Genomic DNA, 72,089 nt, shown 5'->3' on the forward strand with positions numbered 1-72,089 from the left:
GCTACAGAGGAGACTGACCGCTCCACAGCTACAGAGGAGACTGACCGCTCCACAGCTGCAGAGGAGACTGACCGGTCCACAGCTGCAGAGGAGACTGACCGGTCCACAGCTACAGAGGACACTGACAGCTCCACAGCTACAGAAGACACTGACAGCTCCACAGCTACAGAGGACACTGACCACTCCACAGCTACAGAGGAGACTGACAGCTCCACAGCTACAGAGGACACTGACCGCTCCACAGCTACAGAGGACACTGACCGCTCCACAGCTACAAAGGAGACTGACCACTCCACAGCTACAGAGGAGACTGACCGCTCCACAGCTACAGAGGAGACTGACCGCTCCACAGCTACAGAGGACACTGACCGCTCCACAGCTACAGAGGAGACTGACCGCTCCACAGCTACAGAGGACACTGGCCGCTCCACAACTACAGAAGAGACTGACCGCTCCACAGCTACAGAGGACACTGACCACTCCACAGCTACAGAGGAGACTGACAGCTCCACAGCTACAGAGGACACTGACCGCTCCACAGCTACAGAGGACACTGACCGCTCCACAGCTACAAAGGAGACTGACCACTCCACAGCTACAGAGGAGACTTACCCCTCCACAGCTACAGAGGAGACTGACCTCTCCACAGCTACAGAGGACACTGACCGCTCCACAGCTACAGAGGAGACTGACCGCTCCACAGCTACAGAGGAGACTGACCGCTCCACAGCTACAGAGGAGACTGACCGCTCCACAGCTGCAGAGGAGACTGACCGGTCCACAGCTACAGAGGACACTGACCGCTCCACAGCTACAGAAGACACTGACAGCTCCACAGCTACAGAGGACACTGACCGATCCACAGCTACAGAGGAGACTGACCGCTCCACAGCTACAGAGGAGGAGAATGACCGCTCCACAGCAACAGAGGACACTGACCGCTCCACAGCTACAGAGGAGACTGACCGCTCCACAGCTACAGAGGACACTGGCCGCTCCACAGCTACAGAAGAGACTGACCGCTCCACAGCTACAGAGGACACTGACCACTCCACAGCTACAGAGGAGACTGACAGCTCCACAGCTACAGAGGACACTGACCGCTCCACAGCTACAGAGGACACTGACCGCTCCACAGCTACAAAGGAGACTGACCACTCCACAGCTACAGAGGAGACTGACCGCTCCACAGCTACAGAGGAGACTGACCGCTCCACAGCTACAGAGGAGACTGACCGGTCCACAGCTACAGAGGACACTGACCGCTCCACAGCTACATAGGACACTGACCGCTCCACAGCTACAGAGGACACTGACCGCTTCACAGCTACAGAGGAGACTGACCGCTCCACAGCTACAGAGGAGACTGACCGCTCCACAGCTAGAGAGGAGACTGACCGCTCCACAGCTACAGAGGAGGAGACTGACCACTCCACAGCAACAGAGGACACTGACCGCTCCACAGCTACAGAGGAGACTGACCGCTCCACAGCTACAGAGGACACTGACCGCTCCACAGCTAGAGAGGAGACTGACCGATCCACAGCTACAGAGGAGACTGTCTGCTCCACAGCAACAGAGGAGACTGACCGCTCCACAGCAACAGAGGAGACTGTCTGCTCCACAGCAACAGAGGAGACTGACCGCTCCACAGCAACAGAGGAGACTGACCGCTCCACAGCTACAGAGGAGACTGACCGCTCCACAGCTACAGAGGAGACTGACCGCTCCACAGCTACAGAGGAGACTGACCGCTCCACAGCTACAGAGAAGCCTGACCGCTCCACAGCTACAGAGGACACTGATCACTCCACAGCTACAGAGGACACTGACCACTCCACAGCAACAGAGGACACTGACCGCTCCACAGCTACAGAGGACACTGACCGCTCCACAGCAACAGAGGACACTGACCGCTCCACAGCTACAGAGGAGACTGACCGCTCTACAGCTACAGAGGACACTGACCGCTCCACAGCTACAGAGGACACTGAGAGCTCCACAGCTACAGAGGAGACTGACCGCTCCACAGCTACAGAGGACACTGACCGCTCCACAGCTACAGAGGACACTGACCGCTCCACAGCTACAGAGGACACTGACCGCTCCACAGCTACAGAGGAGACTGACCGCTCCACAGCTACAGAGGACACTGACCGCTCCACAGCAACAAAGGACACTGACCACTCCACAGCTACAGAGGAGACTGACCGCTCCACAGCTACAGAGGAGACTGACCGCTCTACAGCTACAGAGGACACTGACCACTCCTCAGCTACAGAGGACACTGAGTGCTCCACAGCTACAGAGGAGACTGACCGCTCCACAGCTACAGAGGACACTGACCGCTCCACAGCTACAGAGGACACTGACCGCTCCACAGCAACAGAGGACACTGACCGCTCCACAGCTACAGAGGACACTGACCGCTCCACAGCTACAGAGGACACTGACCGCTCCACAGCTACAGAGGACACTGACCGCTCCACAGCTACAGAGGACACTGACCGCTCCACAGCTACAGAAGAGACTGACCACTCCACAGCTACAGAGGAGACTGACTGCTCCACAGCTACAGAGAAGACTGACCGCTCCACAGCTACAGAGGAGACTGACCGCTCCACAGCTACAGAGGAGACTGACCGCTCCACAGCTACAGAGGAGACTGACCGCTCCACAGCTACAGATGAGACTGACCGCTCTACAGCTACAGAGGACACTGACCGCTCTACAGCTACAGAGGACACTGAGTGCTCCACAGCTACAGAGGAGACTGACCGCTCCACAGCTACAGAGGACACTGACCGCTCCACAGCTACAGAGGACACTGACCGCTCCACAGCTACAGAGGACACTGACCGCTCCACAGCTACAGAGGACACTGACCGCTCCACAGCTACAGAGGACACTGACCGCTCTACAGCTACAGAGGACACTGAGTGCTCCACAGCTACAGAGGACACTGAGTGCTCCACAGCTTCAGAGGACACTGACCGCTCCACAGCTACAGAGGACACTGACCGCTGCACAGCTACAGAGGAGACTGACCGCTCCACAGCTTCAGAGGACACTGACTGCTCCATAGCTACAGAGGACACTGACCGCTCCTCAGCTACAGAGGAGACTGACTTCTCCACAGCTACAGGGTAGACTGACCACTCCACAGCTAAAGAGGAGACTGAACGCTTTACAGCTACAGAGGACACTGACCGCTCCACAGCTACAGAGGACACAGACCGGTCCACAGCAAACAGAGGAGACTGACTGCTCCACAGCTACAGAGGAGACTGACCGCTCCACAGCTACAAAGGAGACTGACCGCTCCACAGCTACAGAGAAGACTGACCGCTCCACAGCTACAGAGGAGACTGACCGCTCCACAGCTACAGAGGAGACTGACCGCTCCACAGCTACAGAGGAGACAGACCGGTCCACAGCAAACAGAGGAGACTGACTGCTCCACAGCAACAGAGGAGACTGACCGCTCCAAAGCTACAGAGGACACTGACCGCTTCATAGCTACAAAGGAAAATGACCGCTCCACAGCTACAGATGACACTGACCACTTCACAGCTACAGAAGACACTGACCGCTCCACAGCTATAGAGGACACTGACCCCGCCACAGCTACAGAGGACACTGACCGCTCCACAGCTACAGAGGACACTGACCGCTTCACAGCTATAGAAGACACTGACCGCTCCACAGCTACAGAGGACACTGACCCCGCCACAGCTACAGAGGACACTGACCGCTCCACAGCTACAGAGGACACTGACCGCTCCACAGCTATAGAGGACACTGACCGCTCCACAGCTACAGAGGAGACTGACCGCTCCACAGCTACAGAGGAGACTGACCGCTCCACAGCTACAGAGGAGACTGACCGCTCCACAGCAACAGAGGAGACTGACCGCTCCAAAGCTACAGAGGACACTGACCGTTCCATAGCTACAGAGGAGACTGACCGCTCCACAGCTACAGAGGACACTGACCACTTCACAGCTACAGAAGACACTGACCGCTCCACAGCTACAGAGGACACTGACCCCGCCACAGCTACAGAGGACACTGACCGCCCCACAGCTACAGAGGACACTGACCGCTCCACAGCTATAGAGGACACTGACCGCTCCACAGCTACAGAGGAGACTGACCGCTCCACAGCTACAGAGGACACTGACCGCTCCACAGCTACAGAGGACACTGACCGCTCCACAGCTACAGAGGAGACTGACCGCTCCACAGCAACAGAGGAGACTGACCGCTCCAAAGCTACAGAGGAGACTGACCGCTCCACAGCTACAGAGGACACTGACCTCTCCACAGCTACAGAGGAGACTGACCGCTCCACAGCTACAGAGGAGACTGACCGCTCCACAGCAACAGAGGAGACTGACCGCTCCACAGAAACAGAGGAGACTGACAGCTTTACAGAAACAGAGGAGACTGACCGCCCCACAGCTACAGAGGAGACTGACCGCTCCACAGCTACAAAGGAGACTGACCGCTCCACAGCTACAGAGGAGACTGACCGCTCCACAGCTACAGAGGAGACTGACCGCTCCACAGCTACAGAGGACACTGACCGCTCCACAGCTACAGAGGACACTGACCGCTCCACAGCTACAGAGGAGACTGACCGCTCCACAGCAATAGAGGAGACTGACCGCTCCACAGATACAGAGGAGACTGACCGCTCCACAGCTACAGAGGAGACTGACCGCTCCACAGCTACAGAGGACACTGACAGCTCCACAGCTACAGAGGACACTGACCGCTCCACAGCTACAAAGGACACTGACCGCTCCACAGCTACAGAGGACACTGACCGCTTTACAGCTACAGAGGACACTGACCGCTCCACAGCTACAGAGGACACTGACCGCTCCACAGCTACAGAGGACATTGATCTCTCCACAGCTACAGAGGACACTGACCGCTCCACAGCTACAGAGGACACTGACCGCTCCACAGCTACAGAGGACACTGACCGCTCCACAGCTACAGAGGAGACTGACCTCTCCACAGCTACAGAGGAGACTGACTGCTCCACAGCTACAGAGAAGACTGACCGCTCCACAGCTACAGAGGAGACTGACCGCTCCACAGCTACAGAGGAGACTGACCGCTCCACAGCTACAGAGGAGACTGACCGCTCCACAGCTACAGATGAGACTGACCGCTCTACAGCTACAGAGGACACTGACCGCTCTACAGCTACAGAGGACACTGAGTGCTCCACAGCTACAGAGGAGACTGACCGCTCCACAGCTACAGAGGACACTGACTGCTCCACAGCTACAGAGGACACTGACCGCTCCACAGCTACAGAGGACACTGACCGCTCCACAGCTACAGAGGACACTGACCGCTCCACAGCTACAGAGGACACTGACCGCTCCACAGCTACAGAGGAGACTGACCGCTCTACAGCTACAGAGGACACTGAGTGCTCCACAGCTACAGAGGACACTGAGTGCTCCACAGCTTCAGAGGACACTGACCGCTCCACAGCTACAGAGGACACTGACCGCTGCACAGCTACAGAGGAGACTGACCGCTCCACAGCTTCAGAGGACACTGACTGCTCCATAGCTACAGAGGACACTGACCGCTCCTCAGCTACAGAGGAGGCTGACTTCTCCACAGCTACAGGGTAGACTGACCACTCCACAGCTAAAGAGGAGACTGAACGCTTTACAGCTACAGAGGACACTGACCGCTCCACAGCTACAGAGGACACAGACCGGTCCACAGCAAACAGAGGAGACTGACTGCTCCACAGCTACAGAGGAGACTGACCGCTCCACAGCTACAAAGGAGACTGACCGCTCCACAGCTACAGAGAAGACTGACCGCTCCACAGCTACAGAGGAGACTGACCGCTCCACAGCTACAGAGGAGACAGACCGGTCCACAGCAAACAGAGGAGACTGACTGCTCCACAGCAACAGAGGAGACTGACCGCTCCAAAGCTACAGAGGACACTGACCGCTTCATAGCTACAAAGGAAAATGACCGCTCCACAGCTACAGAGGAGACTGACCGCTCCACAGCTACAGAGGAGACTGACCGCTCCACAGCTACAGAGGAGACTGACCGCTCCACAGCTACAGATGACACTGACCACTTCACAGCTACAGAAGACACTGACCGCTCCACAGCTATAGAGGACACTGACCCCGCCACAGCTACAGAGGACACTGACCGCTCCACAGCTACAGAGGACACTGACCGCTTCACAGCTACAGAAGACACTGACCGCTCCACAGCTACAGAGGACACTGACCCCGCCACAGCTACAGAGGACACTGACCGCTCCACAGCTACAGAGGACACTGACCGCTCCACAGCTATAGAGGACACTGACCGCTCCACAGCTACAGAGGAGACTGACCGCTCCACAGCTACAGAGGAGACTGACCGCTCCACAGCTACAGAGGAGACTGACCGCTCCACAGCAACAGAGGAGACTGACCGCTCCAAAGCTACAGAGGACACTGACCGTTCCATAGCTACAGAGGAGACTGACCGCTCCACAGCTACAGAGGACACTGACCACTTCACAGCTACAGAAGACACTGACCGCTCCACAGCTACAGAGGACACTGACCCCGCCACAGCTACAGAGGACACTGACCGCCCCACAGCTACAGAGGACACTGACCGCTACACAGCTATAGAGGACACTGACCGCTCCACAGCTACAGAGGAGACTGACCGCTCCACAGCTACAGAGGACACTGACCGCTCCACAGCTATAGAGGACACTGACCGCTCCACAGCTACAGAGGAGACTGACCGCTCCACAGCAACAGAGGAGACTGACCGCTCCAAAGCTACAGAGGAGACTGACCGCTCCACAGCTACAGAGGACACTGACCTCTCCACAGCTACAGAGGAGACTGACCGCTCCACAGCTACAGAGGAGACTGACCGCTCCACAGCAACAGAGGAGACTGACCGTTCCATAGCTACAGAGGAGACTGACCGCTCCACAGCTACAGAGGACACTGACCGCTCCACAGCTACAGAGGACACTGACAGCTTTACAGAAACAGAGGAGACTGACCGCCCCACAGCTACAGAGGAGACTGACCGCTCCACAGCTACAAAGGAGACTGACCGCTCCACAGCTACAGAGGAGACTGACCGCTCCACAGCTACAGAGGAGACTGACCGCTCCACAGCTACAGAGGACACTGACCGCTCCACAGCTACAGAGGACACTGACCGCTCCACAGCTACAGAGGAGACTGACCGCTCCACAGCAATAGAGGAGACTGACCGCTCCACAGATACAGAGGAGACTGACCGCTCCACAGCTACAGAGGAGACTGACCGCTCCACAGCTACAGAGGACACTGACAGCTCCACAGCTACAGAGGACACTGACCGCTCCACAGCTACAAAGGACACTGACCGCTCCACAGCTACAGAGGACACTGACCGCTTTACAGCTACAGAGGACACTGACCGCTCCACAGCTACAGAGGACACTGACCGCTCCACAGCTACAGAGGACATTGATCTCTCCACAGCTACAGAGGACACTGACCGCTCCACAGCTACAGAGGAGACTGACCGCTCCACAGCTACAGAGGAGACTGACCGCTCCACAGCTACAGAGGAGACTGACCGCTACACAGCAACAGAGGAGACTGACCGCTCTACAGCTACAGAGGACACTGAGTGCTCCACAGCTTCAGAGGACACTGACTGCTCCATAGCTACAGAGGACACTGACCGCTCCACAGCTACAGAGGACACTGACCGCTCCACAGCTACAGAGGAGACTGACCGCTCCACAGCTACAGAGGACACTGACCACTTCACAGCTACAGAAGACACTGACCGCTCCACAGCTACAGAGGACACTGACCCCGCCACAGCTACAGAGGACACTGACCGCTCCACAGCTACAGAGGAGACTGACCGCTCCACAGCAACAGAGGAGACTGACCGCTCCACAGCAACAGAGGAGACTGACCGCTCCACAGAAACAGAGGAGACTGACCGCTCCACAGAAACAGAGGAGACTGACCGCTCCACAGCTACAGAGGAGACTGACCGCTCCACAGCTACAGAGGAGACTGACCGCTCCACAGCTACAGAGGAGACTGACCACTCCACAGCTACAGAGGACATTGATCTCTCCACAGCTACAGAGGAGACTGACCGCTCCACAGCTACAGAGGAGACTGACCGCTCCACAGCTACAGAGGAGACTGACCGCTCCACAGCAACAGAGGAGACTGACCGCTATACATCTACAGAGGACACTGAGTGCTCCACAGCTTCAGAGGACACTGACTGCTCCATAGCTACAGAGGACACTGACCGCTCCACAGCTACAGAGGACACTGACCGCTCCACAGCTACAGAGGAGACTGACCGCTCCACAGCTACAGAGGAGACTGACCGCTCCACAGCTACAAAGGACACTGACCGCTCCACAGCTACAGAGGACACTGACCGCTCCACAGCTACAGAGGACACTGACCACTCCACAGCTACAGAGGACACTGACCACTCCACAGCTACAGAGGACATTGATCTCTCCACAGCTACAGAGGACACTGACAGCTCCATAGCTACAGAGGAGACTGACCGCTCCACAGCTACAGAGGAGACTGACCGCTCCACAGCAACAGCGGAGACTGACCGCTCTACAGCTACAGAGGACACTGAGTGCTCCACAGCTTCAGAGGACACTGACCGCTCCATAGCTACAGAGGACACTGACCGCTCCACAGCTACAGAGGACACTGACCTCTCCACAGCTACAGAGGAGACTGACCGCTCCACAGCTTCAGAGGACACTGACCGCTCCACAGCTACAGAGGAGACTGACCGCTCCACAGCTACAGAGGAGACTGACCGCTCCACAGCTACAGAGGACACTGACCGCTCCACAGCTACAGAGGAGACTGACCGCTCCACAGCTACAGAGGAGACTGACCGCTCCACAGCAACAGAGGAGACTGACCGCTCCACAGCAACAGAGGAGACTGACCGCTCCACAGCTGCAGAGGAGACTGACCGCTCCACAGCTACAGAGGAGACTGACCGCTCCACAGCTACAGAGGAGACTGACCGCTCCACAGCTGCAGAGGAGACTGACCGCTTCACAACTATAGAGGAGACTGACCGCTGCACAGCTGTAGAGGAGACTGACCACTCTACAGCTGTAGAGGAGACTGACCGCTTTACAACTGTAGAGGAGACTCACCGCTGCACAGCTGTATAGAAGACTGACCGCTCCACAAATGTAGAGGAGACTGACTGCTGCACAGCTGTAGAGAAGACTGACCGCTCCACAACTGTAGAGAAGACTGACCGCTGCACAGCTGTAGAGAAGACTGACCGCTCCACAGCTGTAGAGAAGACTGACCGCTCCACAACTGTAGAGGAGACTGACCACTCCACAACTGTAGAGGAGACTGACCGCTGCACAGCTGTAGAGAAGACTGACCGCTCCACAACTGTAGAGAAGACTGACCGCTCCACAGCTGTATAGATGACTGACCGCTCCACAGCTGTAGAGAAGACTGACCGCTCCACAACTGTAGAGAAGACTGACCGCTCCACAGCTGTGGAGAAGACTGACCGCTCCACAGCTGTAGAGGAGACTGACCGCTGCACAGCTGTAGAGAAGACTGACCGCTCCACAACTGTAGAGAAGACTGACCGCTCCACAGCTGTAGAGAAGACTGACCGCTCCACAGCTGTAGAGAAGACTGACTGCTCCACAGCTGTAGAGAAGACTGACCGCTCCACAACTGTAGAGGAGACTGACCGCTGCACAGCTGTAGAGGAGTCTGACAGCTCCACAACTGTAGAGGAGACTGTCTACTCCACAGCTGCAGAGGAGACTGACCGCTCCACAGCTCTAGAGGAGTCTGACCGATGCACAGCTGTAGAGGAGACTGACCGCTCCACAACTGTAGAGGAGACTGACCGCTGCACAGCTGTAGAGGAGACTGACCGCTCCACAACTGTAGAGGAGACTGACCGCTGCACAGCTGTAGAGAAGACTGACCGCTTCACAACTTTAGAGGAGACTGAACGCTCCACAACTGTAGAGAAGACTGACAGATCCACAACTGTAGAGGATACTGACCGCTCCACAGCTGTAGAGGAGACTGATCGTTCCACAACTGTAGAGGAGACTGACCGCTCCACAACTGTAGAGGAGACTGACCGCTCCACAACTGTAGAGGAGACTGATCGTTCCACAACTGTAGCGGAGACTGACCGATCCACAGCTACAGAGGAGACTGACTGCTCCACAGCTACAGAGGAGACTGACCGCTCCACAGCTACAGAGGATACCGACCGCTCCACAGCTACAGAGGACACTGACCGCTCCACAGCTACAGAGGACACTGACCGCTCCACAGCTACAGAGGACACTGACCGCTCCACAGCTACAGAGGACACTGACCGCTCCACAGCTACAGAGGACACTGACCGCTCCACAGCAACAGAGGAGACTGACCGCTCCACAACTGTAGAGGAGACTGACCGCTCCACAACTGTAGAGGAGACTGATCGTTCCACAACTGTAGCGGAGCCTGACCGATCCACAGCTACAGAGGAGACTGACCGCTCCACAGCTACAGAGGAGACTGACCGCTCCACAGCTACAGAGGATACCGACCGCTCCACAGCTACAGAGGACACTGACCGCTCCACAGCTACAGAGGACACTGACCGCTCCACAGCTACAGAGGACACTGACCGCTCCACAGCTACAGAGGACACTGACCGCTCCACAGCTACAGAGGACACTGACCGCTCCACAGCAACAGAGGAGACTGACCGCTCCACAGCAACAGAGGATACTGACCGCTCCACAGCTACAGAGGACACTGACCGCTCCACAGCTACAGAGGAGACTGACCGCTCCACAGCTACAGAGGACACTGACCGCTCCACAGCTACAGAGGACACTGACCGCTCCACAGCAACAGAGGAGACTGACCGCTCCACAGCAACAGAGGAGACTGACCGCTCCACAGCAACAGAGGATACTGACCGCTCCACAGCTACAGAGGACACTGACCGCTCCACAGCTACAGAGGAGACTGACCGCTCCACAGCTACAGAGGACACTGACCGCTCCACAGCAACAGAGGACACTGACCGCTCCACAGCTACAGAGGAGACTGACCGCTCCACAGCTACAGATGAGACTGACCGCTCTACAGCTACAGAGGACACTGATCGCTCCACAGCTACAGAGGACACTGAGTGCTCCACAGCTACAGAGGAGACTGACCGCTCCACAGCTACAGAGGACACTGACCGATCCACAGCTACAGAGGACACTGACCGCTCCACAGCTACAGAGGACACTGACCGCTCCACAGCTACAGAGGACACTGACCGCTCCACAGCTACAGAGGACACTAACCGCTCCACAGCTACAGAGGAGACTGACCGCTCTACAGCTACAGAGGACACTGAGTGCTCCACAGCTACAGAGGACACTGAGTGCTCCACAGCTTCAGAGGACACTGACCGCCCCCACAGCTACAGAGGAGACTGACCGCTCCACAGCTTCAGAGGACACTGACTGCTCCATAGCTACAGAGGACACTGACCGCTCCTCAGCTACAGAGGAGGCTGACTACTCCACAGCTACAGGGTAGACTGACCGCTCCACAGCTACAGAGGAGACTGAACGCTCCACAGCTACAGAGGACACTGACCGCTCCACAGCTACAGAGGACACAGACCGGACCACAGCAAACAGAGGAGACTGACCGCTCCACAGCAACAGAGGAGACTGACCGCTCCACAGCTACAGAGGAGACTGACCGCTCCACAGCTACAGAGGAGACTGACCGCTCCACAGCTTCAGAGGACACTGACTGCTCCATAGCTACAGAGGACACTGACCGCTCCTCAGCTACAGAGGAGGCTGACTTCTCCACAGCTACAGGGTAGACTGACCGCTCCACAGCTACAGAGGAGACTGAACGCTCCACAGCTACAGAGGACACTGACCGCTCCACAGCTACAGAGAACACAGACCGGACCACAGCAAACAGAGGAGACTGACCGCTCCACAGCTACAGAGGAGGCTGACCGCTCCACAGCTACAGAGGAGACTGACCGCTCCACAGCTACAGAGGACACTGACCGCTCCACAGCTACAGAGGAGACTGACCGCTCCACAGCTACAGAGGACACTGACCGCTCCACAGCAACAGAGGACACTGACCGCTCCACAGCTACAGAGGAGACTGACCGCTCCACAGCTACAGATGAGACTGACCGCTCTACAGCTACAGAGGACACTGACCGCTCCACAGCTACAGAGGACACTGAGTGCTCCACAGCTATAGAGGAGACTGACCGCTCCACAGCTACAGAGGACACTGACCGCTCCACAGCTACAGAGGACACTGACCGCTCCACAGCTACAGAGGACACTGACCGCTCCACAGCTACAGAGGAGACTGACCGCTCCACAGCTACAGAGGAGACTGACCGCTCCACAGCTACAGAGGAGACTGACCGCTCCACAGCAACAAAGGACACTGACCGCTCCACAGCTACAGAGGAGACTGACCGTTTCACAGCTACAGATGAGACTGACCGCTCTACAGCTACAGAGGACACTGACCGCTCCACAGCTACAGAGGAGACTGACCGCTCCACAGCTACAGAGGACACTGACCGCTCCACAGCAACAAAGGACACTGACCGCTCCACAGCTACAGAGGAGACTGACCGTTTCACAGCTACAGATGAGACTGACCGCTCTACAGCTACAGAGGACACTGACCGCTCCACAGCTACAGAGGACACTGACCGCTCCACAGCTACAGAGGACACTGAGTGCTCCACAGCTACAGAGGAGACTGACCGCTCCACAGCTACAGAGGACACTGACCGCTCCACAGCTACAGAGGACACAGACCGCTCCACAGCTACAGAGGACACTGACCGCTCCACAGCTACAGAGGACACTGACCGCTCCACAGCTACAGAGGACACTGACCGCTCCACAGCTACAGAGGACACTGACCGCTCTACAGCTACAGAGGAAACTGAGTGCTCCACAGCTACAGAGGACACTGAGTGCTCCACAGCTTCAGAGGACACTGACCGCTCCACAGCTACAGAGGACACTGACCGCTCCACAGCTACAGAGGAGACTGACCGCTCCACAGCTTCAGAGGACACTGACTGCTCCATAGCTACAGAGGACACTGACCGCTCCTCAGCTACAGAGGAGGCTGACTTCTCCACAGCTACAGGGTAGACTGACCGCTCCACAGCTACAGAGGAGACTGAACGCTCCACAGTTACAGAGGACACTGACCGCTCCACAGCTACAGAGGAGACTGACCGCTCCACAGCTACAGAGGACACAGACCGGTCCACAGCAAACAGAGGAGACTGACCGCTCCACAGCTACAGAGGAGACTGACTGCTCCACAGCTACAGAGGAGACTGACCGCTCCACAGCTACAGAGAAGACTGACCGCTCCACAGCTACAGAGGAGACTGACCGCTCCACAGCTACAGAGGAGACTGACCGCTCCACAGCTACAGAGGAGACTGACCGCTCCACAGCTACAGATGAGACTGACCGCTCTACAGCTACAGAGGACACTGACCGCTCCACAGCTACAGAGGACACTGAGTGCTCCACAGCTACAGAGGAGACTGACCGCTCCACAGCTACAGAGGACACTGACCGCTCCACAGCTACAGAGGACACTGACCGCTCCACAGCTACAGAGGACACTGACCGCTCCACAGCAACAGAGGACACTGACCGCTCCACAGCTACAGAGGAGACTGACCGCTCCACAGCTACAGAGGAGACTGACCGCTCTACAGCTACAGAGGACACTGAGTGCTCCACAGCTACAGAGGACACTGACCGCTCCACAGCTACAGAGGACACTGACCGCTCCACAGCTACAGAGGAGACTGACCGCTCCACAGCTTCAGAGGACACTGACTGCTCCATAGCTACAGAGGACACTGACCGCTCCGCAGCTACAGAGGAGGCTGACTTCTCCACAGCTACAGGGTAGACTGACCACTCCACAGCTAAAGAGGAGACTGAACGCTTTACAGCTACAGAGGACACTGACCGCTCCACAGCTACAGAGGAGACTGACTGCTCCACAGCTACAGAGGAGACTGACTGCTCCACAGCTACAGAGGAGACTGACCGCTCCACAGCTACAGAGGACACTGACCGCTCCACAGCAACAGAGGACACTGACCGCTCCACAGCTACAGAGGACACTGAGTGCTCCACAGCTACAGAGGAGACTGACCGCTCCACAGCTACAGAGGACACTGACCGCTCCACAGCTACAGAGGACACTGACCGCTCCACAGCTACAGAGGACACTGACCGCTCCACAGCTACAGAGGACACTGACCGCTCCACAGCTACAGAGGACACTGACCGCTCCACAGCTACAGAGGACACTGACCGCTCTACAGCTACAGAGGAAACTGAGTGCTCCACAGCTACAGAGGACACTGAGTGCTCCACAGCTTCAGAGGACACTGACCGCTCCACAGCTACAGAGGACACTGACCGCTCCACAGCTACAGAGGAGACTGACCGCTCCACAGCTTCAGAGGACACTGACTGCTCCATAGCTACAGAGGACACTGACCGCTCCTCAGCTACAGAGGAGGCTGACTTCTCCACAGCTACAGGGTAGACTGACCGCTCCACAGCTACAGAGGAGACTGAACGCTCCACAGTTACAGAGGACACTGACCGCTCCACAGCTACAGAGGAGACTGACCGCTCCACAGCTACAGAGGACACAGACCGGTCCACAGCAAACAGAGGAGACTGACCGCTCCACAGCTACAGAGGAGACTGACTGCTCCACAGCTACAGAGGAGACTGACCGCTCCACAGCTACAGAGAAGACTGACCGCTCCACAGCTACAGAGGAGACTGACCGCTCCACAGCTACAGAGGAGACTGACCGCTCCACAGCTACAGAGGAGACTGACCGCTCCACAGCTACAGATGAGACTGACCGCTCTACAGCTACAGAGGACACTGACCGCTCCACAGCTACAGAGGACACTGACTGCTCCACAGCTACAGAGGAGACTGACCGCTCCACAGCTACAGAGGACACTGACCGCTCCACAGCTACAGAGGACACTGACCGCTCCACAGCTACAGAGGACACTGACCGCTCCACAGCAACAGAGGACACTGACCGCTCCACAGCTACAGAGGAGACTGACCGCTCCACAGCTACAGAGGAGACTGACCGCTCTACAGCTACAGAGGAGACTGACCGCTCCACAGCTACAGAGGACACTGACCGCTCCACAGCAACAGAGGACACTGACCGCTCCACAGCTACAGAGGAGACTGACCGCTCCACAGCTACAGATGAGACTGACCGCTCTACAGCTACAGAGGACACTGACCGCTCCACAGCTACAGAGGACACTGAGTGCTCCACAGCTATAGAGGAGACTGACCGCTCCACAGCTACAGAGGACACTGACCGCTCCACAGCTACAGAGGACACTGACCGCTCCACAGCTACAGAGGACACTGACCGCTTCACAGCTACAGAGGAGACTGACCGCTCCACAGCTACAGAGGACACTGACCGCTCCACAGCAACAAAGGACACTGACCGCTCCACAGCTACAGAGGAGACTGACCGTTTCACAGCTACAGATGAGACTGACCGCTCTACAGCTACAGAGGACACTGACCGCTCCACAGCTACAGAGGACACTGACCGCTCCACAGCTACAGAGGACACTGAGTGCTCCACAGCTACAGAGGAGACTGACCGCTCCACAGCTACAGAGGACACTGACCGCTCCACAGCTACAGAGGACACTGACCGCTCCACAGCTACAGAGGACACTGACCGCTCCACAGCTACAGAGGACACTGACCGCTCCACAGCTACAGAGGACACAGACCGGTCCACAGCAAACAGAGGAGACTGACCGCTCCACAGCTACAGAGGAGACTGACTGCTCCACAGCTACAGAGGAGACTGACCGCTCCACAGCTACAGAGGAGACTGACCGCTCCACAGCTACAGAGGAGACTGACCGCTCCACAGCTACAGAGGAGACTGACCGCTCCACAGCTACAGAGGAGACTGACCGCTCCACAGCTACAGAGGAGACTGACCGCTCCACAGCTACAGAGGAGACTGATCGCTCCACAGCTACAGATGAGACTGACCGCTCTACAGCTACAGAGGACACTGACCGCTCCACAGCTACAGAGGACACTGAGTGCTCCACAGCTACAGAGGAGACTGACCGCTCCACAGCTACAGAGGACACTGACCGCTCCACAGCTACAGAGGACACTGACCGCTCCACAGCTACAGAGGACACTGACCGCTCCACAGCTACAGAGGACATTGACCGCTCCACAGCTACAGAGGACACTGACCGCTCCACAGCTACAGAGGAGACTGACCGCTCCACAGCTTCAGAGGACACTGACTGCTCCATAGCTACAGAGGACACTGACCGCTCCTCAGCTACAGAGGAGGCTGACTTCTCCACAGCTACAGGGTAGACTGACCACTCCACAGCTAAAGAGGAGACTGAACGCTTTACAGCTACAGAGGACACTGACCGCTCCACAGCTACAGAGGACACAGACTGGTCCACAGAAACAGAGGAGACTGACCGCTCCACAGAAACAGAGTTGACTGACCGCCCCACAGCTACAGAGGAGACTGACCGCTCCACAGCTACAGAGGAGACTGACCGCCCCACAGCTACAGAGGACACTGACCGCTCCACAGCTACAGAGGAGACTGACCACTCCACAGCTACAGAGGACATTGATCTCTCCACAGCTACAGAGGAGACTGACCGCTCCATAGCTACAGAGGAGACTGACCGCTCCACAGCTACAGAGGAGACTGACCGCTCCACAGCTACAGAGGAGACTGACCGCTCCACAGCAACAGAGGAGGCTGACCGCTCTACAGCTACAGAGGACACTGAGTGCTCCACAGCTTCAGAGGACACTGACTGCTCCATAGCTACAGAGGACGCTGACCGCTCCACAGCTACAGAGGAGACTGACCGCTCCACAGCTACAGAGGAGACTGACCGCTCCACAGCTACAGAGGACACTGACCACTTCACAGCTACAGAAGACACTGACCGCTCCACAGCTACAGAGGACACTGACCCCACCACAGCTACAGAGGACACTGACCGCTCCACAGCTACAGAGGACACTGACCGCTCCACAGCTATAGAGGACACTGACCGCTCCACAGCTACAGAGGAGACTGACCGCTCCACAGCTACAGAGGAGACTGACCGCTCCACAGCTACAGAGGAGACTGACCGCTCCACAGCAACAGAGGAGACTGACCGCTCCACAGCAACAGAGGAGACTGACCGCTCCACAGAAACAGAGGAGACTGACCGCTCCACAGCTACAGAGGAGACTGAACGCTCCACAGTTACAGAGGACACTGACCGCTCCACAGCTACAGAGGACACAGACCGGTCCACAGCAAACAGAGGAGACTGACCGCTCCACAGCTACAGAGGAGACTGACTGCTCCACAGCTACAGAGGAGACTGACCGCTCCACAGCTACAGAGAAGACTGACCGCTCCACAGCTACAGAGGAGACTGACCGCTCCACAGCTACAGAGGAGACTGACCGCTCCACAGCTACAGAGGAGACTGACCGCTCCACAGCTACAGATGAGACTGACCGCTCTACAGCTACAGAGGACACTGACCGCTCCACAGCTACAGAGGACACTGAGTGCTCCACAGCTACAGAGGACACTGACCGCTCCACAGCTACAGAGGACACTGACCGCTCCACAGCTACAGAGGACACTGACCGCTCCACAGCTACAGAGGACACTGACCGCTCCACAGCTACAGAGGACACTGACCGCTCCACAGCTACAGAGGAGACTGACCGCTCCACAGCTTCAGAGGACACTGACTGCTCCATAGCTACAGAGGACACTGACCGCTCCTCAGCTACAGAGGAGGCTGACTTCTCCACAGCTACAGGGTAGACTGACCACTCCACAGCTAAAGAGGAGACTGAACGCTTTACAGCTACAGAGGACACTGACCGCTCCACAGCTACAGAGGACACAGACCGGTCCACAGCAAACAGAGGAGACTGACTGCTCCACAGCTACAGAGGAGACTGACCGCTCCACAGCTACAGAGGAGACTGACCGCTCCACAGCTACAGAGGAGACTGACCGCTCCACAGCAACAGAGGAGACTGACCGCTCCAAAGCTACAGAGGACACTGACCGCTCCATAGCTACAGAGGAAAATGACCGCTCCACAGCTACAGATGACACTGACCACTTCACAGCTACAGAAGACACTGACCGCTCCACAGCTATAGAGGACACTGACCCCGCCACAGCTACAGAGGACACTGACCGCTCCACAGCTACAGAGGACACTGACCGCTTCACAGCTACAGAAGACACTGACCGCTCCACAGCTACAGAGGACACTGACCCCGCCACAGCTACAGAGGAGACTGACCGCTCCACAGCTACAGAGGAGACTGACCGCTCCACAGCTACAGAGGAGACTGACCGCTCCACAGCTACAGAGGAGACTGACCGCTCCACAGCTACAGAGGAAACTGACCGCTCCACAGCTACAGAGGAGACTGACCGCTCCACAGCTACAGAGGAGACTGACCGCTCCACAGCTACAGAGTAGACTGACCGCTCCAAAGCTACAGAGGACACTGACCGTTCCATAGCTACAGAGGAGACTGACCGCTCCACAGCTACAGAGGACACTGACAGCTCCTCAGCTACAGAGGACACTGACCCCGCCACAGCTACAGAGGACACTGACCGCTCCACAGCTACAGAAGACACTGACCGCTCCACAGCTACAGAGGACACTGACCACTTCACAGCTACAGAAGACACTGACCGCTCCACAGCTACAGAGGACACTGACCCTGCCACAGCTACAGAGGACACTGACCGCTCCACAGCTACAGAAGACACTGACCGCTCCACAGCTACAGAGGACACTGACCACTTCACAGCTACAGAAGACACTGACCGCTCCACAGCTACAGAGGACACTGACCCCGCCACAGCTACAGAGGACACTGACCGCTCCACAGCTATAGAGGACACTGACAGCTCCACAGCTACAGAGGAGACTGACCGCTCCACAGCTACAGAGGAGACTGACCGCTCCACAGCTACAGAGGACACTGACCGCTCCACAGCTACAGAGGACACTGACCGCTCCACAGCAACAGAGGAGACTGACCGCTCCACAGAAACAGAGGAGACTGACAGCTTTACAGAAACAGAGGAGACTGACCGCTCCACAGCTACAAAGGAGACTGACCGCTCCACAGCTACAGAGGAGACTGACCGCTCCACAGCTACAGAAGAGACTGACCGCTCCACAGCAATAGAGGAGACTGACCGCTCCACAGCAATAGAGGAGACTGACCGCTCCACAGATACAGAGGAGACTGACCGCTCCACAGCTACAGAGGAGACTGACCGCTCCACAGCTACAGAGGACACTGACAGCTCCTCAGCTACAGAGGACACTGACCGCTCCACAGCTACAAAGGACACTGACCGCTCCACAGCTACAGAGGACACTGACCGCTTTACAGCTACAGAGGACACTGACCGCTCCACAGCTACAAAGGACACTGACCGCTCCACAGCTACAGAGGACACTGACCACTTCACAGCTACAGAAGACACTGACCGCTCCACAGCTACAGAGGACACTGACCCCGCCACAGCTACAGAGGACACTGACCGCTCCACAGCTACAGAAGACACTGACCGCTCCACAGCTACAGAGGACACTGACCACTTCACAGCTACAGAAGACACTGACCGCTCCACAGCTACAGAGGACACTGACCCCGCCACAGCTACAGAGGACACTGACCGCTCCACAGCTATAGAGGACACTGACCGCTCCACAGCTACAGAGGAGACTGACCGCTCCACAGCTACAGAGGAGACTGACCGCTCCACAGCAACAGAGGAGACTGACCGCTCCACAGAAACAGAGGAGACTGACCGCTCCACAGCTACAGAGGAGACTGACCGCTCCACAGCTACAGAGGAGACTGACCGCTCCACAGCTACAGAGGACACTGACCGCTCCACAGCTACAGAAGAGACTGACCACTCCACAGCAATAGAGGAGACTGACCGCTCCACAGCAATAGAGGAGACTGACCGCTCCACAGATACAGAGGAGACTGACCGCTCCACAGCTACAGAGGAGACTGACCGCTCCACAGCTACAGAGGACACTGACAGCTCCTCAGCTACAGAGGACACTGACCGCTCCACAGCTACAAAGGACACTGACCGCTCCACAGCTACAGAGGACACTGACCGCTTTACAGCTACAGAGGACACTGACCGCTCCACAGCTACAAAGGACACTGACCGCTCCACAGCTACAGAGGACACTGACCGCTTTACAGCTACAGAGGACACTGACCGCTCCACAGCTACAGAGGACACTGACCGCTTTACAGCTACAGAGGACACTGACCGTTCCACAGCTACAGAGGACACTGACCACTCCACAGCTACAGAGGACATTGATCTCTCCACAGCTACAGAGGACACTGACCGCTCCACAGCTACAGAGGAGACTGACCGCTCCACAGCAACAGAGGACACTGACCGCTCCACAGCTACAGAGGAGACTGACCGCTCCACAGCTACAGAGGACACTGACCGCTCCACAGCTACAGAGGAGACTGACCGCTCCACAGCTACAGAGGAGACTGACCGCTCCACAGCTACAGAGGAGACTGACCGCTCCACAGCAACAGAGGAGACTGACCGCTCTACAGCTACAGAGGACACTGACCGCTCCACAGCAACAGAGGAGACTGACCGCTCCACAGCTACAGAGGACACTGACCGCTCCACAGCTATAGAGGACACTGACCGCTCCACAGCTACAGAGGAGACTGACCGCTCCACAGCTACAGAGGAGACTGACCGCTCCACAGCAACAGAGGAGACTGACCGCTCCACAGCTACAGAGGAGACTGACCGCTCCACAGAAACAGAGGAGACTGACCGCTCCACAGAAACAGAGGAGACTGACCGCCCCACAGCTACAGAGGAGACTGACCGCTCCACAGCTACAGAGGAGACTGACCGCCCCACAGCTACAGAGGACACTGACCGCTCCACAGCTACATAGGAGACTGACCACTCCACAGCTACAGAGGACATTGATCTCTCCACAGCTACAGAGGAGACTGACCGCTCCATAGCTACAGAGGAGACTGACCGCTCCACAGCTACAGAGGAGACTGACCGCTCCACAGCTACAGAGGACACTGACCGCTCCACAGCTACAGAGGACACTGACCCCGCCACAGCTACAGAAGACACTGACCGCTCCACAGCTACAGAGGACACTGACCACTTCACAGCTACAGAAGACACTGACCGCTCCACAGCTACAGAGGACACTGACCCCGCCACAGCTACAGAGGACACTGACCGCTCCACAGCTATAGAGGACACTGACCGCTCCACAGCTACAGAGGAGACTGACCGCTATACAGCTACAGAGGAGACTGATCACTTCACAGCTACAGAGGACACTGACCGCTCCACAGCTACAGAGGAGACTGACCGCTCCACAGCTACAGAGGACACTGACCGCTCCACAGCTACAGAGGACACTGACCCCGCCACAGCTACAGAAGACACTGACCGCTCCACAGCTACAGAGGACACTGACCACTTCACAGCTACAGAAGACACTGACCGCTCCACAGCTACAGAGGACACTGACCCCGCCACAGCTACAGAGGACACTGACCGCTCCACAGCTATAGAGGACACTGACCGCTCCACAGCTACAGAGGAGACTGACCGCTCCACAGTTTCTGAGGACACTGACCGCTCCACAGCTACAGAGGAGACTGACCGCTCCACAGCTACAAAGGACACTGACCGCTCCACAGCTACAGAGAACATTGATCTCTCCACAGCTACAGAGGACACTGACCGCTCCATAGCTACAGAGGAGACTGACCGCTCCACAGCTACAGAGGAGACTGACCGCTCCACAGCAACAGAGGAGACTGACCGCTCTACAGCTACAGAGGACACTGAGTGCTCCACAGCAACAGAGGAGACTGACCGCTCCACAGCTTCAGAGGACACTGACCGCTCCACAGCTACAGAGGAGACTGACCGCTCCACAGCTACAGAGGAGACTGACCGCTCCACAGCAACAGAGGAGACTGACCGCTCCACAGCTACAGAGGAGACTGACCGCTCCACAGCTGCAGAGGAGACTGACCGCTTCACAACTATAGAGGAGACTGACCGCTGCACAGCTGTAGAGGAGACTGACCGCTTTACAACTGTAGAGGAGACTCACCGCTGCACAGCTGTATAGAAGACTGACCGCTCCACAAATGTAGAGGAGACTGACTGCTGCACAGCTGTAGAGAAGACTGACCGCTCCACAACTGTAGAGAAGTCTGACCGCTGCACAGCTGTAGAGAAGACTGACCGCTCCACAGCTGTAGAGGAGACTGACCGCTCCACAACTGTAGAGGAGACTGACCGCTGCACAGCTGTAGAGAAGACTGACCGCTCCACAACTGTAGAGAAGACTGACCGCTCCACAGCTGTAGAGATGACTGACCGCTCCACAGCTGTAGAGAAGACTGACCGCTCCACAACTGTAGAGAAGACTGACCGCTCCACAGCTGTGGAGAAGACTGACCGCTCCACAGCTGTAGAGGAGACTGACCGCTGCACAGCTGTAGAGAAGACTGACCGCTCCACAACTGTAGAGAAGACTGACCGCTCCACAGCTGTTGAGAAGACTGACTGCTCCACAGCTGTAGAGAAGACTGACCGCTCCACAACTGTAGAGGAGACTGACCGCTGCACAGCTGTAGAGGAGTCTGACAGCTCCACAACTGTAGAGGAGATTGTCTTCTCCACAGCTGCAGAGGAGACTGACCGCTCCACAGCTCTAGAGGAGTCTGACCGATGCACAGCTGTAGAGGAGACTGACCGCTCCACAACTGTAGAGGAGACTGACCGCTGCACAGCTGTAGAGGAGACTGACCGCTCCACAACTTTAGAGGAGACTGAACGCTCCACAACTGTAGAGAAGACTGACAGATCCACAACTGTAGAGGATACTGACCGCTCCACAGCTGTAGAGGAGACTGACCGCTCCACAACTGTAGAGGAGACTGACCGCTCCACAACTGTAGAGGAGACTGACCGCTCCACAACTGTAGAGGAGACTGATCGTTCCACAACTGTAGCGGAGACTGACCGCTCCACAACTGTAGTGGAGTGTGGCGAAACCAACCTCGCCACGGTGTTTTGGAGAGGGCTGTTTAAAAGCCTCTTGCCTCAGGATTATGGCCCATAGTAACTTTAAAGGAGAAGACAGACCGGCCGCACAGCTTAAATCTGTCTGTGGAATTGTATTTTATGTTATTATGCGTTCGGTTAAATTGTATGTTATGTGAGGGCACCCAGATAGCTAATAGTATTGTATTCGTGTGGTCTGAGTGCCATTCACCTAATGATATGCACTCAGACTTGAGCTATCTGGGGATATGTTACATGTCTGTGTTTGCTGTGGGGGTGTGCCATTGTGTGTTTAAATGGTGATGTCTGTCCTGTTGTCTCCACATGTGTATTGGCGATCTCCCTTTGTCCTGAGAGATAATTGGATTGCCTTCGGTTGTCTCTGGGACAGAGAGGAGGAAACCATGATGCATTGTGGGGATGTGTTGTATCTGTTCTGTATTTGCAAAACTGTAATAAAAACCAGGCTGGGTGTGCCAGCACATCAGAGCACTGCTGACCCTCAAGACGGAGCCTTGTCTCGTTATTGGGGGGATTCTCTGTATGCTGTTAGAGACTGATTGCCAGGAGTGTAAGCTGACTGTACGCTTTTCCTGTTTGTCTGCTGACAGCTATTTGCGAGGTTCCAGTTTGGAGTGCTATTTTGTATCCAGTACGGGAGGTTGATGTTCTGCAGTAGCTGTGCCTGTCTCTCGGAAAGGGGCATATCGCCTAAACGGATTTTAACCCCTTGTCTGCTGAAACGGTCCGTTACATGGAGACTGACCACTCCACAACTGTAGAGGAGACTGAACACTCCACAACTGTAGAGGAGACTGAATGCTCCACAACTGTAGCGGAGACTGACCGCTCCACAGCTGTAGAGGAGACTGACCGCTCCACAGCTGTAGAGGAGACTGACTGCTCCACAGCTGTAGAGGAGACTGATTACTCCACAGCTGTAGAGGAGACTGACCGCTCCACAGCTGTAGAGAAGACTGACCGCTCCACAGTTACAGAGGAGACTGATCGCTCCACAACTGTAGAGGAGACTGATCGTTCCACAACTGTAGCGGAGACTGACTACTCCACAGCTGTAGTGGAGACTGACCACTCCACAACTGTAGAGGAGACTGACCGCTCCACAGCTGTAGTGGAGACTGACCACTCCCCAACTGTAGAGGAAACTGACCGCTCCACAACTGTAGAGGAGACTGACCGCTCCACAGCTGTAGAGGAGACTGACCGCTCCACAACTGTAGAGGAGACTGACCGCTGCACAGCTGTAGAGGAGACTGACCGCTCCACAACTGTAGAGGAGACTGACCGCTGCACAGCTGTAGAGAAGACTGATCATTCAACAACTGTAGAGGAGACTGACCGCTCCACAACTGTAGAGGAGACTGACTACTCCACAGCTGTAGGGGAGACTGACCACTCCACAGCTGTAGAGGTGACCGACCGCTCCACAACTGTAGCGGAGACTGACTACTCCACAGCTGTAGAGGAGACCGAAGTTCACTGCGCCAAGCGATACCTGCACAGAACCCAGCCCACACATCAGGGGCATCCAAAGAAGACATGGGCATGGGTAATAGCGACCTGGTCCGCGGCCCATATTGAGTTACCACTGCTATGGGGAATATGATGATTGTGCAGATCTCACACTACACCTACTGTGCTGCTCCCACTTTACAGCGCAGGCTTGCGGTAGACAAGTCATTGATATTGCGACCAACTGGGTGTAACCTCCGAGGTCATTGTGTGGAATATTAGAGCTTTGTACAGTCTGTGTTACCACCTATAGATTCACCGTTTTTGCCCTGCGCGATCGCGATCACATACAGGAGGATCGGGCATAGTATAGTGTAGTGTTATTGTGTCCTTTAGTTCGACACTGCCATCTACTGGCCTTTTTGTGTATTGCAGTTAAACACATAAGGAGGACACAACAATACCTTTCATAAGTGAGTATTATCTCGGCGGTTATGTCTAGAGTCCTGTCAGAGCCGTTACCACACAGCTCTCTCCTCAGCTGCTGCTCTCTAGACTGAACTCCAAAATGGCTGCCTGCATCCAGCTCACACAGGCTCGGACAGGTTGCCTAGGTAACCAAACTCTGACTGAAATGGCTGCCTGCATCCAGCTCACACAGGCTCGGACAGGTTGCCTAGGTAACCAAACTCTGAGTGAAATGGCTGCCTGCATCCAGCTCACACAGGCTCGGACAGGTTGCCTAGGTAACCACACTCTGACTGAAATGGCTGCCTGCATCCAGCTCACACAGGCTCGGACAGGTTGCCTAGGTAACCAAACTCTGAGTGAAATGGCTGCCTGCATCCAGCTCACACAGGCTCGGACAGGTTGCCTAGGTAACCACACTCTGACTGAAATGGCTGCCTGCATCCAGCTCACACAGGCTCGGACAGGTTGCCTAGGTAACCACACTCTGACTGAAATGGCTGCCTGCATCCAGCTCACACAGGCTCGGACAGGTTGCTAGGTAACCACACTCTGACTGAAATGGCTGCCTGCATCCAGCTCACACAGGCTCGGACAGGTTGCTAGGTAACCACACTCTGACTGAAATGGCTGCCTGCATCCCGCTCACACAGGCTCGGACAGGTTGCTAGGTAACCACACTCTGACTGAAATGGCTGCCTGCATCCAGCTCACACAGGCTTGGACAGGTTGCTAGGTAACCACACTCTGACTGAAATGGCTTCCTGCATCCAGCTCACACAGGCTCGGACAGGTTGCTAGGTAACCACACTCTGACTGAAATGGCTGCCTGCATCCAGCTCACACAGGCTCGGACAGGTTGCTAGGTAACCACACTCTGACTGAAATGGCTGCCTGCATCCAGCTCACACAGGCTCGGACAGGTTGCCTAGGTAACCACACTCTGACTGAAATGGCTGCCTGCATCCAGCTCACACAGGCTCGGACAGGTTGCTAGGTAACCACACTCTGACTGAAATGGCTGCCTGCATCCAGCTCACACAGGCTCGGACAGGTTGCCTAGGTAACCACACTCTGACTGAAATGGCTGCCAGTCTGGTGCCATTTCAGTTATTTCTAGCAGATTAGAAACAGATTAAACTCACAAGGGGTAAGTGTACGTCCCTGTCCCTGAGATGCAGCTGAATTTAGATGGCTGTGTGTGCGACACATCATGGCGCTGTGCTATTGTTTACCATATTAATACACCGCCATCATCACACGGTCACTGGATGAAAATGTTACTGTCGGCCACTGGAGTAGAGGCCCTAAAAATTAGGCATTCACCTGACAGAAAAGGCCCTTTATGCCGCTGTATATACATAAGACAAGGACCATTCTTTGTTCTGGGTGGTGGCGGATATGTGTGGGCTGGCATGAGGAAATTCAATTACACGTGGTCGTCACAGGTGTTGAATTCCTCCAAGATCCATGCCTCATTCATAGTAACATAGTCACATAGTTTATAAGGCCGAAAAAATACATTAGTCCATCCAGTTTGGCCTGTTATCCTCTAAGCTGATCCAGAGAAAGGCAAAAAAAACAAACCTGTGAGGTAGAAGCCAATTTTCCGCACTTAAGAAGGAAAAAATTCCTTCCCGACTCCAGTCAGGCATCAGAATAACCCCCTGGATCAGTGACCCCTCTCTAGTAGCTATAGCCTGTAATATTATTGTAGTGTCCCACCAGGTAAATGTGGGCACTACACAAGGGTCAATTGGGCCTCAGCTTTTGTGGAACAGGGTCATTGTATTTTATATGATGTTTTTATGTGTATTTTCCTGTTATCTCCTGTACCAGGCCTGTTAGGGGTGTAGTTCCTCCTCCTAGACAGTAGAGGGCGCAAGGGAACCCCTTAGTATATATATAGTCAGGTCCAGGTCAGGAGAGTAGTGTGTGGTTAGGAGCCAGTGAGACTTTAGCTGGGCAGCAGCTGAAGTGCAGCTTCTAACATGTAGCTAGACAGTCCAGGGTACTAGCCTGCATCCAGGGGAAGAGTTTGCCTCCTGAGAAACCAAGTTTCTTTACAAGTGCAGTGCAGAGCCAAGTTTATTCCAGCCAAACAGAGAGCTGAAGGGCAGAAGGATATTCCACAGCAAGGAGACATATACCAGAGGCAGGTTTCCCTACCCAAGGATAAAGCCAGCAATAGGGCATACGGGCCTTGGAGAAAGCCAGACAGGATCTGAGAAAGATACAGCCTGATCTGTAAGTGTTATTCCCTCTGAGTATCTTGCAAGGACTTTGCCTGCCTGTGACAATCTTATACATGTGTAACTGACTACAGACTGTAAATAGTTGAACTGTGTTAGTAAAAGGAAGTTCTGGTTCACTGCAACTTGTGTTCCTCAATTATTCCTACAATAAATCGGTGTGCCACCGTTACCGGCACTGGTGTCACGAACATAAAGGGATCTTGCCACCGGCACACTAAACCTGCAACACCCAGGTCACCTCACCTACCACCCGGCCTGGTCCCTATACACAGAGAGTGCCCCAGAGGATCCATGTGCCAGCCTCTCCATCACTGCTGTACGCCTGCCCAGGGTATATAAAAACTGTGAGTACCAAGAACACCCTCAGTTTAGTAACTACCCCTGTGACCTCACAATCGCTCATCCTGCAGGGCTGCGTACTGCATTATTACCTCCTCAGGCAGAGAGCTCCATAGTCTCACTGCTCTTACCGTAAAGAGTCCATAGTCTCACTGCTCTTACAGTAAAGAGTCCATAGTCTCACTGCTCTTACAGTAAAGAGTCCACAGTCTCACCGCTCTTACAGTACAGAGTCTATAGTCTCACTGCTCTTACAGTATAGAGTCCATAGTCTCACTGCTCTTACAGTATAGAGTCCATAGTCTCACTGCTCTTACAGTAAAGAGTCCATAGTCTCACTGCTCTTACAGTATAGAGTCCATAGTCTCACTGCTCTTACAGTATAGAGTCCATAGTCTCACTGCTCTTACAGTAAAGAGTCCATAGTCTCACTGCTCTTACAGTAAAGAGTCCATAGTCTCACTGCTCTTACAGTACAGAGTCTATAGTCTCACTGCTCTTACAGTATAGAGTCCATAGTCTCACTGCTCTTACAGTATAGAGTCCATAGTCTCACTGCTCTTACAGTAAAGAGTCCATAGTCTCACTGCTCTTACAGTAAAGAGTCCATAGTCTCACTGCTCTTACAGTAAAGAGTCCATAGTCTCACTGCTCTTACAGTATAGAGTCCATAGTCTCACTGCTCTTACAGTATAGAGTCCATAGTCTCACTGCTCTTACAGTATAGAGTCCATAGTCTCACTGCTCTTACAGTATAGAGTCCATAGTCTCACTGCTCTTACAGTATAGAGTCCATAGTCTCACTGCTCTTACAGTATAAAGCCCATAGTCTCACTGCTCTTACAGTATAGAGTCCATAGTCTCACTGCTCTTACAGTACAGAGTCCATAGTCTCACTGCTCTTACAGTATAGAGTCCATAGTCTCACTGCTCTTACAGTATAGAGTCCATAGTGTCACTGCTCTTACAGTACAGAGTCCATAGTCTCACTGCTCTTACAGTATAGAGTCCATAGTCTCACTGCTCTTACCGTAAAGAATCCATAGTCTCACTGCTCTTACAGTACAGAGTCCATAGTCTCACTGCTCTTACAGTATAGAGTCCATAGTCTCACTGCTCTTACAGTACAGAGTCCATAGTCTCACTGCTCTTACAGTATAGAGTCCATAGTCTCACTGCTCTTACAGTACAGAGTCTATAGTCTCACTGCTCTTACAGTATAGAGTCCATAGTCTCACTGCTCTTACAGTATAGAGTCCATAGTCTCACTGCTCTTACAGTAAAGAGTCCATAGTCTCACTGCTCTTACAGTAAAGAGTCCATAGTCTCACTGCTCTTACAGTATAGAGTCCATAGTCTCACTGCTCTTACAGTAAAGAGTCCATAGTCTCACTGCTCTTACAGTATAGAGTCCATAGTCTCACTGCTCTTACAGTATAGAGTCCATAGTCTCACTGCTCTTACAGTACAGAGTCTATAGTCTCACTGCTCTTACAGTATAGAGTCCATAGTCTCACTGCTCTTACAGTATAGAGTCCATAGTCTCACTGCTCTTACAGTAAAGAGTCCATAGTCTCACTGCTCTTACAGTAAAGAGTCCATAGTCTCACTGCTCTTACAGTATAGAGTCCATAGTCTCACTGCTCTTACAGTATAGAGTCCATAGTCTCACTGCTCTTACAGTATAGAGTCCATAGTCTCACCGCTCTTACAGTATAGAGTCCATAGTCTCACTGCTCTTACAGTATAGAGTCCATAGTCTCACTGCTCTTACAGTATAGAGCCCATAGTCTCACTGCTCTTACAGTATAGAGTCCATAGTCTCACTGCTCTTACAGTACAGAGTCCATAGTCTCACTGCTCTTACAGTATAGAGTCCATAGTCTCACTGCTCTTACAGTATAGAGTCCATAGTCTCACTGCTCTTACAGTACAGAGTCCATAGTCTCACTGCTCTTACAGTATAGAGTCCATAGTCTCACTGCTCTTACCGTAAAGAATCCATAGTCTCACTGCTCTTACAGTACAGAGTCCATAGTCTCACTGCTCTTACAGTACAGAGTCCATAGTCTCACTGCTCTTACAGTATAGAGTCCATAGTCTCACTGCTCTTACAGTATAGAGTCCATAGTCTCACTGCTCTTACAGTACAGAGTCCATAGTCTCACTGCTCTTACAGTATAGAGTCCATAGTCTCACTGCTCTTACCGTAAAGAATCCATAGTCTCACTGCTCTTACAGTACAGAGTCCATAGTCTCACTGCTCTTACAGTATAGAGTCCATAGTCTCACTGCTCTTACAGTAAAGAGTCCATAGTCTCACTGCTCTTACAGTATAGAGTCCATAGTCTCACTGCTCTTACAGTATAGAGTCCATAGTCTCACTGCTCTTACAGTAAAGAGTCCATAGTCTCACTGCTCTTACAGTATAGAGTCCATAGTCTCACTGCTCTTACAGTAAAGAGTCCATAGTCTCACTGCTCTTACAGTATAGAGTCCATAGTCTCAATGTTCTTACAGTAAAGAGTCCATAGTCTCACTGCTCTTACAGTATAGAGTCCATAGTCTCACTGCTCTTACAGTATAGAGTCCATAGTCTCACTGCTCTTACAGTAAAGAGTCCATAGTCTCACTGCTCTTACAGTATAGAGTCCATAGTCTCACTGCTCTTACAGTACAGAGTCCATAGTCTCACTGTTCTTACAGTACAGAGTTCATAGTCTCACTGCTCTTACAGTAAAGAGTCCATAGTCTCACTGCTCTTACAGTAAAGAGTCCATAGTCTCACTGCTCTTACAGTATAGAGTCCACAGTCTCACTGCCCTTACAGTAAAGAGTCCATAGTCTCACTGCTCTTACAGTAAAGAGTCCATAGTCTCACTGCTCTTACAGTAAAGAGTCCATAGTCTCAATGCTCTTACAGTAAAGAGTCCATAGTCTCACTGCTCTTACAGTAAAGAGTCCATAGTCTCAATGCTCTTACAGTAAAGAGTCCATAGTCTCACTGCTCTTACAGTAAAGAGTCCATAGTCTCACTGCTCTTACAGTATAGAGTCCATAGTCTCACTGTTCTTACAGTACAGAGTTCATAGTCTCACTGCTCTTACAGTATAGAGTCCATAGTCTCACTGCTCTTACAGTAAAGAGTCCATAGTCTCACTGCTCTTACAGTAAAGAGTCCATAGTCTCACTGCTCTTACAGTACAGAGTTCATAGTCTCACTGCTCTTACAGTAAAGAGTACATAGTCTCACTGCTCTTACAGTAAAGAGTCCATAGTCTCACTGCTCTTACAGTAAGGAGTCCATAGTCTCACAGCTCTTACAGTATAGAGTCCATAGTCTCACTGCTCTTACAGTATAGAGTCCATAGTCTCACTGCTCTTACAGTAAAGAGTACATAGTCTCACTGCTCTTACAGTAAAGAGTCCATAGTCTCACTGCTCTTACAGTATAGAGTCCATAGTCTCACTGCTCTTACAGTATAGAGTCCATAGTCTCACTGCTCTTACAGTAAAGAGTCCATAGTCTCACTGCTCTTACAGTAAAGAGTCCATAGTCTCACTGCTCTTACAGTAAAGAGTCCATAGTCTCACTGCTCTTACAGTAAAGAGTCCATAGTCTCACTGCTCTTACAGTAAAGAGTCCATAGTCTCACTGCTCTTACAGTAAAGAGTCCATAGTCTCACTGCTCTTACAGTAAAGAGTCCATAGTCTCACTGCTCTTACAGTAAAGAGTCCATAGTCTCACTGCTCTTACAGTATAGAGTCCATAGTCTCACTGCTCTTACAGTAAAGAGTCCATAGTCTCACTGCTCTTACAGTAAAGAGTCCATAGTCTCACTGCTCTTACAGTAAAGAGTCCATAGTCTCACTGCTCTTACAGTAAAGAGTCCATAGTCTCACTGCTCTTACAGTAAAGAGTCCATAGTCTCACTGCTCTTACAGTAAAGAGTCCATAGTCTCACTGCTCTTACAGTATAGAGTCCATAGTCTCACTGCTCTTACAGTAAAGAGTCCATAGTCTCACTGCTCTTACAGTAAAGAGTCCATAGTCTCACTGCTCTTACAGTATAGAGTCCATAGTCTCACTGTTCTTACAGTAAAGAGTCCATAGTCTCACTGCTCTTACAGTAAAGAGTCCATAGTCTCACTGCTCTTACAGTATAGAGTCCATAGTCTCACTGCTCTTACAGTAAAGAGTCCATAGTCTCACTGCTCTTACAGTAAAGAGTCCATAGTCTCACTGCTCTTACAGTAAAGAGTCCATAGTCTCAATGCTCTTACAGTAAAGAGTCCATAGTCTCACTGCTCTTACAGTATAGAGTCCATAGTCTCACTGCTCTTACAGTAAAGAGTCCATAGTCTCAATGCTCTTACAGTAAAGAGTCAATAGTCTCACTGCTCTTACAGTATAGAGTCCACAGTCTCACTGCTCTTACAGTAAAGAGTCCATAGTCTCACTGCTCTTACAGTAAAGAGTCCATAGTCTCAATGCTCTTACAGTAAAGAGTCCATAGTCTCACTGCTCTTACAGTAAAGAGTCCATAGTCTCACTGCTCTTACAGTAAAGAGTCCATAGTCTCACTGCTCTTACAGTATAGAGTCCATAGTCTCACTGCTCTTACAGTATAGAGTCCATAGTCTCACTGCTCTTACAGTAAAGAGTCCATAGTCTCAATGCTCTTACAGTAAAGAGTCCATAGTCTCACTGCTCTTACAGTACAGAGTTCAAAGTCTCACTGCTCTTACAGTAAAGAGTACATAGTCTCACTGCTCTTACAGTAAAGAGTCCATAGTCTCACTGCTCTTACACTATAGAGTCCATAATTTCACTGTTCTTACAGTAAAGAGTCCATAGTCTCGCTGCTCTTACAGTATAGAGTCCATAGTCTCACTGCTCTTACAGTATAGAGTCCATAGTCTCACTGCTCTTACAGTACAGAGCCCATAGTCTCACTGCTCTTACAGTATAGAGTCCATAGTCTCACTGCTCTTACAGTAAAGAGTCCATAGTCTCACTGCTCTTACAGTAAAGAGTCCATAGTCTCACTGCTCTTACAGTACAGAGGCCATAGTCTCACTGCTCTTACAGTACAGAGTCCATAGTCTCACTGCTCTTACAGTATAGAGTCCATAGTCTCACTGCTCTTACAGTATAAAGTCCATAGTCTCACCGCTCTTACAGTATAGAGTCCATAGTCTCACTGCTCTTACAGTACAGAGTCCATAGTCTCACTGCTCTTACAGTATAGAGTCCATAGTCTCACTGCTCTTACAGTATAGAGTCCATAGTCTCACTGCTCTTACAGTATAGAGTCCATAGTCTCACTGCTCTTACCGTAAAGAATCCTCTTCTATGTTTGTGTACAAACCTTCTTTCCTCCAGACGCAGAGGATGTCCCCTCGTCACAGTCACAGTCCTGGGGATAAATAGATGATGGGAGTGATCTCTGTACTGACCCCTGATATATTTATACATAGTAATTAGATCTCCCCTCAGTCGTCTTTTTTCTAAAGTGAATAACCCTAATGTTGATACTCTTTCAGGGTACTGTAGTCCCCCCATTCCAGTTATTACTTTAGTTGCCCTCCTCTGGACCCTCTCCAGCTCTGCTATGTCTGCCTTGTTCACAGGAGCCCAGAACTGTACACAGTCCTCCATGTGTGGTCTGACCAGTGATTTGTAAAGTTGTAGGATTATGTTCTTATCACCGCCATCTATGCCCCTTCTGATGCAAACCATTATCTTATTGGCCTTGGCAGCAGCTGCCTGACACTGGTTTTCACACCTGTCACACACTTAGGCTACTTTCACACCTGCGATAGATCAGATCCGTCTGGTATCTGCACAGACTGATCTGCACCTATAATGCAAACACTTGTATCCATTCAGAACAGATCCGTTTGCATTATTCTTAAAAAAAAAGTCTAAGTCAAAACGGATCGTTTTCAACTGCACCATATTGTGTCAGTGAAAACGGACCCGTCCCCATTGACTTACATTGTAAGTCAGGACAGATCCGTTTGGCTCCGCATCGCCAGGCAGACACCAAAATGCTGCAAGCAGCGTTTTGGTGTCCGCATCCAGAGCGGAATGGAGGCGGAACGAAGCTAAACTGATGCATTCTGAACGGATCCTTATCCATTGTGAATGCATTGGGGTTGAACTGATCCGTTTTGAACCGTTTGTGAGATCCCTGAAACGGATCTCACAAACGGAATTCAAAACGCCAGTGTGAAAGTAGCCTAAGTTTGCTGTTTATTAAAATCCCTAGGTCCTTTTCCATGTTAGTGTTACTCAGTGTTTTACCATTTAGTATGTACGGGTGACTTGCATTATTCCTTCCCATGTGCATAACCTTACATTTGTCAGTGTTATACCTCATCTGCCACTTCTCTGCCCAAGCTTCCAATCTATCCAGATCCATTTGTAAAAGTATACTGTCCTCTTCAGTGTTAATTGCGTTACACAGTTTAGTGTCATCTGCAAACATTTTTAGAAGTGTGAGGTAGTCCACACTGTCGTGAGCTAGGCCAATGCACTTATCGGTCATGATCCCCCCTGCTGCGCTGAACGTCCTTTCGGACAGGACACTGGATGAGGGGCAAGCCAAGAGTTCCATGGCAAATTGTGCCAGCTCTGGCCACAGGTCAAGCCTGCACACCCAGTAGACCATGGGTTCTTCGATTCTCAGAGCGTCCACATCGGCCATTAACCCGATGTAGTCGGACACCTGTAGGTCTAGGCGTTCCCTGAGGATGGACCTGGAGGGCGGATCTCAATGGGTTGGCTGCAAGAATGATCTCATATCCGAAGTGACCAACACATCTTCAAACCACCCTCTTCTTGCAGGCGCGGTAGGATTGGTACCCGCACCTGTTTTGCTGTGGGTGGAAATTCCTCTGCCAGCGCCTGCAACAGCAGAATGCAGCATCTCTCGCAGCAAGGCCTGGAAATGCTGCATTCTGCCAGCCCTCTGTGATGCTGGTAACATGTCCGTTTTGTGTTTGTACCGGGGGTCTAAGAACGTGGCCACCCAGTACTGGTCCTTGCCCTTTATGCTTTTTATACGGGGGTGCCTCTTCAAACACTGGAGCATGAAGGCCCCCATTTGCACTAAATTGGAAGCAATAGAGCACCCTGGCTCCTGCTCATCGCCCAGGAGAATGTTTTCCTCGGTCTCCTCCCCCCAGCCACGGACAACACCATGGATCCCAGAAAAGTTTAAAGTCCCCCTGAAAGCCTGCTTTTCTTGCTCCTCCTCCTCCCCTCCCAGCCACCATCCTCCTCTGACTCCTCTTCAGAATCCTGCTGACTTGTCTCAGATGGAAATGTATTTAGCATTGCGACTTCCTCATCTTCCAGCTCCTGTTCCTCGATGGCTTGATCAATAACACAATGCAATGCACGCTCCAGAAAGAAGGCGTAAGGTACGATGTGATGTCACTAATGGTGCCGTGGCTGTGACTGACCAGTTTGGTGATCTCATCTAATGGCCGCAGAAGTCTGCATGCCTCACGCATGAGCAGCCACTGGCACAGTGAAAAGTAACCAAGCTCCCCAGAACCTGTCCTGCCACAGAGTTCGTACAGGTAGTGTTAATGGCACATTGCTGTTGGAGGAGCCTTTCAAGCATTTACAAGGTGGATTTCCAGCGCTTCAGGCTGTTACAAATCAGATGTATGACGGGCAGGTGGTGTTGCCGCTGAACATCAGCAAGGTGAGCCATGGCCCTGTAAGATCTTCTAAATGGCCAGAGATTTTCCTGGCCTGCCGCAAGATGTCCTGGTCCCCGGGGTATTTGGCAACCAATCGCTGCACGACTAAGTTCAGGTCTGTGACCGCAGAGCTGAAAGCAGTGCAGGACCAGTGTGGCTCTTGGCTTCCAGGTACAACAGCCGCAACAGAATGGCAACGTCTTACCTGGGACATCAAATAGGTTTTGGGGAGCTTGGTAAGTGCAGCGGAAGAGGCGGTAGCATTGGAAATGGAGGAGTCAGCCGAGGAGGATACGGAGGATGGAGTAGGAGGAGGATAAGAAGAGGCAGACCTGCATGCAATCCGTGGCGGTAACACCAAATCCACACGGGTTACATGCTTGATGGTCGTCAGAAGGTTCACCCAGTGTCCATTAAAAGTTATGTACCTTCCCTGCCCGTGTTTGCTAGGCCACGTGTCTGTGGTCAGATGTATCTTGGCACCGACACTCTGTGCCAGAGTTATATTAACTTGCCACTGAACGTGGCCATATAGCTCTGGGATGCCCTTCTGGGAGAAATTTTTAGTTGGCGGACTAACAGTTCCAACAAGCCAGCGGTCAGCCGTTGAACAAGAGGGTTATCTAGCGTCATCAACTTTTTACTCTCGAACATTTGGGCCATGGAAGCCTGGCTTCTGCCAGATGAATGAGACGACGACGTGGTGGAAGGTGGAGTGAAGGACAAATGGGAGGAGGAAGAGAAGGAGAAGAGGCAGGACGTGGAGCGCTGGTAGTGTGGCTTTGTGCGTTCTGACAGCGTTGCTCCCACTGGGCTCGGTGATGGGAGGCCTGGTGCCTTCTTAAGGCGGTTATCCCTTGGTGAGTGTAGGGCTTTCCGCGACTTATGCGTTGACAGCACAGGCTACAGATGGCAACACTATTGTCAGCAGCAAACACGTTAAAAAAAGCCCACACTGCGGAGCCATGTGGCGGCTTCCTGGGAGTGCAAGATGTGACTGTGCATGGTGGATGGCTCGCTCCACGTACATTTGCAGTCTGCTTTTTGCCTCCTGTGCACTGCAAGTTCTGCCTGCTTATCCTTCTTCTCCTCCCTATCTGCTGCTCCGTCTCTCCCTCTGAACTCCCCTCCTCTTCCTCTCTTGTGGGCACCCACGTGACATCCATCAACACGTCATCATCATAATCATCTTCACCACCACTGACAATAGAGATCTCGTAGTAGGCAGCAACAGCGAAGACCACCCTCCTTGGGCTGATCTGGGTACTGTTGTCAGACCGCTCGGTGACGGCCGTTGCTGCCTCCTCTTCCTTATCCGATGCCAAGAATGGCTGTGCATCAGCAAACTCTGGGAATGGATAAGAAAATAATTCCTCTGACTCGAGTGGAGAGGCTATGGTGGTGGTGGTGTCTTTGGGGGTGCACATAGCAGAGAGTGAGGAGGGTGCAGATACAGAGGATGAGGAGGGTGCAGAAGTGGAAAGCTGAGTGAGCCACTCCACCAACTCTGGTGCATTCTTTGACATAATCGCACGCACCTTCTCCAACTTCCCACTTAGGCTCCGGCCTGGTGCACCTTTCCGACCCCTACCACCCCTGTGGAACGGCCTGCCTCTTCCTCTGCCTGTCATTTTATAAATCACACTGTGCCAAAGTCCCTAGAGAAGAGCAGTATTTGTGGAAGCAGGTATATCGCAGGCCTCAATATCACTGGGGCCAACTACCTAAAATATAACTTTTAATCTAAATATCTTAAAAAATACACAAATGGGTCCCTCACATGGGGACTGATAGACATACAAAAAACATACAGACAGAAAGAGCCAATTCAAGGACTAGGTGGAGGAGGCTGTATATGGTGGTACACCAGGGCCAGAACCATATGGGTCCCTAATGTATCCCTATGGTGTCCCTGCGCTTGTCTCAGCCCAGAGATGCACCCTAATGGTGGGAGCACTCCATCCCCGTACCTAACCTACCTGTCCTTAAATTGCCCTTATGACATAGCGACCCATATGGATGTCTGGGTCCTGCAACGATACTGTAACAAAATATTTCGTCCTAATTGAAGGTCCAGGAGGATCCCTGGATCAAACAATAAGAAAACCACAATTTACATAGATAGTTATAAACTAATGCTCTGAGTCTCGACGCGTTTCCCCTTAATGATACGGTTCATCAGGAGACTGAAAAAGTATATAGACGAATATGTCGCTGCCACAATCCAGCGACTACATAACAATGGTTTAAATAGACCCGAGATCACAGTCCAAAAAGTCAAATGAAAAAAACAAAGTTGCTGGAGCACCTCCAGGCGGCACTACACTGCTAGAGAAAAAGCATACAGCTATACAGATCAATGCGGGTACTACTGATAATAGTAAAGTACTTATCCGTTCCTATGGATCCTCTCCAACCAGTGGACCGCGGCCTGGGGTGCTCCAGGGGGCAAACAAGATAAGGCTCCCTTATATCGCAGGCCTCAATCAGTAATTGGTTGAAGCCGGTATATCGTACCCCTCAATCAGTATTTTGTGGCAGCAGGTATATAGAACCCCTTATTCAGTATTTTGTAGAAGCCGGTGTATCGCAGGCCTCAATCAATATTTGGGGAAAGCAGGTATATCTCACCCCTTAATCAGTATTTTGTGGAAGCAGGTATATAGAACACCTGAATCAATATTTGGTGCAAGCAGGTATGTTGCACCCCTCAATCAGTATTTTGTAAAAGCAGGCATCATTTTTTTAATGCTCCGCTCAGCAGCAGACCCTCTCCCCTAATGTTTTAGATGGTCAGCTTAGCAGCAGACCCTCACCCCTGATGTTTTAGATGGTCAGCTTAGCAGCAGGCCCTCGCCCCTGATGTTTTAGATGGTCAGCTCACCAGCAGGCCCTCGCCCCTAATGTTTTAGATGGTCAGATCAGCAGCAGGCCCTCGCCCCTAATGTTTTAGATGGTCAGATCAGCAGCAGACCCTCACCCCTAATGTTTTAGATCAGGCATCCTCAAACTGCGGCCCTCCAGCTGTTGTAAAACTACAACTCCCACAATGCCCTGCTGTAGGCTGATACCTGTAGGCTGTTCAGGCATGCTGGGAGTTGTAGTTTTGCAACAGCTGGAGGGCCGCAGTTTGAGGATTGCTGTTTTAGATGGTCATCTCAGCAGCAGGCCCTCGCCCATAATGTTTTAGATGGTCAGCTTAGCAGCAGACCCTCGCCCATAATGTTTTAGATGGTCAGATCATCAGCAGGCACTCACCCCTAATGTTTTAGAGAGTCATTTTAGCAGCAGGCCCTCACCCCTAATGTTTTAGATGGTCAAATCAGCAGCAGACCCTCGCCCATAATGTTTTAGATGGTCAGATCATCAGCAGGCACTCACCCCTAATGTTTTAGATGGTCAGATCAGCAGCAGGCCCTCTCCCCTAATGTTTTAGATGGTCAGATCAGCAGCAGGCCCTCTCCCCTAATGTTTTAGAGAGTCATATTAGCAGCAGGCCCTCACCCCTAATGTTTTAGATGGTCATGTCAGCAGCAGGCCCTCACCCCTAATGTTTTAGATGGTCATCTCAGCAGCAGACCCTCGCCCATAATGTCTTAGATGGTCAAATCATCAGCAGGCACTCACCCCTAATGTTTTAGAGAGTCATTTTAGCAGCAGGCCCTCACCCCTAATGTTTTAGATGGTCAGCTCAGCAGCAGACCCTCATCCCTAATGTTTTAGATGGTCAGATCAGCAGCAGACCCTCACCCCTAATGTTTTAGATGGTCAGCTCAGCAGCAGACCCTCACCCCTAATGTTTTAGATGGTCAGATCAGCAGCAGACCCTCATCCCTAATGTTTTAGATGGTCAGATCAGCAGCAGACCCTTACCCCTAATGTTTTAGATGGTCAGCTCAGCAGCAGACCCTCACCCCTAATGTTTTAGATGGTCAGCTCAGCAGCAGACCCTCACCCCTAATGTTTTAGATGGTCAGATCAGTAGCAGACCCTCACCCCTAATGTTTTAGATGGTCAGCTCAGCAGCAGACCCTCACCCCTAATGTTTTAGATGGTCAGATCAGTAGCAGACCCTCACCCCTAATGTTTTAGATGGTCAGCTCAGCAGCAGACCCTCATCCCTAATGTTTTAGATGGTCAGATCAGCAGCAGACCCTCATCCCTAATGTTTTAGATGGTCAGATCAGCAGCTGGCCCTCTCCCTTAATGTTTGAGAGGGTCATCAGAAAGCCCTTGCTCCTAATGTTTTTGAGGGTCACCAGCAGGCAATCAATGATAATTTTTTAAGGCTGTGTATGATGCCCTCCTTTATGTGTACAGGGTGTATTGTAGTGTCGGTTCCTTGTAATTTTTGGCAGCCCTTTCACTTAGTCCAGAGGCTTTATGAGTCCCACTACCTGAACAACTGTACCACAATGTGAATGAGGCCCATCTTTATGAGATATACAGGTTGTATCGGAGTGCCTCTTCCTTGTAATTTTTCGCAGCCCTTTCCCTTAGTGCATAGGCTTTATGAGTGTAGGAGTCCCACTATCTGAACAACTGTACCACAATGTGAATGAGGCCCTCCTTTATGTGATATACAGGTTGTATCGGAGCCTCTTCCTTGTAATTTTTGGCAGCACTTGCACTTTATATACAAGTAAATATACAGGAAAGAATGTTTCCAAACAATTTTTCCTCTAAAATTGATTTAATCTTCGGTTTGGTGCGTATTATTGTCAGTCTGTAAAAGTGGCGCACTACTCGGACAACATCGTTCCCAGCAGCGACCTGGGAGTCCAAGATGCATCCAGACATCCTCTCCGTGCTGTTCCCGAACCATTTCAGTGGTGTTTCCATAAATCTCTGACATTTTCCAGTGAACCAGACGCCCTCCCCTCTTCAGAGCCGGGGGTGCCTGGTTTAATGCTCGGGTTCTCCCATTGACCTCCATTGTGCTCGGGTGCTTGGTAGAGACCCGAGCATCCTGAGGTGTTGTACTCTAGCACCCAAGCACTTTGGTGCTCAATCAACACTAGTTGTCAGCATATGGCTATGCAAATTATTACATTTTTTGAATTTTTTTTTTACATTTCAAAGTGGTAAAACAATATAGCCATGGAGGTGTAGGTGGAAGAGGCGGCAGAGACGGGGGAAGTGGAGGAAGAAGACAACACTCTTTCAGTTTTTTTATTTTTTTTATTTGTTTGTCAATTCTGTGTGTAGCCTTTAGCCATTTTTGGGGTTTGGCTGGTATACTTCTCTACTCTGCCAATATAAGACATAATCATCTTGAGCCAGGAGGTGGAGGTCCGAGTGGAGGAGGAGGAGGCGCACGTGGAGGTGGAAGAGTAGGAGGAGGCTGGGAGGAACACTCTTTCTGTTTGTTTTTTTCCATGTTTTTTTTTTTTTTTTCAATTCTGTGTCAGGTTGCTGAGGGCCACGGCGTGACAGTTTGGTGCTTATATGTCCTGGGCTAAAACTGATTAAAAAACAATGTCTCAGTTATAGGTCTTACACGTCCCCTATCTGGGGACTACAGTGTATATTAAAAGATTTTTTCTGCTGCTACATTAAGACGGATGCTAAAGGGGTGTTCTAAATTTTAAAATATTGCCAGTGTCACAGACACACTCCACAGAGGAAAGTCCTCTCCTACAAAAGTTAGACGGATGAAGGGGGTGATCCTAATTAAAATTAAAATAAATAAATAAATAAAATTATGATTTTCACAGACACACTCCACAGAAGAATTGCCTCTCCCACATTAGTTGGATGGATGCAAAATTGGTTGTCTTGTTACAATTCTTAATTATTATTATTTTTTTATTTGCGGGGAGGGGGTGGGGTTGGTTAACTGTCGGCCACCAAACATTGGGAGATGGCAAAGAGAATGCACAAACTGCGCTGGAGTACAACAATGGCTAGGTGCGCCCAGTATACCTATCTACTCTGCCAATATAAGACATAACAATCTTGAGCCAAGAGGCGGAGGTCCCAGTGGAGAAGGAGGTGGATGTGGCGGCGGCGGTGCAGACGGAGGAGGGGGCATTGCAGGTGGATGTGGCTGAAGAGGCGGAGGAGATCAACGTCTTTTATTATATTTTTTTTTGTGGAGGCCCCAAAACATTAGGAAATATCAAAGAGAACTCATAAACTGTGCTGGAGTATAACAATGGCTGGTTAAGGCCGGTATACTTGTCTATTCAGCCCAAGGTACGTACAAGTCCTGTGGGATACATGCCTGTAAGTTAGTCCACATGGCTGTGGACTGGCGGCTGCGCCTGCCCATGATAACCCCCACCGCCGTGCTCAACACATTTTCCGACAATACACTTGCCACAGGGCAGGCCAGCACCTCCAAGGCGTAAAGGGCAAGCTCAGGCCATGTGCCCAATTTGGAGACCCAGAAGTTAAATGGGGCAGACCCATCAGTCAGTACGTGCACACGTGTGCACCATGTTGCTGAAACGCTGCCTCCTGCTAAGACGTCCGTATCAGATGGCGGTGTTGTATATTGTGGCATGCAGACAAAGCTTTTCCACATTTTGGCCATGCTAACCCTCCCTCTGAGGTGCTGATGGTGCCCGTGCAACGTTGGCCACTTCCTTCTCCGTCTCTGCTGTGTGCTGACAATGAGCTCCAGCTGTCAGGTGGGAACGCCATCAGTAGCGCCTCTACCAGCATTCGCTGGTACTCGCCTATGTTCTGTGCACGATCCAGTGATGGAAGTAAGGATGGCATGTTGTCCTTTGTGGGGAATTACTCTGGTAGAGAGGGGTGCGGGTGCAGTATAGAGGCAAATGGAGTCCAGGTAATAAAGTAAAAGAGCGTTTATTTCACACTTGCTCAAACAGAAAAGCAGAACAGTCACTTGGTGTTAGTTCACACACAAAATAACAGGGAGCTTCACCTGGCTCCTTTACTGGAATGAGTCCTGTCCTGGCTGATCGCACAGCCACATAAAGTTTCCTCACAGGATGCTGGGCGCTCTGTACGCCTGTGTCGGCGTCCAGGCCTCAGCTCCACACACTGCAAAAACCACCCAGACTCACAGTGATTTTCCTTCCTTCTCCTCCCAGCTGAGGTTGCTGCCTGGGAATTTAAATCCCAGCTCCAAAACCTGGTTCTGTAACGTGGGGAGTAGGCACCCGCCCAAATCTTTACCTACTCCCAGTAAGAGCCGGCCCGGATTGGCTTTGCAGCCATACTAAGTATTAAAGGTGTCAACAGCTTCTGCTGTTAACACACAAAATCCAGCTCTTACCTTGGTGACACATATCTGCCATCCATTACGGTACCCTGCACCTTACCACATACCCCCCCCCCCCCCCCCTTTGTTCAACCCTGAGGTTGAGGTGGACACACATGAAAAACAGTGTACCCGGGAGAGGGCATCCGCATTCCTCAGTAATCGGCCAGCTCTGTGCTCCACCATAAGTTTGTAATTCTGTAGAGACAGAAACCACCTGGTGACTCGGACATTCCTTTCTTTGGCCTGGCTCATCCACTTGAGAGGACAGTGGTCAGTCACCAGGCGGAAGCTTCTGCCCAACAGATAGTAATGGAGAGCCTCGAGTGCCCATTTGATTGCGAGGCACTCTCTCTCTCCGCTATTATTTTTTATTTTTTTGATTGAAACACCTTTATTACAATCAGTCGTCATACATACATACTTTAGTACTGTGACGCAGCACAGGCCACGAGTCAGCACTTAATAAATTACTTACAATCGTCTTTGCGAGCATGGTATTGTTATGTAAAGCACAGGCTAACCTACACTATACATCGCAATGAATGCTACACTAGCATACCTATTCAATCACAAAACCTTCCAACAAAGCATTTAGACAGTGATGAGGGAAGGGGAAGTGGGAAGGAGGGGGAATCACATGCCCAAAGCTTTATTGAGAGGACAAATACAAACGGGGGGAGAGGGGGAAGGAGAGGGGTTTAGTCCTCTTCTTCTTCGTCGACGTCCAAGATGTTGTAATCCTGCAACAGACTATGGATAAGTCTGCGGCAGTCCAGGACGGACTTGTCCTCCTCCTGAGGATGAGCCGGTTCCTAGCAAACCAAATAGCACTCTCTCTCCACTATACTATACCTGGTCTTGGCTAGGGTGAGTTTACGGCTGAGAAAGACAACAGGATGCTCCTCCCCGTTGACTTCCTAAGACAGTACAGCCCCAAGGCCAACCTCAGAGGCGTCGGTTACCAATACCGGGGACCCACACAGGGCCGACTTCAAGGAGGAGAAAGCCTTTTCCGCCTGTTCATTCCAGCGGACCGTCCCTGACTTATACCCCTTTAATAACCCTGTCAGTGGCGCAGCTATAGTGGCAAAGTGGGGCACATACCTTATGTAATATCCCACAATTCCCAGGAATGATTTTACCTGCCGAGTAGTGACGGGCTGGGGCCAATTTCTGATTGCCTCAATTTTGTGTACCTGAGGTTTTATAACTCTGCGACCAATTACATATCTTAGGTACTTGGCCTCCTCTAACCCTACTGCGCATTTTTTTCGGATTTGCGGTTAAGCCTGCCTTCCTAAGGGAGTCCACTACAGCCGGCACCTTAGGTAAATAACTCTCCCAGTCGGTACTCTGGACAAGGATATCGTCCAAGTAGGCCGAGGTGTACTGAAGATGAGGTCGCAGCACAATATCCATTAACCTTTGAATAATACCTTATACTGATACAGGCCTTGCGGTGTAACAAAAGCCATTTTTTCTTTAGCAGACTCCGTTAAGGGTACCTGTCATTACCCTTTGGTGAGGTCTAGCACAGAAAAATACCGGGCTTGCCCTAATTTCTCAATCATCTCATCCACACGGGGTATAGGGTACGCGTCAAATTTGGAGACTTTATTTAGAGTGCGGAAGTCGTTACAGAAGCGTAAGGTCCCGTCAGGCTTGGGCTCCAAGACTATTGGACTAGCCCACTCGCTTTTCGACTCCTCGATGACATCTAATTATAACTTCCATTGCACCTCTTCCGAAATGGCTTGCCGGCGGGCCTCAGGTACCCGATATGGTCTCAACCGGACACTGACCTGAGGTTCCGTGACAATGTCATGGCGGACGACAGAGGTGCATCCCAGAAAGTCCGAGAATACATCTGTGTTCCTGCTAATGAACTCCTTGACCTCTTGAGCCTGTTTAGAGGACAGATTGTTAGCAACCTTTATCTTCTTATATTCTTGTTTTAGAATATTACAAATATTCGAAAAAACGAAGTTATAGCAATATAGCGAATATTTGGAAAAAAATGAATATAGAGAAATTTAGCTAATATAGTGCTATAATCTTTTTTTTATAGTTGTAATTTTTTTCCAATCTGAACTTCAGATGAGAAAAAAATTACAACTATTAGACATTATAGCACTATATTAGCAAAAAATTTTTTGGGGAAAAAATCGCAGAATATAACGAATATTCGAATTTGCGAATATTCAACTAATATTCTACAAAATATTAGCGAAATATCGCAAATTCGAATATGACCCCTGCCGCTCATCACTACCGGGGAAATCCCATGCGGGAGAAGATTTGCATCAGGGCATCCGCTATGGTCTCTGCATGAACATTGGTCAGCGCCACCGTCTCTGGATACCTGGTGGCATAGTCCACTACGGTCAAGATGTACTTCTTACCGGAGGGACTGGGTTTAGCTAGGGGGCCTATGAGGTCTGCGTCCACTCGACTAAATGGTTCCTCAATGATTGGAAGTGGTTGGAGCTTTGCTTTATAGCGATCTCCTCGCTTCCCTACTCGCTGGCAGGTATCGCAGGTTTGGCAAAATTGCCTGATATCCTTTGAGATACCTGGCCAGTTGTTTAGTTCGGCTGACCCCTAGATGTCCTGACAGGGGTATGTTGTGGCCAATGCGCAGTAAATCCTGCCTATATTTTTGGGGGACTATCAGCTGTTTCGTGTGCATCGGGGTAGACCCAGCTAGCATTTTTTCAGCGTAGCAATTTAATAGGTTCTTTTCCCAGGCATATCTCTCTCCCTCTAACCCGGCCTGGCTGTTGGCTATCCTGTCTTTATACACCTGTAAGGAGGGATCTAGGGCTACCTCACTGCCAAATGCTAATGGGGCATCCAAGGGGAGGGTGTCAGGAGAAGGGGGTGGTTCGCTTACCTGAGCCTCAGAGTGTGTGGATGATGCTGTGGTATGAGCCTGCTGTCTGGTGACGACTGGGTAGGCCCCTTGTACCGTGGGTGGGGGAACAAAAGCTGACGTGAGCTCCCCTAAGTCGTTGCCCAAAATAACATCTGCCGGCAAGTCTTGCATGAGCCCCACTTCCACATCTCCTGATCCTACTCCCCAATTAAAAGGCACCTTGGCAGTAGGTACTTTGTAGATGGCTCCCCCTGCAACTCGCACGGCTACACACTCTCCGGTGTGGTGCTCCTTGGGGATGAAGTGTTTCCGGACCAAGGTCAAAGTGGCCCCAGAGTCCCGTAGTCCTTGCACATGTTTCACCGCTAGGTATACACCCTGGCAATGACCTTGTCTATTGTTGGAATCTGCTTGGATGGGGTTGTCCTCAAGTAGTACCCACAGTTGTTCTTCTACAGAGGTGGCTGAAGTGTGTCGGGCGTTAGCTTCACCCTGGTAGCAATGTACTGTCGCCCGAGCCCCTGGAGGATGTTCCTGATTGGACCAGGTTTGGCGGTTTCAGTTTTGTGGGCATTCACATTGCACATAGCCCAACTGGGTGCAGTTGTGGCATCGTATACTAGGCCGGGGTGGGTATCTCGGTGGGTATCGGTTAGGGGCTCCCCCTGGTCGTGACAGAGTAGAAGTCGCAGGAGCTGGAAGAGGGGTTGCAGGTCTGGAGAATAAGCGGGGGAGGTGGATGTTGGTATCGCCTGGCATCTTGGTGCTCGTTCCCTAGTTGGCTGCGTTGTGTAGGGTACGGGGCTTTTGATCCCTTACCCAGTCTTGTACCTCTGGTGCCAGCCCCTTGAAGAATTGTTCTAGGAAGACTAGTTGTAGTAGGTCCTCCAGGCTAGTGGCTTGGGTCGCTTGTATCCACCCCATGGCAGCTCTGTGTAAGCGGTGAGCCCATTCTGCATGAGAATCCTTTTCCTGTTTTTTAAGTTCCCAAAATTTACGTCTCCATGCCTCGGGGGTAATGGTATAACGTGCTAGAATGGCCTGTTTCACCTTCTTGTAGTCTCTGCTGTCCTCATCCGGAACTGCGCGGAACTCCTCTGCTGCGCGGCCAGATAATCTACCGGCAAGCAGGGGTACCTGGTCTGCAGGGCTGATATCATGCAGCTGGGACAATCTTTCAAAGTCCTGTAAATATCCGTCGATGTCGTCCTCTGTATCTGCATAATTTTTAAATGCTTGATAGGGAATCTTATTTTTTCCCTGGGTGATGTTGGATGGTGCTGGTGACCCCTCTCTGGATCGCCGGCCTGTTTGTAGCTGCCTGGCCATGATCTACTCCTGTACATCTGCCATTAATCTTTCCAATATCTCAGTAGGTGGTGTTTCTCTGTAAAACTCTAATCTGGATCTGAGTTCTTTTAGGAACTCGATTTCTTCCCTCTGTGGTGGAGGTGCCGTATTATTTGCTACATGAGTTCGGCAATAAGGGTAGCTTTTGTCTTGTTGCTGGCTATTTTACCCCTTGCTTCCAACAGTTCTTTTAGTGTCGCTCATTTCAGTGCTGAATAGTTCATCTCCATTCACCGTCCGTTCTTATAGCCGAACATATTCCCGAACTCCGGTTTATATACAAATGGCTGTTTCAACGAACCGCTGTTTTGCTGTAAGGTTTGAATCCCATTGCTTGCCACCAATTGTAGCGGAGTAATAGGATAATCCAAGGTGTCACTGCAGGTAGTCCTATCCAGCATACAAGATATGGGTAGCGTAAGTATAATCCCTTTGTCCCAAGAACTGGCCGACACACAGTCTGGGAGTCAACAACTCTTTTATTGAAATGTAAACGTTTATATACAAGTCCCCATGCACTGGGTTTCCATAATGGCATTCCAGGGGTTTTCCCCTGGTGGACTCTGTGGAAAACTTAACCTGCCATGCTATTCCCTCAGCTGAGGGGGGACGGGATGTGTGGCTTCCACATCTGTTTGTGAAACTAGCATAGGAATGCCCTCAGTATTGTACAGTGTAAAATTGACACATGAACCCAGTCTTTGATATACTGAAGTGGCTAGGTTTGCCACAGACGGTTTAGCTCTGTGTATAATGACAATATAGCTCCGTGTATATGAACGGTATAGCTCTGTGTATTTGGATGGTACAGCTCTGTGTATATGGACGGTATAGCTCTGTGTATATGGACGGTATAGCTCTGTGTATATGGACGGTATAGCTCTGTGTATTATGACGGTATAGCTCTGTGTATATGGACGGTATAGCTCTGTGTATAATGACTGTATAGCTCTGTGTATTTTAAAAGTATAGCTCTGTGTATATGCACGGTATAGCTCTGTGTATATGGACGGTATAGTTCTGTTTATATGACGGTATAGCTCTGTGTATATGAACGGTATAGCTCTGTGTATATGGACGGTATAGCTCTCTGTATATACACGGTATAGCTCTGTGTATTTGAATGGTATATCTCTGTATGTATGGACGGTATAGCTGCTGTGTATATGGACGGTATTTCTCTTTGTATATGGACGGTATAACTCTGTGTATATAGACGGTATAGCTATGTGTATATGGAAGGTATAGTTCTGTGTATATGGACAGTATAGCTCTGTGTATATGTACGGTATAGCTCTGTGTATATGGACAGTATATCTGTGTGTATGTGGACTGTATAGCTGCTGTGTATATGGGCGGTATAGCTCTGTATATATAGGGACAGTATAGCTCTGTGTGTATGGACGATATAGCTCTGTGAGTATGGACGGTATAGCTCCGTATATATGGACGGTATAGCTCTGTGTATATGGACGGTATAGCTCTGTGTATATGGACGGTATAGCTCTTTGTATTTGGACGGTATAGCTCAGTGTATATGGACGGTATAGCTTTGTGTATATGGATTGTGTATATGGATTGAATAGCTCTGTGTATATGGACGGTAGAGCTCTTTGTATTTGGACGGTATAGCTCAGTGTATATGGACGGTATAGCTTTGTGTATATGGATTGTGTATATGGATTGCATAGCTCTGTGTATATGGACGGTATAGCTCTGTGTATATGGACGGTATGGCTCTGTGTATATGTACGGTATAGCTCTGTGTATATGGACAGTATATGGACTGTATAGCTGCTGTGTATATGGACGGTATAGCTCTGTGTATATGGACGGTATAGCTCTGTGTATATGGATTGTATAGCTCTGTGTATATGGACGGTATAGCTCTTTGTATTTGGACGGTATAGCTCAGTGTATATGAACGGTATAGCTTTTTGTATAAGGACGGTATAGCTCTGTGTATATGGACAGCATAGCTCTGTGTATATGTATGGTATAGCTCTGTGTATATGGACAGTATATCTGTGTGTATATGGACTGTATAGCTGTTGTGTATATGGGGGTATAGCTCTGTGTATATGGACGGTATAGCTCTGTGTGTATGGACGGTATAGCTCTGTGTATATGGACGGTATAGCTCTGTGTATATGGATGGTATAGCTCTTTGTATTTGGACGGTATAGCTCAGTGTATATGGACGGTATAGCTTTGTGTACATGGACGGTATAGCTCTGTGTATATAGACAGTATAGCTCTGTGTATATGTACGGTATAGCTCTGTGTATATGGACAGTATATCTGTGTGTATATGGACTGTATAGCTGCTGTGTATATGGGCGGTATAGCTCTGTGTATATGGACAGTATAGCTCTGTGTGTATGGACGATATAGCTCTGTGAGTATGGACGGTATAGCTCTGTGTATATGGACGGTATACCTCTGTGTATATGGACAGTATATCTGTGTGTATATGGACTGTATAGCTGCTGTGTATATGGGCGGTATAGCTCTGTGTATATGGACGGTATAGCTCTGTGTGTATGGACGGTATAGCTCTGTGTATAGTAGAAAATTGGTACCTGGAATTTTACTTTCCTTGAGTCCGAAGGCAGCACAGAATGGGTTAACGTTGACCTCTTTAGTTTCCTAGGACCGCCCACCTAGATTTAAACAATCAAACAATTAGTCAATCACATAATCAGTACACCTATAAAGGTCTGGTGAATGCAACTGCCCCTTGTATTAAAAAATAGATCCACACAGTTGCAGAACAAAAAAATACAATTTATTAGGGAGGGTACGCCTGTGCTGCCTTCGGACTCAAGGAAAGTAAAATTCCAGGTACCAATTTTCTACTTTCCCTTATCGTCCTCGGCAGCACAGAATGGGATTTTTATAGATTCCAAAGGGGGGGATTATACTGAAGCTGAACTTAGAATGCCTGTGCCAAAGGCTGAGCTCCTGGACTCGATGTCGAGGCGATAATGCTTTGCGAAGGCGGAAGGAGTGGACCAGGAGGCTGCGCTGCAGATTTCTTGTATAGACACCTGCCCATATTTCGCCCAAGAGGCTGCTGTCGATCTTGTGGAATGAGCCTTGATGGAAAGTGGTGGAGTTTCCCCCTCTAACAAGTAGGTTTCTGTGATGGTGTTCTTTATCCACCGGGCGAGAGAATCTTTGGATGGCGTTCGCCCTCTTCTCGGTCCAGAATAAAGCAAAAAAAAAGACTTTCGTCTAACCGGAACTCTTCCGTTCTTCGCAAATATGTTTCCACTGCTCTCTTTACATCCAGCATATGTAACTGCTCCTGTTCTTCATCCGCCGGATTTGGAAAAAATGTAGGCAAGAAGATTTCCCTATTAATATTCATAGTGGAAGGAACCTTTGGTTGAAAGGAAGGTATGGTTCTAATCAATATCCCATCGGGAAGGATTCGTATATATGGATGTCTGGAAGATAACGCTCGTTGTTCCCCCAATCTTTTCGCCGACGTAATGGCTACAAGAAACAGAACTTTGCAGGAGAGATATCTGATGTCCACCTGTTCCAACGGTTCAAAAGGTGGTTTTGTGAGTCCCCTTAGTACTAGGGATAAGTCCCACACAGGAAAGGGTTCGTGAATCACCGGTCTTAGCCTCTTCAAGGCCTTGAAGAATCTGACTATCAAAGGATGGAATAGATATTTATTCTCTGTCAAGATATTAATGGCAGTCATCTGGGATTTTAAGGTATTCGGCTTCAAGCCCATATCAAATCCGTCTTGAAGGAACTGAAGAATACTGGAGATGTTTATTTCCGCATATCCTTTCCCAGACAACCAAGACCGGAATTTTCCCAATACTTTGGCATATTTCACGTTGGTAGCACGCTTGCGGGAATTCATTAGTGTGTCAATGACCGAAGCTGGTAGGCCCTCTTCTTCTAATCTGCTTCTCTCAACATCCAGGCCGTGAGGTGTAACCTGTCTAGGTTCTGATGGAATAGCCCCTGCTGGAGGAGAAGGTCGGGGGCACATGGAAGCTTCCAATAGTTCCCTTCGGACAGCTGGAGAAGAAGAGGAAACCATGACCTCCGGGGCCAAAATGGTGCTATCAATATTACTTTGGGTCTTTCTACCGCAATCTTCTGTAGAACCCTCGGTATGAGGGGTACTGGTGGAAATAGGTAGACGAATAGGTGACTCCAAGACATGGAGAAGGCGTCTACCATTGCTCAGGGAACAGAACTTATGGAGTTTCCGATTTTGTCTGGAGGCCATCAGATCCCAGGTTGGACAACCCCATCTGGCTATGATTTGCTTGAAGTAAATCGGATTCAAACCCCACTCGCTCGGACTGACTGTCATCCGACTCAGACGATCCGCTTGTATATTGTAACAGCCTCTTATATGAATCGCTCTTAATTGCAAAAGATGTGATTCTGCCCAGTTGAAAATCCGTTTGCATAAATTTCATTAAGGACGGGCTCCTCGTTCCTCCCTGTTTGTTCAGGTAGAACACAGTGGAGAGGTTGTCTGAGCGAACCAGCACCGATTTTCCTTCCAGGAGAGTCTGAAAATGGACCAGCGATTCCAGAACAGCCTTCATCTCCTTGAAGTTTGAGGACTGTTGCAGATCCTGGGGAGACCATTTCCCTTGGATCCATCTGTTCTGTACATGAGCTCCCCAGCCTCTGGCTGACGCATCTGTGGTGATTACTATCGGCGACAGATACTGAAACGATTTTCCTACTGTGAGCTTCTCCGTCTGCAACCACCAGTCCAGACTCTGAATAACGGATGGCCTCAGGCTGACTCTTCTCTCCAAGTCGCAATGACTGGTGCGTCTTGCCTGTATCATATTCCATTGAAGGTCTCGCATATGGATCTTTGCCCAGGGGACCGCATCTATGGTAGAAGTCAGATGACCCAAGGTCTTCATTACTCTGCGTACAGATGGCTTGTGAATGGATCTCAAGGTTCTCACTTCCTCTCTGATCTTCTGACTCTTGTCTGAAGGAAGGAAAACTTTCATGCAGCGGGTGTCTATCACCATCCCCAAGAATCTTTTTGACGTCGTAGGGGAGAGCTGAGACTTCTTCCAACTCATTATGAAACCGAGGGACTGGAGAAGAAAGATGACTGTACGGAGATGAAGTTGTAGCTGTTCCTCCGTTGCTGCTGCTACTAGCCAGTCGTCCAAGTAAGGGTAGACTTGAATGGCCTGTAAGCGTAGATGTACTGCTGCCACCACTGATATCTTGGTAAAGATTCTGGGCGCGGATGTCAGCCCGAAGGGCAATGCTCTGAATTGAAAGTGCAGGATTTTCCCTGCTCTCCTGACGGCTACTCTTAGGCTTTTGGGACTAGAAACAACCTGGAGTAGACTCCCTTTTTTTTTCTTGACCTCTTGGTACCCGTTCTAAAGCTCCCTTCTTTAGAAATTGGTCCACCAGGTGATCTATCTTCTCTTTGATACAGAAATCTGCTTCTTGGCTGATGAAGAAACTCTAGCGAGTATCCGTCTCTTACTAGATCCAGAACCCATTTGTCTGTAGTGATTCTCTCCCAGTTGTTGTAGAAGTAGGATAAGCGCCCTCCTACAGACTGGCTTTCGACGTCAGAAATCAGTCTTGGAGTTTTTACTGATGTCTTCCTTTCCTCTCGCTTTTTCAGCAGAACTGGGAAGGATTCTTCTGTCCGACCGGCCTCTGCTAGATCGCCCACGATAGCCTGTTCTGCAGTAAGGCTGCCTGCCAAAGGGACGAAAATTCCTCGGACGATTCTTGGTCTTAAACTGAGGGAACTTCAGGGATTTCTCATCCGAATTGGATTCTAACAGCTTGTCTAGCTGAGAGCCGAACAATCTCCCAGGCTCAAAGGGTAAAGCGCAGAGGTTGGTCTTAGAGGCAACATCTCCTGCCCATAGCTTGAGCCACAAGGTTCTTCTTATTGAATTTGAGAGAGCCATATCTTTAGCCAGGAATCTCAGCGAATCCACTGGAAAGTCGCACAAAAATTCAGCGGCCATTTTAAGGGACGGCAGTTGAAGAAGCAGGTCTTCTCTGGAGACTCCGTCCTCAATGTCCCTTCCTAGGTGACTTAGCCAGATTCTGAGGGCCCGAGCCACTGGTACTGCGGCCATGGCTGCCTTACTTAACGTGGCCAAGTAAGAATGCAGTCTCTTTAACAAGTTATCCGCTTTTCTGTCCATCGGATCCCTCAGCAATGCGGAGTCATCTGCAGGAAAAAAGGACCTTTTAGCCAGCCTTGTTACCGCAGGATCAACTCTGGAGGGAGCCTCCCAGCTTGAGGACTCAGAGGAGTCGATTTTATAGACCGAGCGGAACCTTGAGCCAGGATCCATCTTTTTCAGGGGACCTTTACATTCCTTCTGGAATATGGAGTCCAGCACTGGATGGCTTGGGAGGACTGAAGCTTTTTTTCTTTGGAAAATAGAAGAGACTCTCCTTGTCCTGTGCAGCGACAGGGTCTTCCTTAGTCTCCATTATTCCTTTTACTTCTTTAATTAAGCGATTCGCATTCTTCCTATCAAAAAGGAAATTTTCCTCCATTTTAGAGACTTCCCAATCGGAGTCTGAATATTCGCTCTCAGCCGTCAGAGACTCGTCAGAGGATGAGGAGACAGGATCGCGCTTTCTCTTTTTGGCCTTCTGTTTCTGCTTTGTCAGAAAGGACTTAAAGAGGCTCATTAGCCTTCTGGAATCTGCGTCAGACTCGACCTCCGGCTGAGTGCAGGAAGCGCAGATATTGGACCGCGAATCCTCAGGTAAGGGCTGAATGCAAGAAATGCAGCGGGACTGCTTCCTCCTAGACCTCTTGGATCCAGACGATCTATGAGAATGGACAGAATCAGCCGCAGCACAGTTGTCACAGTAGTTCTCTCGCTGCTCATCAGGTAGGGGCTGCTCACATGACAGGCAATATCTGTGTCTGTGCTTCTTAGCCTTCTTTCTCCCTGAACCAGGAAGCCCAGACATCTGGAACAGACAGACAGACATACAATGAGCAAAAACCAGCAAGGCAAACTAGTCAGAAGGGACCCCAGCTGACACAATACCTTAAATTCACAGGAGCTCGGCTGCCAGGCACTTATGGCAGCTTGCTCCAGCCTGCATCCACTTTAAATATTCGAATCCGGCGCCCTGGACGCCGCATGGTGACGACAGCCGCTCCTGCGGCTCCCCATTGGCCCCAGAGGGCGCGCTGACTGATGACGTCAGACGCTGCCCGAACCCGGAAGTGCGGCATGGGGCGGCCTCCTGATGGAAGGAGCGGCATGCTGGGGATGACAGCGTCGGGCGCCACGCGCAAATCCACGGCAGGGAAGCGGCTTAGCAGACCGCACTGGAGGACCTCCTGCCGGAGCGCGCATCGTGGATGCGGCATAGTGCCAGCGCCAAGGACACACCCGTGGCACTGCTGGACACTTGGCCTGGAGCCTGGGACACACCCCACGGCATAGGTGGCCGATCTTCACACACCAGACAGGTGGGCAGATTCCTCAGAAATGAGGACATAAAAAAAATACAAGGGGCAGTTGCATTCACCAGACCTTTATAGGTGCACTGATTATGTGATTGACTAATTGTTTGATTGTTTAAATCTAGGTGGGCGGTCCTAGGAAACTAAAGAGGTCAACGTTAACCCATTCTGTGCTGCCGAGGACGATAAGGGAAATAAATTGTATAGCTCTGTGTATATGGACGGTATAGCTCTTTGTATTTGGAAGGTATAGCTCAGTGTATATGGACGGTATAGCTTTGTGTATATGGATTGTGTATATAGATTGAATAGCTCTGTGTATATGGACGGTAGAGCTCTTTGTATTTGGACGGTATAGCTCAGTGTATATGGACGGTATAGCTTTGTGTATATGGATTGTGTATATGGATTGTATAGCTCTGTGTATATGGACGGTATAGCTCTGTGTATATGGACGGTATGGCTCTGTGTATATGTACGGTATAGCTCTGTGTATATGGACAGTATATAGACTGTATATCTGTGTGTATATGGACTGTATAGCTGCTGTGTATATGGACGGTATAGCTCTGTGTCTATGGACAATATAGCTCTGTGAGTATGGACGGTATAGCTCTGTGTATATGGGCAATATAGATCTGTGTATATGGACGGTATAGCTCTGTGTATATGGACGGTATAGCTCTGTGAATATGGACGGTATAGCTCAGTGAATATGGACGGTATAGGTCTGTGTATATGGATGAAATAGCTCTGTGTATATGGATTGTGTATATGGATTGTATAGCTCTGTGTATATGGACGGTATAGCTCTGTGTATATGGACGGTATGGCTCTGTGTATATAGACGGTATTGCTCTGTGTATATGAAGGGTATAGCTCTGTGTATATGGACGGTATGGCTCTGTGTATATGTACGGTATAGCTCTGTGTATATGGACATGATATTGACTGTATAGCTGCTGTGTATATGGGCGGTATAGCTCTGTGTATATGGACGGTATAGCTCTGTGTATATGGATTGTATAGCTCTGTGTATATGGACGGTATAGCTCTTTGTATTTGGACGGTATAGCTCAGTGTATATGGACATGATATTGACTGTATAGCTGCTGTGTATATGGGCGGTATAGCTCTGTGTATATGGACGGTATAGCTCTGTGTATATGGACAGTATAGCTCTGTGTATATGTACGGTATAGCTCTCTGTATATGGACAGTATATCTGTGTGTATATGGACTGTATAGCTGCTGTGTATATGGGCGGTATAGCTCTGTGTATATGGACGGTATAGCTCTGTGTGTATGGACGGTATAGCTCTGTGTATATGGATTGTATAGCTCTGTGTACATGGACGGTATAGCTCTTTGTATTTGGACGGTATAGCTCAGTGTATATGGACGGTATAGCTTTGTGTACATGGACGGTATAGCTCTGTGTATATGGATTGTATAGCTCTGTGTATATGTACGGTATAGCTCTGTGTATATGGACAGTATATCTGTGTGTATATGGACTGTATAGCTGCTGTGTATATGGGCGGTATAGCTCTGTGTATATGGACGGTATAGCTCTGTGTGTATGGATGATATAGCTCTGTGAGTATGGACGGTATAGCTCTGTGTATATGGGCAATATAGATCTGTGTATATGGACGGTATAGCTCTGTGTATATGGACGGTATAGCTCTGTGAATATGAACGGTAAAGCTCTGTGAATATGGACGGTATAGCTCTGTGTATATGGATGGTATAGCTCTGTGTATATGGATTGTGTATATGGATTGTATAGCTCTGTGTATATGGACGGTATAGCTCTGTGTATATGGACGGTATGGCTCTGTGTATATGTACGGTATAGCTCTGTGTATATGGACAGTATATCTGTGTGTATATGGACTGTAAAGCTGCTGTGTATATGGGCGGTATAGCTCTGTGTATATGGACGGTATAGCTCTGTGTGTATGGACGATATAGCTCTGTGTATATGGGTGGTATAGCTCTGTGTATATGGGCGGTATAGCTCTGTGTATATGGACGGTATAGCTCTGTGTGTATGGACGATATAGCTCTGTGTATATGGGCAATATAGATCTGTGTATATGGACAGTATATGGAAGCTCTGTGTATATGTACGGTATAGCTCTGTGTATATGGACAGTATATCTATGTGTATATGGACTGTATAGCTGCTGTGTATATGGGCGGTATAGCTCTGTGTATATGGACGGTATAGCTCTGTGTGTATGGACGGTATAGCTCTGTGTATATGGATTGTATAGCTCTGTGTATATGGACGGTATAGCTCTTTTTATTTGGACGGTATAGCTCAGTGTATATGGACGGTATAGCTTTTTGTACATGGACGGTATAGCTCTGTGTATATGGATTGTATAGCTCTGTGTATATGTACGGTATAGCTCTGTGTATATGGACAGTATATCTGTGTGTATATGGACTGTAAAGCTGCTGTGTATATGGGCGGTATAGCTCTGTGTATATGGACGGTATAGCATAGCTCTGTGTGTATGGACGATATAGCTCTGTGAGTATGGAGGGTATAGCTCTGTGTATTATGACGGTATAGCTCTGTGTATATGGACAATATATCTGTGTGTATATGGACAGTATAGCTGCTGTGTATATGGGTGGTATAGCTCTGTGTATATGGACGGTATAGCTCTGTGTGTATGGACGATAATGCTGTGTGAGTATGGACGGTATAGCTCTGTGTATATGGGCAATATAGATCTGTGTATATGGACGGTATAGCTCTGTGTATATGGACGGTATAGCTCTGTGAATATGGACGGTATAGCTCTGTGAATATGGACGGTATAGCTCTGTGTATATGGATGGTATAGCTCTGTGTATATGGACGGTATAGCTCTGTGTATATGGATGGTATAGCTCTGTGTATATGGACGGTATAGCTCTGTGTATATGGATGGTATAGCTCTGTGTATATGGACGGTATAGCTCTGTGTATAATGACTGTATAGCTCTGTGTATTTTTACAGTATAGCTCTGTGTATATAAACGGTATAGCTCTGTGTATATGGACAGAATAGTTCTGTGTATATGAATGGTATAGCTCTGTGTATAAGAACGGTATAGCTGCTGTGTATATGGACGGTATAGCTCTGTGTATATGGACAGTATAGCTCTTTGTATATGGATGGTATAGCTGCTCTGTATATGGACAGTATAGCTCTGTGTATATGGACTGTATAGCTCTGTGTATATGGACGATATTGCTACTGTGTATATGGACGGTATAGATCTGAGTATATGGGTGGTATTGCTGCTGTGTGTATGAACGGTTTACCTCTGTGTACATGGACGGTATAACTGTTGTGTATATGGGCGGTATAGCTGTTATGTATATGGACGGTATAGTTCTGTGTATACGGATGGTATTGCTGCTGTGTATATGAACGGTATAGCTCTGGGAATATGGACGGTATAGCTCTGTGTATAATGACTGTATAGCTGTGTATTTTAAAAGTATAGCTCTGTGAATATGGACGGCATACAAACCGGATTCCAAAAAAGTTGGGACACTATACAAATCGTGAATAAACACTGAATGCAATGATGTGGAGGCGCCAACTTCTAATATTTTATTCAGAATAGAACATAAATCACGGAACAAAAGTTTAAACTGAGAAAATGTACCATTTTAAGGGAAAAATATGTTGAATCAGAATTTCATGGTGTCAACAAATCCCCAAAAAGTTGGGGCAAGGCCCTTTTCACCACTGTGTGGCATCTCCCCTTCTTCTTACAACACTCAACAGACGTCTGGGGACCGAGGAGACCAGTTTCTCCAGTTTAGAAATAGGAATGCTCTCCCATTCTTGTCTAATACAGGCCTCTAACTGTTCCATCGTCTTGGGCCTTCTTTGTTGCACCTTCCTCTTTATGATGCGCCAAATGTTCTCTATAGGTGACAGATCTGGACTGCAGACCGGCCATTTCAGTACCCGGATCCTTCTCCTACACAGCCATGATGCTGTGATTGATGCAGAATGTGGTCTGGCATTATCTTGTTGAAAAATGCAGGGTCTTCCCTGAAAGAGATGACGTCTGGATGGGAGCAGATGTTGTTCTAGAACCTGAATATATGTTTCTGCATTGATGGTGCCTTTCCAGACATGCAAGCTGCCCATTCCACACGCACTCATGCAACCCCATACCATCAGAGATGCAGGCTTCTGAACTGAGCGTTGATAACAACTTGGGTTGTCCTTGTCCTTTTTGGTCCGGATGACATGGCGTCCCAGCTTTCCAAAAAGAACTTTGAATCGTGACTCGTCTGACCACAGAACAGTCTTCCATTTTGCCACACTCCATTTTAAATGACCCCTGGCCCAGTGAAAACGCCTGAGCTTGTGGATCTTGCTTAGAAATGGCTTCTTCTTTGCCCTGTAGAGCTTCAGCTGGCAGCGGCGGATGGCACGGTGGATTGTGGTCACTGACAATGGTTTCTGGAAGTATTCCTGAGCCCATTCTGTGATTTCCTTTACAGTAGCATTCCTGTTTGTGGTGCAGTGTCGTTTAAGGGCCCGGAGATCACGGGCATCCAGTATGGTTTTATGGCCTTGACCCTTACGCACAGAGATTGTTCCAGATTCTCAGAATCTTCGGAAGATGTTATGCACAGTTGATGATGATAGATGCAAAGTCTTTGCAATTTTTCGCTGAGTAACAACTTTCTGATATTGCTCCACTATCTTTATGCGCAACATTGTGGGAATTGGTGATCCTCTACCCATTTTGGCTTCTATACCATACCACAGAGCTATACCATCCATATGGACGGTGTAGCTTTGCGTATATTTATAATATAGCTCTGTGTATATGTATAATATAGCTCGGTGTATATAGACGGTATAGCTCTGTGTATATGGACGGCATAGCTCTGTGTATATGTACGGTATAGCTCTGTATGTATGGACGGCATAGCTCTGTGTATATGGGCGGTATAGCTCTGTGTATATGGGCGGTATAGCTCATTGTATATGGACGGTATAGCTCTGTGTATATGGACGGTATAGCTTTGTGTATATGGACGGTATAGCTTTGTGTATATGGACGGTATAGCTCTGTGTATATGGACGGTATAGCTCTGTGTATATGGACGGTATAGCTCTGTGTATATGGACGGTATAGCTTTGTGTATATGGACGGTATAGCTCTGTGTATATGGACGGTATAGCTCTGTGTATATGGACGGTATAGCTTTGTGTATATGGACGGTATAGCTCTGTGTATATGGACAGTATAGCTCTGTGTATATGGACGGTATAGTTCTGTGTATATGGACGGTATAGCTCTGTGTATATGGACGGTATAGCTCTGTGTATATGGACGGTATAGTTCTGTGTATATGGACGGTATAGTTCTGTGTATATGGACGGTATAGCTCTGTGTATATGGACGGTATAGTTCTGTGTATATGGACGGTATAGCTCTGTGTATATGGACGGTATAGCTCTGTGTATATGGACGGTATAGCTCTGTGTATATGGACGGTATAGTTCTGTGTATATGGACGGTATAGCTCTGTGTAATTTAATCTTTATTCTTTACATTTACTTTAATGGACCTTCTCTGGACAGACGGCTTTCATGTGTTTAATTTATTAGAAATATTAAACTTATAAAAATCCCCTTAAACTGCAGGAAAGTCTCTTATTCCACAGATTCATCACCGGTCACGTTTCACATTCAGCTCGAGGGTCAATTTACTTCTCACTGATTTCATCCATTGGACTCAGGAAGTGAAAGGTCTTTCTTCATGAATTTCTCTCATGTTACAGACGGGTTAAGAGACAATTCAGGGACCGATTCCCAGCAGAAAGAAAGTTCACAAGATGTAAATAACTAAAAGTTTCCCCTTGTTCTCTGGAGTCAGCGTTTCAGTGACAATCCGGTTCTTCCCTGTAATTATGATTCTGAATGAGCGCATATGGCGCGGTGTGAGGAGGGGCCGCTCCGCTCCTCTGCTTCATTTTTACTATGAGCTTTGGTTCACTTTCCGTCCTGTGTAATTATGTCTCCAGGTAACTGACTCCTGGATGTATTACAGATTTATCCATGTAGTGAGGGCGGGGGGGCGAGAGCGGCGAGCGCAGCTCCGACCTGTCATCTGTGATACCGAGTGACATCTAATACATTGTGTAGTATAAGAAATCATATATCAGAATACAGTGCATAACAACCTCATAGACCTGGACCTTATAGATTATAATACAATGTACAATATAATCAATCATAGATCTGAACCCTATAGATTATAATACAATGTAAAATATAATAAATAAGAGATCTGAATCCTATAGATTATAATACAATGTAAAATATATTAAATCATAGATCTGAACCCTATACATTATAATACAGTGCATAATATAATAACCTCATAGACCTGAACCCTATAGATTATAATAAAATATAGAATATAATAAATCATAGATCTGACTTCTATAGATTATAATACAGTGTATAATATAATAAATAATAGATCTGAACCCTATAGATTATAATAAAATATAGAATATAATAAATCATAGATCTGAACCCTATAGAGTCTAATACAATGTATAAAATAATAAACTGATAGTTCTTGATGGAGTTATTGGTTACCTTCCGCTCGACCCCTATAATACTTACCAGACCTTTTGGATGCCTTTCTCACTAAAAACCCCCTAACCCAAAAACCTCCATAAATAACTAATACCCCAATAAAACACGGACACCAGGGTTGGATTTCTATCGGCCACAGCAGCCATTTTATTACTATTAAATATAAACCTTTTAATTAGTATAACATAACAAAAACCCATATGCAACAGCATATGCACAATACCAATTTTCCATATGTATGACAAATACTTAATTGCGGGGGAGGTCTTTGAAGCCCCAAAGAATGAGTTACCCCATCCTGGGTGAGCTTTCTTGCCTCTAGCCGATGAGCGCCAGCTCAGAGGCATCACTGATAGCCCCCACACTTTGCCACAACCAACTGCCAACCATGGGAATCCAGCCCCAACCGTGGAGCCCTCTCATTATCCCCACCTGAGAATTTTCAAACTTAAAGGACCTCCCACCACCACCAACATGCAGGCTTGACCCCTTAAGTCTGCGTGTCCCTCCACAACCCCATGGCCATCTCAATGCCATCCATCAGGGCAGACACCACATATCTATCCCACCCGTGTTCAAAAGAACCCCATCCTCACGCCAAAAAACCCCAACACCCTTCTCCAGCTAAACATGCCTCACTGCCACTGCCCCATTCCAGGCAATAAACGTCCAATTGCCCCGTTGACCTTTACGTGTGCTCTGTTCAGACTCTCAACCGAACAAGCACCCTGCCAAACCCGCCACCGAATAATATCCGACCAAACTGAAACCAGCCCAGAAACAAGGACCACAACATTAATAAGTCCAACTTTACATCCCTAGTTCCCCGAAAAGGCCGCACTCCCAACTCATTACATCCTACATGTAACACCATCACATCTGGAGCCCTGTCTAGCTTGACAAAATGATGAACCTCGGGAATGACCCACACCCCAAACCATCCAATGATGACATATCCACCTTACCACCACCATTGATTGAGCAAAGCCTAGTTGTTGGCCATCTGGCCGGACTGCAGCACTCACTGCACCCCAGGAAACATATGAATATCACATAATCCAAACCAGGGCTGGCTCCGAACCTGAAAAGAAAAGAAAAACACCAGGGAGCAACACAGATAAAAATGCGTTTCCACGGTAAACACCAAATGTGTATGTCACACTCAATCTGGCCGAACATAAGACCGAAAACAAATGGATTCCCAACGCCCAATCCTTTTTATAACCTCGTCCCCCAGCGTGCTGCCTCCATTGCGGCTCCAGTCCAGAATGTATGGCTAGAAAAACCCACTTTCCCTACCCCCAAGCGATCCAAGCATCTCCGGAAATGGCATCAAATTGGAACCGAGCCAAAAAGGAACCATCCGCATGAACCAACAATGGCATAACATCCTTCTTCACCTCCGTCCAGTATTCTCGCATACAACACACCGGACACATTAAACAATCTGGTATTGCAAACAGCACTAGCCTCCGACCTTTTCCTTCAACATCGGTCTTCGAGCTTCAGATACGAAATTTCACCCTATCTTAAAAAAGGTTCATATCCTCCCTATACAACCATCCAATTCGCCGAATTGTCGGACAAACAAGCTCGCCCAAGGGCAATGCCCCAAAAAGGCCAATGAAAAAGCAAGACAAAACAAACGCAGTTCCCATTACGAATTAGACACCAACCGTAACTGTTTTCCCAAATCCAACAACCGGGCGAAATAAACCTGCCGCCTGCCATCTTCCCCCGCCCACCACATATGCCATCCTTTTTAAGGCCCGCCCAACCAAAAATGACTTTGTAAAATCAGGCATTTTACACAATCTGAAACCAAAAAACAGCCCTGCCACATAACTATTAATTTTAGAAAATGACCAGCCCTCATCTCTGCAGTGTCCCATAAACAACAGCAAAGGACCAAGGCCGACAACCCATTCATTGCCTGAACGACTCTCTGTGTATATGGACGGTGTATCTCTGTGTATATGTATGATATAGCTCTGTGTATATGTCCGGTATAGCTCTGTGTGTATAGATGGTATAGCTCTGTGTGTATGGATGGTATAGCTCTGTGTATATGGATGGTATAGCTCTGTGTATATGGATGGTATAGCTCTGTGTATATGGACGGTATAGCTCTTTGTATATGGATGGTATAGCTCTGTGAATATGGACGGTATAGCTCTGTGTATATGGACGGTATAGCTCTGTGTATATGGACGGTATAGCTCTGTGTATATGGACGGTATAGCTCTATGTATATGGACGGTAAAGCTCTGTGTATATGGATGGTATAGCTCTGTGTATATGGACGGTATAGTTCTGTGCATATGGACGGTATAGCTCTGTGTATATGGACGGTGTAGCTCTGTGTATATGTATAATATAGCTCTGTGTATATGTATGATATAGCTCTGTGTATATAGACGGTATAGCTGCTGTGTATATGAACGATATAGCTCTGTGTATATGTACGGTATAGTTCTGCGTATATGGATAGTATAGCTCTGTGTATATGGACGGTATAGCTCTGTGAATATGGATGGTATAGCTCTGTGTATATGGACGGTATAGCTCTTTGTATATGGATGATATAGCTCTGTGTATATGGACAGTAAAGCTCTGTGTGTATGGATGGTATAGCTCTGTGAATATGGATGGTATAGCTCTGTGTATATGGATGGTATAGCTCTTTGTATATGGATGGTATAGCTCTTTGTATATGGATGGTATAGCTCTGTGAATATGGACGGTATAGCTCTGTGTATATGTTCGGTATAGCTCTGTGTAGATGGATGGTGTAGCTCTTTGTATATGGATGGTATAGCTCTGTGAATATGGACGGTATAGCTCTGTGTATATGGACGGTAAAGCTCTGTGAATATGGATGGTATAGCTCTGTGTATATGGACGGTATAGCTATGTGTATATGGATGGTATAGCTCTGTGTATATGGACGGTATAGCTCTGTGTATATGGACGGTATAGCTCTGTGTATATGGACGGTGTAGCTCTGTGTATATGTATAATATAGCTCTGTGTATATGTATGATATAGCTCTGTGTATATAGACGGTATAGCTGCTGTGTATATGAACGATATAGCTCTGTGCATATGTACGGTATAGCTCTGTGTGTATGGACGGTATAGCTCTGTGTATATTGACGTTATAGCTCTGTGTATATGGAAGGTAAAGCGCTGTGTATATGGACGGTATAGCTCTGTGTATTTGGACGGTATAGCACTGTGTGTATGGATGGTATAAATATGTGTATATGGACGGTATAGCTCTGTGTATATGGACAGTATAGCTCTGTGTCTATGTACGGTATAGCTCTATGTATATGGACGGTATAGCTCTGTGTATATGAATGGTATTGCTCGGTGTATATGGACGGCTTAGCTGGGTGTATATAGACGGTATAGCTCTGTTTATATGGACGGTATAGCTCTGTGTATATGGATTGTATAGCTCAGTGTATATGGACGGTATAACTCTGTGTATATGGATGGTATAGCTCTGTGTATATGGACGGTATAGCTCTGTGTATATGGACGGTATTGCTCGGTGTATATGGACGGTATAGCTCTGTGTATATGGACGGTATAGCTCTGTGTATATGGACGGTATAACTCTGTGTATATGGACGGTATAGCTCTGTGTATTTGGACGGTATAGCTCTGTGTATATGGACGGTATAACTCTGTGTATATGGACAGTATAGCTCTGTGTATATGGACGGTATAGTTCTGTGTATATGGACGGTATAGCTCTGTGAATATGGACGGTATAGCTCTGTGTATATGGATGGCATAGCTCTGTGTATATGGACGGCATAGTTCTGTGTATATGGACGATATAGCTCTGTGTATATGGACAATATAGCTCTGTGTATATGGACGGTATAGCTCTGTGTATATGGACGGTATAGCTCTGTGTATATGGACGGTATAACTCTGTGTATATGGAAGGTATAGCTCTGTGTATATGGACGGTATAGCTCTGTGCATATGGACGGTATAACTCTGTGTATATGGACGGTATAGCTCTGTGTATATGGACGGCATAGCTCTGTGTATATGGACGGCATAGCTCTGTGTATATGGACGCATAGTTCTGTGTATATGGACGGTATAGCTCTGTGTATATGGACGGTATAGCTCTGTGTATATGGACGGTATAGCTCTGTGTATATGGGCGGTATAGCTCTGTGTATATGGACGGTATAGCTCTGTGTATATGGACGGTATAGCTCTGTGTATATGGACGGTAACGCTCTGTGTATATGGATGGTATAGCTCTGTGTATATGGACGGTATAGCTCTGTGTATATGGGCGGTATAGCTCTGTGTATATGGATAGTATAGCTCTGTGTATATGGGCGGTATAGCTCTGTGTATATGGACGGTATAGCTCTGTGTATATGGACGGTATAGCTCTGTGTATATGGACGGTAACGCTCTGTGTATATGGACGGTATAGCTCTGTGTATATGGACGGTATAGCTCTGTGTATATGGGCGGTATAGCTCTGTGTATATGGGCGGTATAGCTCTGTGTATATGGACGGTATAGCTCTGTGTATATGGGCGGTATAGCTCTGTGTATATAGACGGTATAGCTCTGTGTATATGGACGGTATAGCTCCGTGTAAATGGACGGTATAGCTCTGTGTATATGGATGGTATAGCTCTGTGTATATGGATGGTATAGCTCTGCGTATATGGACGGTATAGCTCTGCGTATATGGGCGGTATAGCTCTGTGTATATAGACGGTATAGCTCTGTGTATATGGACGGTATAGCTCCGTGTATATGGACGGTATAGCTCTGTGTATATGGATGGTATAGCTCTGTGTATATGGACGGTATAGCTCTGTGTATATGGACGGTATAGCTCTGCGTATATGGACGGTATAGCTCTGTGTATATGGACGGTATAGCTCTGTGTATATGGACGGTATAGCTCTGTGTATATGGACGGTATAGCTCTGTGTATATGGACGGTATAGCTTTGTGTATATGGACGGTATAGCTCTGTGCATATGGACGGTATAGCTCTGTGTATATGGATGGTATAGCTCGGTGTATATGGACGGTATAGCTCTGTGTATATGGACAGTAAAGCTCTGTGTATATGGATGGTATAGCTCTGTGTATATGGACGGTATAGCTCTGTGTAATTATCTCTTTATTCTTTTACATTTACTTTCATGGACCTTCTCTGGACAGACGGCTTTAAACTTAAACTGCAGGAAAGTCTCTTATTCCACAGATTCATCACCGGTCACGTTTCACATTCAGCCCGAGGGTCAATGGACTTCTCACTGATTTCATCCATTGGACTCAGGAAGTGAAAAGTCTTTCTTCATGAATTTCTCTCATGTTACAGACGGGTTAAGAGACAATTCAGGGACCGATTCCCAGCAGAAAGAAAGTTCACAAGATGTAAATAACTAAAAGTTTCTCCTTGTTCTCTGGAGTCGGCGTTTCAGTGACAATCCGGTTCTTCCCTGTAATTATGATTCTGAATGAGCGCATATGGCGCGGTGTGAGGAGGGGCCGCTCCGTTCCTCTGCTTCATTTTTACTATGAGCTTTGGTTCACTTTCCGTCCTGTGTAATTATGTCTCCAGGTAACTGACTCCTGGATGTATTACAGATTTATCCATGTAGTGAGGGCGGGGGGGCGAGAGCGGCGAGCGCAGCTCCGACCTGTCATCTGTGATACCGAGTGACATCTAATACATTGTGTAGTATAAGAAATCATATATCAGAATACAGTGCATAACAACCTCATAGACCTGGACCCTATAGATTATAATACAATGTACAATATAATCAATCATAGATCTGAACTCTATAGATTATAATAAAATGTAAAATATAATAAATCATAGATCTGAACCCTATACATTATAATACAGTGCATAATATAATAACCTCTTAGACCTGAACCCTATAGATTATAATAAAATATAGAATATAATAAATCATAGATCTGACTCCTATAGATTATAATACAGTGTATAATATAATAAATAATAGATCTGAACCCTATAGATTATAATAAAATATAGAATATAATAAATCATAGATCTGAACCCTATAGATTGTAATACAATGTAAAATATAATAAATCATAGATCTAAACCCTATACATTATAATACAGTGCATAATATAATAACCTCATAGACCTGAACCCTATAGATTATAATAAAATATAGAATATAATAAATCATAGATCTGACTTCTATAGATTATAATACAGTGTATAATATAATAAATAATAGATCTGAACCCTATAGATTATAATAAAATATAGAATATAATAAATCATAGATCTGAACCCTATAGATTGTAATACAATGTATAAAATAATAAACTGATAGTTCTTGATGGAGTTATCGGTTACCTTCCGCTCAACCCCTATAATACTTACCAGACCTTTTGGATGCCTTTCTTACTAAAAACCCCATAACCCAAAAACCTCCATAAATAACTAATACCCCAATAAAACACGGACACCAGGCTTGGATTTCTATCGGCCACAGCAGCCATTTTATTACTATTAAATATAAACCATTTAATTAGTATAACATAACAAAAACACATATGCAACAGCATATGCACAATACCAATTTTCCATATGTATGACATATACTTAATTGCGGGGGAGGTCTTTGAAGCCCCAAAGAATGAGTTACCCAGTGGCGTACACACATTCCATGGGGCCCCGGTGCGAAATTGATCAATGGGCCCCCCCAACCCGCCGCCGCACCCACCCCCCACTACCGCCCCTACCATTCACCCAACATGCCCCAGGACCCCACTGCTGCAGGTCATTGTTCTCAGCAGCAGGCCAGCTGCTTTACAGAGTCTGACTACTTGAGTAGGGGGCCCTGGCCTGCTGCTGAGAACAATGACCTGCAGCAGTGGGGCCCTGGGGCAGCCTGAATTTATTGATGGGATTGCCCCATCAATAACCCCTCAGATGATCAGATCAGCCCAGGCCCCAATCTGGCAATCCCATCAAATCAAGGGCGCAGATGGCCCCTGGCAGATGACTGGTGGGGAGTAGGGTTTACAGTCACTGGCACTCGTCTCTGGCAGGAAAAGCCCGCAGCAACAGGGCACACTGAGGCCCCCAGCCTCCCAGGCATCCCCCCTGGCAGATAACCGGGGGGGGGGGTTTACAGACTACAGTCACTGGCACTCGTTTCTGGCAGGAAAAGCCCGCAACAGGGCACACTGAGGCCCCCAGGCAGATGACAGGGGGAGGGTTTACAGTCAGACTCAGTGTGCCCTGTTGCGGGCTTTTCCTGCCAGAGACGAGTGCCAGTGACTGTATACCCTCCCCCCCCCCCCCCCCGTCATCTGCCAGGGGGGATGCCTGGGGGCCTAGTGTGCCCTGTTGCTGCGGGCTTTTCCTGCCAGAAATTGCCGCTACACCCCCCCCCCCGGTCATCTGCCAGGGGGGATGCCTGGCGGCCTAGTGTGCCCTATTGCTGCGGCCCTGCAGGCTTTTCCTGCCATTGGGCCCGCAACCATTCCCCCCCCCCCCCGGTCATCTGCCAGGTCCAGGGGGGTGCCTGGGTGCCTAGTGTGCCCCGCTGCTGCGGGCTTTTGTTGCCAGAGATTGCCATTGCCCACACCCTGGTGGTCATCTGCCAAGGGGGGGGGGCTGCGGGCCTAGTGTCCCCTGCTGCTGCGGCCCTGCGGGCTTTTCCTGCCTTTGGGCCCGCAACCATTCCCCCCCTGGTCATCTTCCAGGGGGAGGGGGGGGTGAGGGGTGCCTGGGGGCCTAGTTTGCCCTGTGCGGGCTTTTCCTGCCACTGCCAGAGTGAGAGACGACGGACGACGAGTAGTGCCAGCACTGCCAGCTGAGCCCAGGGTCCGGTCCGGTCCGCTCCCCACCCCCCAGCTTTTATGTACTTACCGTCGAGTTACCGGCTGGCAGGGCAGGGGAACTTGTCTTCAGTTCTTCTGGTCGGTGCCTCGGCGGTCCTCTTCTATCTGACGTCCGGTCCTCTCTGAATCACTTCCGTCTCCCGTCTGAGTTCACTTCAGGCGCATGTTCCCGCGAGACCTGCACTGCACAGGAGTTCACACAGCCAGGTCTCGCGAGAGTTCACGGGCCCGGCGCCGGAGGAGGAGGGAGGAGGGAGGAGGCAGGAGGGAGGAGCCGGAGGGAGGAGCCGGAGACTGTCATCATGATTCATGTGTCATGAATCGGACGGTCATTGTCACTGCCAGAGTGTCCGCAGCTGCAGCAGGGGGCGGGGTCAGGGGTCCGCAGGCGGCCGGGCCCCCTGGGGTGCCGGGCCTGGTCGCAACTGCGACCCCTGCGACCCCTATATGTACGCCACTGGAGTTACCCCATCCTGGGTGAGCTTTCTTGCCTCTAGCCGATGAGCGCCAGCTCAGAGGCACCACTGATAGCCCCCACACTTTGCCACAACCAACTGCAAACCATGGGAGTCCAGCCCCAACCGTGGAGCCCTCTCATTATCCCCACCTGAGAATTTTCAAACTTCAAGGACCTCCCACCACCACCAACATGCAGGCTTGACCCCGTAAGTCTGCGTGTCCCTCCACACCCCCATGGCCATCTCAATGCCATCCATCAGGGCAGACACCACATATCTATCCTACCCGTGTTCAAAAGAACCCCATCCTCACGCCAAAAACCCCCAACACCCTTCTCCAGCTAAACATGCCTCACTGCCACTGCCCCATTCCAGGCAATAAACGTCCAATTGCCCCGTTGACCTTTACGTGTGCTCTGTTCAAACCCTCAACCGAACAAGCACCCTGCCAAACCCACCACAGAATAATATCCGACCAAACTGAAACCAGCCCAGAAACAAGGACCACAACATTAATAAGTCAGACTTTACATCCCTAAATAGTTCCCCGAAAAGGCCGCACTCCCAACTCATTACCCCCTACATGTAACACCATCACATCCGGAGCCCTGTCTAGCCTAACAAAATGATGAACCTCGGGAATGACCCACACCCCAAACCATCCAATGATGACATATCCACCTTGCCACCACCATTGATTGAGCAAAGCCTAGTTGTTGGCCATCTGGCCGGACTGCAGCCCTCACTGCACCCCAGAAAACATATGAATATCACATAATCCAAACCAGGGCTGGCTCCGAACCTGAAAAGAAAAGAAAAACACCAGGGAGCAACAGAGATAAAAATGCGTTTCCACGGTAAACACCAAATGTGTATGTCACACTCAATCTGGCCGAACATAAGACCGAAAACAAATGGATTCCCAACGCCCAATCCTTTTTATAACCTCATCCCCCAGTCCCCCAGCGTGCTGCCTCCATTGCGGCTCCAATCCAGATTGAATGGCTAGAAAAACCCCACTTTCCCTACCCCCAAGCGATCCAAGCATCTCCGGAAATGGCATCAAATTGGAACCGAGCCAAAAAGGAACCATCCGCATGAACCAACAATGGCATAACATCCTTCTTCACCTCCGTCCAGTATTCTCGCATACAACACACCGGACACATTAAACAATCTGGTATTGCAAACAGCACTAGCCTCCGTCCTTTTCCTTCAACATCGGTCTTCGAGCGTCAGATACGAAATTTCACCCTATCTTAAAAAACGTACACATCCTACCTATACAACCATCCAATTCGTCGAACTGTCGGACAAACAAGCTCGCCCAAGAGCAATGCCCCAAAAAGGCCAATGAAAAAGAAAGACAAAACAAACGCAGTTCCCATTACGAATTAGACACCAACCGTAACTGTTTTCCCAAATCCAACAACCGGGCGAAATAAACCTGCCGCCTGCCATCTTCCCCCGCCCACCACAGATGCCATCCTTTTTAAGGCCCGCCCAACCAAAAATGACTTTGTAAAATCTGGCATTTTACACAATCTGAAACCAAAAAACAGCCCTGCCACATAACTATTAATTTTAGAGAATGACCAGCCCTCATCTCTGCAGTGTCCCACAAACAACAGCAAAGGACTGAGGCCGACAACCCATTCATTGCCTGAACGACTCCCAGGTTATCACATAGCATACCGCCACTACAATAGGGAAGAGTTGCAACAGCGTCAAATTCGTAACCCAGCACCTTGATACCCAACTCTGCGGCCGAAACTCCCGCACACCATTGACCACCACAGTAAGTCCCCAAATCACACCCCCTGCGGCCTAAAAGAACAGTTCAAAATCAAATGAATCTACCACAGGAAACGACCGTTGTAATTATCCAAAAATGCCAAACCTGCAAGTCCGCCTTCAACTCACGACCCAACCAAATATAATGATGTGTTGCAGACACTCCTGCCATTGCCCCCGCTAGCCTCCTACTAACACCATGGGCATGAGCTGGCATGCAAAATTAAGCTTTCCCAGGAGCGATTGAAGCTCACGCTGCTTAATCTTCTGCAAATGCCGCACCCTCTCCACTTCTCTCCTCCAATCCTCCAGTTTATCCAAGGGTAACCTACACTCCATACAAATCGTATTAATCACTATCCCTAAAAAACTCAACTCCTTCACCGAACCCATTGTCTTTTCCACCGCCAGGGCAACCCCGAATTTACATAATGGAAAAATTATCCAAACATAGCAATAAACCAAACAAGGGACATAACACAGAGTCTATCAAAAATACTATCCCCTTATCCCGACCAGTCTCCCCCCCAAAACCCCCTATTTTACCTATTTACATATTAAAATGCTTACATGCTCATCTAAAATCCATATGTACAAAACATATATACAAATGTAATAATTACAGCCGTATATATATAAAAAACAAATATACAAAACACAAGCAGAAACCTTAACCT

This window comes from Bufo gargarizans, chromosome 1 (genome assembly GCF_014858855.1).
Source record: "Bufo gargarizans isolate SCDJY-AF-19 chromosome 1, ASM1485885v1, whole genome shotgun sequence".
NCBI classification, from domain to species: Eukaryota; Metazoa; Chordata; class Amphibia; order Anura; family Bufonidae; genus Bufo; species Bufo gargarizans.